General features: G+C 39.2%; 2 protein-coding genes and 2 pseudogenes across 6 annotated transcripts in view; 2 read left to right on the top strand and 2 right to left on the bottom strand.

Moving 5' to 3' along the window:
* The window catches only part of LOC131525202 (nuclear GTPase SLIP-GC-like), a 12306-nt gene extending 2057 nt beyond the window's left edge, over window positions 1-10249 (bottom strand). For both annotated transcript variants that reach the window (XM_058752567.1, XM_058752568.1), the window contains exons 1-18: window positions 10114-10249; window positions 5283-5315; window positions 5148-5210; window positions 4692-4954; window positions 4352-4567; window positions 4057-4251; window positions 3760-3938; window positions 3604-3643; window positions 3340-3423; window positions 3170-3263; window positions 2814-2950; window positions 2548-2712; window positions 2305-2462; window positions 1804-1927; window positions 1487-1595; window positions 1142-1275; window positions 171-253; window positions 1-37 (exon numbers count right to left, since the gene is read on the bottom strand). The exon at window positions 1-37 is cut by the window's left edge. In XM_058752567.1, the coding sequence (XP_058608550.1) occupies window positions 13-37; window positions 171-253; window positions 1142-1275; window positions 1487-1595; window positions 1804-1927; window positions 2305-2462; window positions 2548-2712; window positions 2814-2950; window positions 3170-3263; window positions 3340-3423; window positions 3604-3643; window positions 3760-3938; window positions 4057-4251; window positions 4352-4567; window positions 4692-4954; window positions 5148-5210; window positions 5283-5295 (2082 nt within the window). In that variant the 5' untranslated portion in view covers window positions 5296-5315; window positions 10114-10249 and the 3' untranslated portion in view covers window positions 1-12. The remainder of the gene's footprint in view (window positions 38-170; window positions 254-1141; window positions 1276-1486; window positions 1596-1803; window positions 1928-2304; window positions 2463-2547; window positions 2713-2813; window positions 2951-3169; window positions 3264-3339; window positions 3424-3603; window positions 3644-3759; window positions 3939-4056; window positions 4252-4351; window positions 4568-4691; window positions 4955-5147; window positions 5211-5282; window positions 5316-10113) is intronic.
* An 8778-nt stretch (window positions 10250-19027) lies between these two features.
* LOC131525151 (uncharacterized) lies at window positions 19028-24332 on the top strand (annotated as a pseudogene).
* Window positions 24333-25892: 1560 nt separating this feature from the next.
* LOC131525585 (putative nuclease HARBI1) lies at window positions 25893-27783 on the top strand (annotated as a pseudogene).
* Window positions 27784-27925: 142 nt separating this feature from the next.
* LOC131525583 (nuclear GTPase SLIP-GC-like) lies at window positions 27926-57679 on the bottom strand. 4 transcript variants are annotated; one of them, XM_058753401.1, is made up of 25 exons: window positions 57508-57679; window positions 47788-47858; window positions 47096-47428; window positions 38005-38213; window positions 37192-37246; window positions 36964-37052; window positions 35702-35743; window positions 35564-35620; window positions 35288-35396; window positions 34972-35206; window positions 34718-34888; window positions 34210-34404; window positions 33481-33659; window positions 33305-33341; window positions 32923-33006; window positions 32764-32854; window positions 32534-32670; window positions 32250-32423; window positions 31981-32144; window positions 29876-30005; window positions 29481-29589; window positions 29245-29378; window positions 29023-29107; window positions 28794-28864; window positions 27926-28213 (listed from the first exon to the last, which is right to left on the bottom strand). In XM_058753401.1, exons 3-24 carry the CDS (start codon window positions 47167-47169, stop codon window positions 28809-28811), a joined length of 2616 nt encoding a protein of 871 aa, XP_058609384.1. In that variant the 5' UTR covers window positions 47170-47428; window positions 47788-47858; window positions 57508-57679; the 3' UTR covers window positions 27926-28213; window positions 28794-28808. The 4 variants fall into 4 exon arrangements, with proteins under 4 accessions (XP_058609384.1, XP_058609385.1, XP_058609386.1 ...); XM_058753402.1 differs by lacking the exon at window positions 47788-47858; XM_058753403.1 differs by lacking the exons at window positions 47096-47428; window positions 47788-47858 and having other exon boundaries at window positions 57508-57678.
* Between the last annotated feature and the right edge of the window lie 14410 nt (window positions 57680-72089).

Below are 72089 nucleotides of genomic sequence, written 5' to 3'. Positions count from 1 at the left end.
CAGACAGATGATCTAGAAGTCTCTCCAGCTCTTCAATCTAGAAAAAGACATATAAGAAGATATGACATGAGGCAACGACTGAAATGAATCAATCGATAGCCTACTTCACATTGCAAAAGATTGCTTGTTTAAACACTTATTTCTGTTGTGTAGTAGGATGACATTCTCACCCTTCCGTGTCTTTGCTGGTTTGTGATTGTGAGCGTTCTATTGCTTCCTGTAGTTCATCTTCAAGAGTATGTTTTATGTGCAGCTTTACAAAGAAAAAAGAGAAGATTCCATTTGACTTTAGTCTTTGTACAGCTGAATACCTGATTGTCTTAACCCTTGTGCACTGTTCATTTGGGAATTACACTCATACTGTTTGGGGTCTTTTTTGACCCCATGCAACAAAATGTAATTTTGTAACTGAATTATTTTTTTATTTTTTTAAATCAAATATATTTTCACTCAGTTTATTAATGTTTTTACTCCACATTTGTGCAGTGTTTGGAGGATTTATGATATATATATATATATATATATATATATATATATATATATATTTTTTTAATGTAAAATTCACTTTGTAAAAGACCCACATTCCTAATTTTAATTCATGAGGATAACATGGCAAGTGTTTCCATATATTTGAAAACAAACACTTTTAAAATAAAATAGACATTAAATTTTAACAACAGCCACCAGATGGCTCTAGAACATTACTCAATGGCTCATTTTGCCATATCCACATAGGTGTAGATCTTTTCACATTTTTTTTATTATTAGATTAATGTTAATAGACTACAAAATCATTATTGTAATAATATAAAATGACTCTTTGTCAAAGTTTAGTATTTTTTTTGTACTGAAACAGTAAACAGTATTTACTAAAAAGTAAAGATATCAATTTTATCGTTTCCCCATTCATTTCCAATGTGGGGTCTTTTTTGACCCCAAACATCACGAGTGTGACTTTTTTTGTCATACTAACATACAACCAGATATCAATCCAGTTTAATTTTTTATTTGTAGAGCTAAGTGTTGACAAAATTACAAAGTCTCAAGTCATTTAGACATTTTTTAAAATTCAGAAAACGTCCTTTGGAGTCAAAAAAGACCCCAAACAGTGTACAAGGGTTAATAAATGTGAGATCAGTACCTTTAAGTTATTAAACCCTTTTAGCACTTCCATTTTTGCTTTGTTGAACATGTCTTCTTTTTTCTCATCAACTGTGGTTATTAACAGGTCTTGCATTTTCTTCATGGATCCTGTTCCTCTCACAGCTGCAGCTTCTAAAATAAACAACACTCGGTATTCATTCATTTCCTTTCTTATATAGGCAAAAGGAAATAAATCAATTCTTGGCTGTGCGTTTTAATGAAAGAAATGTATTTTGTGACATGCTGGGTGGCTTTTTAGCAATAAAAGGTGTTTTCTTTTCTGCACTAAATAACAATTTACATTAAAATAACTTATTCATTTTAACTCTTAATGCTAGCTTACGCTTATAGCAAGGCACCATTTCATTCGCAATTGTTATTCGTATTGATGAGTAGATTTCCTTCTTCCTGTCAACAATGTCTCTATAGAGCACTGCCTTCAGTTTGCTTTCCTTTCAAAAGGGGAAAAAGACAAAAAAGTAAAAAAATGTAAATATATATAGAAACATTAAGTCCCTGCTTACAGCAGTCCAACATAAAAAAATTAGTTTGGTGTATTTCAGTGCTTACTGCTTTATGATAAAAAACAGCATGCTTAATTATGAAAAATTGAGGATTCACATAGACTTCAACAGAAGACAGACATAGAGCTGAACTAACCTCGTTTTTGATTAAGTTCTGAATGTAATGAAGTATGTCAGAGCTGGGGTATGCAGAGTCACTCTGGATGATACTGAATTTATCAATCTGTTCCTGCACTGACTTCCCTGTTTTTCCAGTTACACTAGAGCCAAAAGAAAACCATTTAGAGTTAAAAACAATAAATAAATGAATATAAAAAATGTTACAGAATATAGTTGATATATAATCTGAGAATTACTGGAAGGAAATAGTGATGGGAAAGGCTAAATTCCCAAACACACAGAGTTTGCTTTATATTTCTATTGTTTAACCTATGTGGTTGTCATATGACAAATTAACAAAAGATTCAGACCAGAAAGGACCTGGGAGGTGAGCAAATCATTTATTTTTGTCATTCACAGAGTTAATTAAAAACTTAATGCCCTAAAAATGGGCAACAAGCAATGTAAATAGTTTATTGCATTTTATTCTAAACTACACAAAGGGATACTAGAAAGGGAATGATAAAACAGAACTTACGGAAAAATCTGACAGAAATCATCAAAAATGCATTTGTGAACATCTTTGGCCAATGTCTTGTTCAGGTCTAGAATGACGTCCCGATTTTTTGACCAATAGCATCCGTTGCTCTTGCACAGAGCTCCAAGGACTTTATGGAACCCCCTTCCATCTTTATTCTGAGTATCAAAGAAAAAAAATACAATACCAGTGTTAAAAGGACAGTGATCATTAAAATGGTGCAAATATTTGAATCACACTCACAGGTGTTATCAATTTCTTTGTGGCAGCAACACATGATTTCACTGATTCTTCCACTCCCTTTGAGAGACACTGATCCAGATTCTTATAAATGCTGTTAAAATATTTGTCCAGTTCAGCTTGTGACTTCCTTAGGTTCTTCTTAAATTCGTTGACTTTCATTTCAGTCTAAAAAACATCCACACAACAGCAGTGAGTTACATAATCATGCACAATGACAGCATTCTGAAGACTCACTAATTCTAGTAATTCTAATTCTGACTCTGTACCGTTTTCTTGTCTTTATCAAACTGGCCGCTTTGGATCAAGGACAAATGTCCCTTTGCTTTATTGACATAATCTCTGGTCAATTCTATATTAATGCTCTTGTTAAAAGTCCTCAGATCATCCTGCAGCTTTGGGATTTCTACAAATAAACACAAGGATGTGATTTGGACTCATTTGGTCAGTGCTTTATCTCGCTTTATAAAATATTTTAACTTGCGCTTAAAACTATGAATGCAACAGTTTGACATGATTACATGATGACATTTGACCTTTTTATAATTTTTTTAATTATTATTAATTTTTTTGTCATGACTGAATAAAGTGGTAAGATGAAAGCAATAGACAGAGGATAGTTTACCTGTTTCACTTGATTCCAGATTTAAATTGCAGTCAAAGAATGCATTGGAACTTACAGTAAAAACTTGAAACTGATTGTCAGTGTTGAATATTTTCTAAAAAAAAAAAACCCACATTGATAGAGTTTCTAAAAAGTAATGTTGACAAAGAAAATTAGGCAAGAATTAATACCTTGATTTCAGAATTTTCAAACTTTTCTTTCACCCTTGTCTTGGCATGTTCATTTCTATGAAGTATGCATGTTTTTTTCTGATCCTAAAGAATAATTATAAACAATTACATTGCAGTTACAGTGATATGAGCTTTCACTGATATTAGTAAAACCAACAGTACAAACTTACAGGGGAAACTGACAACTAAATTAACTACTGCTCAGTGGAAATGAAGGGGCCATACATAAACACTGCTAGTACAGTCCTTCTACATTTTCCAAACCTTGTCATCTGGGATTTGCTTTCTTGAAAGCCGTGCAGATCTAAAAAAGAATATTAAAAAGTTGTGAAGTGTTGCATGTTTACTACTAGATTACTGTAATTACTCAGAATTAGACCACTTCTCAGCTCTTCTTGTCCTACAATATTCACAAAATACCTCATATACTCTTGTTGATTCATATCATCAGTCTTTGTACAGATGAAGTTGATGCTTTTGCATTTTCCTCCTGGTCCCAGTTCTTCAATGCAGTGCTTTAATATCCCCCAGGGGTCTCTGTCAGTGATTGCTCGATTGATATCACTTACAATCCACACAGAAGAGCACTCTGACAGTTTCTACAGAATTTAAAATCGGACATAGTTATGGTTTATAGCGGCACAATAGATTTATTGTGTGGTTCTACGATCTATATGACAAAATGTTTAGTTGAAAAGAGTGTAGAAATATATTTACAGATTTCCACAGGTCATCTCTAGTCTTGTTGCAGTCTCCAGTCCCAGGAAGATCAAGAAGCACAATGTGTTCCAAGAGTTCATTACAGTCTGGTATCTTGATCGTCACGCTCTTCACAAGCGGCCAGTACCAGTCACCAGGATTTGACTGACTGTGTTGTATGAAACTTGTAACTTCAATGGTAAATTCAGAGAGCTGTTCAGATAATAAATTGCTATGTTTATTTTGCTGAAAAGCAAATTAACAATACATTACACATTTAATGTTAAATATTAAACAGTCTACTAAAACTTACATTACTGTTTGAGATTATTTTCATACTGATAGACAAAAAGATTTCAATCTCAGCAAATTTTTCATCATTCTGGAGCTCTTCTAATGTTTTCTGGTCTGCATTAGCTCCATACAGCGTGGTGATCTTTTCTACAGCAATTTCAATCAACTCCTCATTCCTGTCCTCACTGTCATCTTTCATATATCTGAAAAGATCTTTGAGCTCTTTCTCCCACTCCTACAGAGATACACAGTACACAGTATAGAGAAAAATAAGGCTTGGTTCTGTTCCGTCCAGTCTGATTTATTTACATATTTATAAAGAACTCTCATTAAAGGCATGGTAGGATAAATGAGGAAACCTCTTTAGAGATTAATTCAATCTCTGCTGTGTAGTTGGAGTCATTCATATTGGCTTCCACCTGAATAACAACAGCTGTACAGGCACCAAAACAACCAGACGGTAAGAGATCCTGTTTCCCCAAGATTGCACTTAAAAGGGAGCTCTTTCCTTCTCCTGATTTTCCAAAAATCCCTATGGTTGCCTTTTCCCTGCTGCCTTTATCGATTTGATGTGAGTAACTGACTCTTTGCAGAATTTGCCTTGCATTCTCTGTGATCACATCTGTGTACAACAAAGAAGAGAGTTACATCTCCATGATGCTATGTATGACAAACCATTTGGAAAATAGATGGATTGATGTGATATGACCCTTTTAAGTCAGTGTGCATGTCTAAATTCTGCAGAACTTTTATAAGCAACTAATTGATTAGTTACTAATACAGAATAGAGGTGGACAGATTCAGATTTTACTTACCTGTTGTCAGTGGTGTCTCTATACTCGAGTCAGATGATTCATGATCTCGTTTTCTTTTAGAACCTATCAGAGAATTAATCTCATTCATTATTTATCCTTAATCACAGACTGTACAATGATCTTTAATTTGCATACCTTGGCTAGCCATTGTAGGGTCGATGGAAAGTCCTGGAGGGGAAAGAACATATATTCTTATTAAAGAAGATCAATTGTGTTCTTACGAATCTTTGAAGAACTTTTTTTGTTCTGATTATAACAAAATTAATTGTCTCACTAGCAGAGCAAATTCTAGATTGTGATGGTACCTTTGTTCCAAGTACCATGGCAGTCGACACGTGCTCTAGAAAGCTTCATCTTTGTACGCCATCTATTTTACTCCAGATGTTATGACCGATAAAAATGTCCCTGTACTCTTTTAAACAAAATTTTTGGCTATTTCATAAACCCCTCACACAAGCCCTTGTCAATGCAGCCATCTGTTGTTGTTGCAGTCTTTGCCACCTTGTGGAACAACAGATTAGTGCAAAACCAAGTCAACGCGCATGTGCAGCGTACACGTACAAAGTATGCATGGTTACAAAAACTGGATGGTGCACATACATTCTGGTGACTAAATTTTCGTCACATGCACTCAGTGGCATAACAGACGGCCACAAACTGTGAAGGGGCTCTGCGTGATAGGGGGCCCCCAAAAGTTAGGGATGTTCATTTCTGTTAATTATCCTGAAGGACAACTGACCATTAACTTAACAAAATTATAATGTTAAATTAGATTTTAACTAAATTAGAATGCATACGAGTGTGTGACTCGTAAAAAAAACAAAAAACTTATTTTCTTTCCTCCGGGGTTTAGTGCATATGCAAATAACAACACAAACAACAGAACATGAGGATTCACACATCACATCACGCACCTGCAGTGCTGTGAAGGAAGAAAAACAGAATAAAATACCATACATAAAAGGAATAAAATAAGTAGGCCTACACGAAATGTTATGAAACCAAATTTAAATTTAAAAAACTGTGTGACAAGTCCTATTGTGTTCTGTTCATTTTTGTAACCGCACAGTTAAAGGAAACTAAGACAGCTTCGAACAATCAAAATCAAGGACCGGAACTATGTTTTATAATCTTTATTTTACAAAGGCACAAGATTTTTACAGTTTACAGTTTACTTTACCGTTTCGAATAATGACTTATTCTTATCTATATGTCCAAAAATGACAGAGTATTTTAAGTCGTTTCTGCTGTTCTGAGGAAAAAATCCAAGTGATCGCACTGGAGCCTTTTGTGGAATCATTTGTATTTGTGCCAAATGAGTGATGTAGGTGCGTTTCAGTTTCTATTGAAATTAATTCATTTTGGCTATAGGTTTATATGTTGTTCATGTTGTTGTTAATTTCTACTAGGCTATAATTTTATAGCTGCTTATATATATATTTTTTTATCAGAGTAAAATGTAAAGGATTTGCTGACAAGCATTTCTTCACTAGATGCTTTTTAAGAACTTTTTCACTATAACTTTTATGGGTAGAATGTAAAACATTGTCGTGAATTTGTAAAAGACAAATTCATTGTTATATGCAGATAGCAGAAAATAGTTGTGACACAAAACAAACTATAGTAAATAGCACAGTACTTACACACTGATTTGATGCCTTTACTCATCATTTGATGCCTTTACTTACATCAATCTGAAATGTACACTCAGATTAAGCACTAGATCTCTTTAACCAACTTTATGTATGTCACTGTTAACATGCTGCTTTTTTTCTATCAGAAATGGAACACCATCATATACTTATTATTCATAAAATTTTATCCAGTTATCCTGTTAGGGACTCTTGCAACTGTGGTGGCCAGAATAATTCTGTAACATTTACAGAACAACCTGTAAAAAACAACAGCTTTTTTCTGCTGAATTGGTTGAACTGGTTTACATTTTTTTTTTTTTTTACTGTAAATTAACCCTGGAATGCGATTTTACGGGTCAATATGCTGTTCAGGGGGCCCAGAAACCATAGCGGCGCAACTGCTCTTTGCTTCAACATATTTTCATTATCAAACATGACTCTTTCAGCTTACATTTATTCATTTATTTATTTTTAAATTTAATTTAATTTCATTACAGACACACCATAGTTAACGCAATCTTAAAGGGGACCTATTCTGCAAAAATCACTTTTATAAGGTGTTTAAACACAGTTGTGTGGCCACAGTGTGTGAAAACAACCAGCCTATAATGTTAAAAATCCACCAACTAATTTTTTCATAAAACCAATAAATCACGAACAGTCTCTCCAAACGAGCTGTTTCAGATTCTCCCTCTGTTCACGTCACCGAGGGGAAAAAGTCCCGCCCATTTGTGACGCTCTCTACCCTATTAGCATAAACACAGCCCTGAGTAATGCTGCCTTCACCTACTATCGGAAATTTCCTATTTCCCACTTATGAAGTCGTGATTACGAGCTTGTCGTATTCAAGTGCTTTAGTGTCGGAAAGAATAAAATGTAGCATCCCATTGGTTGACAATCATAAACATTCACCGCGCTACACATGCAGTTCGCTGACAATTCTGGAATTTCAGTCAAATACATGTTTATTTCACTGCTTATAAAACATACAATATGCTTCGCATGATCGTTCATATCTAGCCTATAAATACACTACTTTAGCGACAAGACAAAGGGATGTAGTTGTTGTGATAACAGCATTGACAGCAGCAGTGGTTGTCCCCTCCCACCATGTATAAAGTTTATGACCCGCCCAACTCGGGTATTAAAATTATTTCAGAATTTCCCAGTAGTTAATACGACTTGAGAGGCCGTCCGATTAGGAAACTCGTATTTACGATAATTCCGATAGCACGTGAAGGCAGCATGAGAAGCTGCGGTCCACCATTACTGGAGTTATATACAATGCCAGCACTAAGGAGGCTTTACAAGTGTTGTGTTTTGGGATGCACTAATGAACATAGGAATCGCCATAATTTCCCCTCATCTGAGCCGAGGACACTGTGGTTAAATTTCATTTTCGAAGGAAATATCCCGGAAACGTCCCCTAAATGTTTAGGAATCAATTCCAACGCTTTGTGCGCGAACGTCAGCTCCAGACAAAGTAAGTATCATGCGTTTGTTTTACAAATTGCCTTTCTGAAAGAGCTTCTTGGTACTCTGTAAGGCTAATTGCTAAAGCTATCATGGTCTCTGCCTGTTTTCACTGATGCTGCCTTCATGTGCTGCCAGAATGATCGTGAATAGGAATGTGGTAGTTAAAAGTTGCATATGAAAGCAATGTGAGTCGATCGCTTGAAGTTGTCGAGCTCATAATCAGAAGTGGGACTTAAAAGGTTTGTGATAGCAGGAGACCAGCTATGTTGTTATTTTTATCCCGCTGTGCTCCCCGTCTGTGTAATTCATAAACGCAAATTTATTATGCACAGTATAATCAGATGACTGACTTCGAAACCGAGTACATTTTCTGTAAAGATAACAGGCTTGTACTAATAGTGGAATGTTTATTTGCAAAGGCTAGCACTACTAATGCCTGAGCTTGAGCTCTTGAAGCTCCGCCCTCTTCTCCGGGAGCAACAGCTCATTCGCATTTAAGTCAACATAGTCAAATTCAGCGCGTTTTGGCTCATACCCTAAAAGTGGCAATTTTAACAAGCTATAAAAATTTATCTGACATCAGAGACTTATTTTACATCTTGTAAAAAGGGGCATAATAGGTCCCCTTTAAAAAATGTAAATTACATTAACAGTTTGGTTTTCAAACTTTTTTTTATTTTGTTTTTTGGACTCATATTGCACTAAATTATCATTATCTCTTTAATCATCCTGAACTTTAGACCACCAAAAAAAATAAAAAATAAATAGGTACAGATTTCAGGGATAAAAAAAGGAAAAGGTAAAGGATTCAGGTCAGGTTAGGTAAATGAGAATATACTGAGATGAGATGGCCGTTTGTTTATTCTATGTGCATCTCAAAGTTTTCCTTTTATTTCTGTGTAGAAGTAATACATTTAAAGGAACAGTTCACCCAAAAATTTGCTGAAAATTTACTCACCCTCAGACCATCTACTATACAGATGAGTTTGTTTTATTCATCAGAAATAAAAGCATCAGCAAAGGTTCTAGGAAGACTAATGTCAAGTCATTAGCTGTGTTTCCATCAACCTATTTTTATGCGCATTTTAGAATATCGCATAAAAAAACTGTGGATGGAAAAGGCAAGATGCGCATAAATTCTAAACATTTGAGTAGGATAAACTTTTTATCTGGTAAGAAAAAATGCGCATAAACTAAACTATGATGGAAACATATTTACAAATAAATTCCTCCATGCGCATCAAAAAAGTAATGTGACTTTGCGCAATGAGACGGGATAACTTGACTAACCAGTGGACCGATCTCGTTCACAGCATCTATAAGTTGTTATGGTCATTCTGAAAAGCCTGAGGAAAGTCTGTCATCAATGTATTTCTGTATAATTGTCTTACACAACTGTGTTCTCAAACAGCTGGCATCCACCTCCGAATGCAGTGACAGCATTTATTGTGTTACGTCTGCTCTCTCTGAGGCGCAAGTAATTTATATCATATAGGCCTATGAAAATTATTATATTCAGTGGCTTCTCCTATATTCTTAGTGATATTTAGTGCCACAGTTTACCGGGAAGTGCCTATTTTGTTCTCTTTGACTCGTTGGTGGAAATGGTGCTTTATTCGCAAATGTTTTATGTGATATTCCAGTTTTGCACATAAGTTTGCGCAATAATTTGAATCTTTGGATGGAAACATAGCTACTCATGCATAACTATTAGCTCTGGCCAATCACAGCTTATAAGTACTGACTTTTCTCTCTTCTGCAATTGCAGGTCATGTTCCCCTCCATCCTCCCCACCACCATCAGTATATAAACTGAGAATTCCATGGACCAGAATACACAATTATATATATGCTTACCTTATCCTTTGTCTGTGTATGTGTGTCTCAGGAATCTCAGGTGTCAGTTGTATCATAAGACTGCAATCTAAAACGCTGTCCTCTTTATGCTGCTCATCAAGATGTTATAAGACATTATTTCTAGTTATTCACTTCCTTTTGTTCATACAGGAAGTGGTACATACCCCAGCTTACAGGATGTGTGTGTGTGTGCAAAGTACAGCTGCATGAAATGCTTGTCATAAAACAGAAATAATCGTAAAGATGTAATTTGTGCACCAAAAAATATGACTGTTTTTAACATATTATATCAGTATAGTATTATACACAATTTGGGTGTTATTTTGAGTACACATTTTTGTCCTTAGGAAGCATGACATGCCTGAAAATGAACAGAAAATAACATATTACACTTTACCCTCAATATAAATTTACAATTAGCTCAGAAAATACAAGTATCATGTTTATATTTCTAACCTTATGAAAACTGCATCACACCTCCACACCAAAGCTATTTAAAGATTGTGGAAATCTTTACTAAAATGTTATTTTAATGTAATATATAAAAATTCTGTCTTTACTGTAGTTAATAATGTTAAATATATTATAATATAATTGTGCTATTCATCTAGTGAAAACACAATTAGAGATATCAAGAATTTGAAATGTTATTTTTGATATTAAGAATTTGATTTCTTTGAGTGATGTCATTATTGATAATAAGAATTCATATTTTTACTAGCAAAAATTAAATTCCTGTTAGGTAACTTCAGTCTGGGGCAGTCATGGCCTAATGGTTAGAGAGTCGGACTTGTGACCCGAAGGTTAAAGTCTCAGGGATTGTAGGTGGGGGGGAGTGAATGTCCAGCGCTCTCTTCCATCCTCAATATCATGACTGAGGTGAGACCTTTGAGCAAGGCACAGAACCCCCAACTGCTCCTCATTTGCAGAGTCAAATGGGAGGAGAGCTATAGCTTCTCCTCGCTGGATCTAGTGGGTGGGGCTTGAGGCATAATGGATGCACCGGATGCACCGCCGCACAGGTAGAGTCCATTCGAACTAATGTACAGCCAATAGCACGGAAAGAAAACAGTACTTTAAAGATAACCTTAACTTTGAGCTGTATATAAAATCTAAATCTTTCATTTATCGCTGTCTCGACATGACTAATGAGTAAAGTCTCTCAGGCATTTGTTCCGGCTAGTGTTGTCACGGTACCAAAATTTCAGTATTCGGTATCGATACCAGTGAAAATCCACGGTTCTCGGTACCAATTTCGGTACCACATGCTAATTAAAAAAATGCACTATTTTTAATAATAAAGTCAAACAAAAATAAAATGTATGAAAATTGTGTTTCAAGTTTTTCCGCAAGTAATAAAAGTATGAAAAACAGTAAACAAGTTTCACCCAAATTTGATTTGTCTTTTAATTAATTAAATTTAAATACATTTTATTTTTTGGGTAAATAAAGGGGATTTACTATTAAAATTCAAATATGGAAGAAATATTGTGTGATTTCTTTAAAAATAAATATTTATTAATTTTTTTTCAACAGTAGTAATAGTATCACATACATTCTACTAAATAATAGTAATATATTTCTGGCACCATGTCTTTAAAATAAACGTTTATTTTGACGGGTTGCCGTGAATACCTTTAAATTTCTGTGTGTAGCTATATGATATGATGCTGGTTTTACTCAATGAAACGGTAAAATGCTCGTGAAGTGACTCTCAGAGCAGTTCTGTAGATGTTGTTTATGTATTTATGTCCTCATTGAGACGGCAGATGCTGAAATCACCGGGAGCGTCACGCGCGCTTCAGTGTATGTACAGTATTAAAAAAATAAAAACGCGCGTCTCTGCCTTTCATTCACTCACACAGAGACGCGCAGGATTCATATTTGAACCGACTTTTGCGGCTTAATATTTACAGATACTAGTCCGTGTCGCGATTTGATTTAAGTGTAATGACCTACTTTTGATCAATTCATCCAAACATTTCGTGCTAAACTGTAAATTCCGTTTTTATAACTGGATTCCGAGATTCCGTCCGCGTTTTCTGCATCGCGGAAATCATAGGGCCGTACGCACCAAGAACCGGGTTGACCGGGTACTCGGTACCACCGGTACTTAAAAAAACCTGGTACCGTGACGTTTTCATTTTTTTAGTACCGACTTGGTACCGAAGTACCGGGTCTTTTGACAACACTAGTTCCGGCTGAGTAGTAGCATGCTCAGCTAATAGTTTTTAATCAGGGCTTTATTTAGTAGAATTGCATGTGTTCTGCTTGGACAGAACAAAATCTTCACCTACACTAGCCTCAGGGTATGGTCAGGGGCGTAAATTTCATCTGACAGTAGGGGGGGACAATAAACGTAAAATTTCTCAAGAGTAATTTTTGAAGGGGACACAAATAATACAGCCAAAATTGTACTTGTAAGGATAGATATGTGTACGAAGCATGTGTACATAGCATGGAGACCGTGTTTAAATATGAGTTCATGGTTCACCACGCGGTCATATTATAATTATTATTTTGCGTCATCCATAGTATATTAGGTAAACCTAGTATGTCTCTTTCGCATTAATTCAACTGCATTAAACCCACTGATCTGCCACTTAACATCATATTGAACGAAACCCAACACGCAGGTCTACAATTAGCCTAATATCAGTTCACACACAGGCTTATCGCCGTGTTAGTTGTAGTGGGTGACAAGCTACGGTATTAAGCTTGTTAACCTTATAATCGCTCATAGAAAATACATCGGATGTCATACTTTTTTTGTCATGACTAATTTATTAATGATCCAGCATCATCTGTATTAAAGAGAAATAATAATTTCACCCTATGTTTAAAGAGAATAAAATAGCCTTGACAGCCTACTTACACATAAATAACTTGCTCTCTCTCACCGGACTCGTGTGTGTGTATCGGTAAAGAAGGAAAGCAGGCAGTGGACCAAACCACTGTGAGGAAAGGGAGGGGGGAATCAAAACATTTCTGAACTTAAAACGTTTTTTTTGCGTTTATTTTGTTTTACTAATCACACAATTATTTTAAGTATATGTCCATTATATTATTTTCAATACACAGAGTCACTTGTAATGATATTTTTAGGGGGGACAAGCCTCAGATGGGAGGGTCCTGTCCCCCCAGTCCCTCCCGGGATTTACGCCTATGGGTATGGTGGTGTCATGAATCCTGTCCGTGGCCTTCCATCTACTTGCCACCAGAGGTCACCCTCCGATTACATTGACTTTCACACCACACAGACTGTTACACATCACCCTGGACTACATTTCCCATGTTCCACTGCACTGATTGGACCAATCACACGCTCACCTGAAAGCTATTACACACACTATATAACACCTACTCAGATCCTGCTCAAGTCGCCATGTTTATCGCTCTCCTAGTGATAGCACTTTACGGAGCCATTTCCCTGTCTTAGTTTCTAGTTTCTAGCTCTTAGTCTCAGTTCCTAGTTCTAGTCTTAGTCTAGTCTCATTGTGTTTCCTGATTTCCTAGTTCCTGATTCTTGCCCGCGTATCTTGGATTAACCCTTTGCTTGCTGTTTCAGATTGTGTTTGCTCCTCGCCTGGACTTTTGCTCTCGTTTACGGATTACCTCTCTTGTCAAGCCCTCTGGATAACGTTTGCTGTCGTCTGACTCAAGCCCGTTTAGGATTGTTCTTTTGTCTTGCCTGTGCCATACCTGTTTGCCTTTTTCAGAACCTTGCCTATATTTTTGACCATGTTTATTAATAAAATCTTGCACGTGGATCCACACGCCTCCTGTCTCATCGGCTCTGTAACAGAATACTCGGCCACCCAAGGATCCAGCAGCTTTTCAAATGGAAATGGAAATTGGCTAAGTACGGACACTACAAGATTACTATTAACCCTTAACCAAGGCACACGATCACTAGAAAGCTATACTCAGGAGTTTTTAGCCACCGCTCATTATTAAAATCTCTCTGATTGGGTATTCATGTATTTTTTTTGTAATGGCATTAATCAACCTCTTAAGTCTAAACTTCTCCATGAGGGTCCCCGTTCATCATTGATTGAGTTTATAGACTATGCTTTGCTGACTGCTGGCTGTTTGTTTACTGTGGGTGTCGTGGAGGAGGATCGCAACACCGTGTCTGTAACTGAAATGGCGGACACACAGGCGTCGACAGCGGAACCTGTTCGCAAAATGGCGGCCACAACAACGCCCCGTCATGTCACAGCTGCCTTTCATGAGTCCAGTCAAGTCACAGTTGATCCTCATGAGTCAAGTCAAGTCACAATTGATCTTCATGAGTTCAGTCATGTCACAGTTGATCTTCATGAATCCAGTCAAGTCACAGTTGATCGTCATGAGTCCAGTCAAGTCACAGCTGATCGTCCAGAGTCAAGTCAAGTCTCAGCTAGGGCTGTGCTATATGATGATATATATCGGATGGACGAAATAAAAAGTCTATCGTTTCATATTATGTTCTATCGTTTATTTCGTGGTGTCGCAAAATACATTGTTTACGGTAATACTTTTTAATCATTTGGATGAGTGCGATCTTTACACACCACCACGGGACGTGAAGGGGAGACAGAACCAGGTGGAGAACGACCAGAACAAAATGAGGAGCTCCTTCCTACGACTACATCTGTAGTATGGGCACGTGTTTTTAAGCACTGCAGTTTTAAAACAACCGATTTTAAGCCGTTGAAACACAAACAACAGAGCTATATGCGTGCGCCGTCTCGCCCTCATTTCTATGTGAGAGGACCGCGCATTTTTATTATTTTTTTTGCCGCTTTATTGGCTTTGAACGATTACATAAACACACTTATATGCCTCAGAATCCCCGTATTGGCAAGTATCCTCATAAAGAGAGCGATTTAGGTCTTAAGAGAGAGGAAACAGCTAAAAGAGAAAACGCATATGTAACAGTATATTGGATCCGGACTTCGGTCTTAAAGGGGAAGCTGTCCAATATTCGTTCTGTCTGCCATTCATATTAATCATAGCACATTGCTAGAAAATCTCTCACTGCTCTTGACTAAATCACTTTTGTAACTTTAATAAGAAGAAATAATAATAAAATATATTTATATATATATATATATATATATATATATATATATATATAGAATATACATAATAAACGTGTTAATTATATCTATCATATATAGATAGATAGATATAATTAACACAGTGAAGACTAATTAATTTACACAATGTATGTAGCGTTTCTTGTTTATTGTAGTTTTTGTCCTATTGCTTGCAATTAGTTTCTTATACTTATTTCATCACTGACTTTATTTATTTTCAGTGAGCTTGAGTGTTTTTTTTTTGTTTGTTTGTTTTTTTGTCTATTTTTAGGCTTGTATTAGTTTGATATTGACATTGGTGACAAGGATTATGAAAATTCTATGGTATCAAAGATTTTAATATAAAAACCTTTTTAAAAGAAAAAAATTACTATATCGTGATATATATCGTTATCGTGATATAAAATTAGTCATATCGTGATATAAGATTTTGGTCATATCGCCCACCCCTAGTCTCAGCTGATCGTCCAGAGTCACGTCACGTCACAGCTGATCTTCCAGAGTCTCGTCACGTCACAGCTGATCATCCAGAGTCACGTAACGTCACAGCTGATTGTCCAGAGTCACGTCACGTCACGTCACGTCACAGCTGATCGTCCAGAGTCACATCACATGACAGCTGATCGTCCAGAGTCTCGTCTCGTCATAGCTGATCGTCCAGAGTCTCATTACCATCTGTCTGTTACACCCAGATCTTCAAGGTCAGTCTTTCAGTATCCAAGTCTGGTATCTAGTGTGAGGGATGCATCGCTGGTGTCTGCACACACAGCTGGTATCTGCACATACAGCTGGTATCCCCAAAACCACTCACTCTAACCCTCCTGTTCCTAAACTAATTCCCCTGTCTGAAGCGTTTTCCATGATGGGGATTGCTTTATGTTGTGCATGGGCTGCATACACCACCACACAACTGGCTGAGGTGGCAGCGTCCACGGAGATGTCTCCAGAGGTGGCGGATGATGCTGCAGAACCTCTTGGGGTAGTGACGCTCACTGCTGTGTTCTCCGAGACGATGGCACCCGCTGCAGCTTCTCCAGAGGTGGCGGCACATGCTGCAGAACCTCCCGAAGCGGCGGTGCTTGCTTCAGCTCCTTGTATGTCCGTCTTTCGGATGAGACGTTAAACCAAGGTCCTTACTCTTTGTGGTCATTAAAAATCCCATGGCACTTCTCGTAAAGAGTAGGGGTGTAACCACGGTGTCCTGGCCAGATTCCCTCCACTGGCCTTATCAATCATGGCCTCCTAATAATCCCCATCCACTTGATTGGCTCTATGAGTCTCTCTCCTCTCCACCTGTAAGCTGGTGTGTGGTGAGCGCACTGGCGCCGTTGTATCATCCAAGTGGATGCTGCACAGTGGTGGTGGTTGAGGAGAGACCCCCCTACATGATTGTAAAGCGGTTTGGGTGTACAGCAATACACAATAAAGCCTTATATAAATGCAGAATTCATTCATTCAATTCATTCATTCATTCATTCATTCATTGTATGGTGGTGGCGCCCAGCAATGTACTCTCAGCCTGTCGTGTAAGAGACTGTTACTGCTGTAGAACCTCCAGAGGTGGCGGCAACTGCGGCAGAACCTCTGGAGGTGTCAGTGGTATCCACTCACCAACTTTCTGCCTGTCCTGTCACGGCTATGTAGGCCGCCTGCAAATCCTCGTCCTGTCCTGTCACGGCTATCGAGGCCATCTGTGAATTCTCGTCCTGTCCTGTCACGGCTATGGAGGCCGTCTGCGAATTCTCGTCCTGTCCTGTCACGATTATGGAAGGCCGTCTGTGAACTCTCAGCCTGTCCAGTTTCAGTCAATGAGCCTGATTTTGGACCGTCTGCCTGTTTAATGTCACTTACTGAAATGTCTACCAGTCCAGTTTCAGTCAATGCACCTTGTTTTGATCTGTCTGCCGGTCCACTGCTGCCAAGGGTGTCTAATTCTGAACCATTTGTCTTACCAGTCTCAGTCCATGAATCTAATTCTGAATTATCTGTATGTCCTGTTCCAGTCCATGAGTCTGATATTGAACTGTCTGTCTGTCCAGCCACTCTCAAGGAAACCCACACTGAATTTGCAGCCCTGTCTGTCACAGCCCAAAATTCTGCGTTTGAGCCCTTAAACAAGCCTGTCATGAGCCCAGAAACTATAAATACACTCCATGTCTGTCCCGTTAACTCTGTCACTCCCATAGAGACCATTCATGAACTGTCTTCTTGTTCTGTTTTCCCAAATGTTGAACCATCTACCTTGCTAGTCCCAGTCAGTAAGCCTGTTTATGAACTCTCTTCCTGTTCAGTTTCAGTCAATGAGCCAGATTTTGAACTGTCTGCCTGTCAAGTTTCAGTCAGTGAGCCTGCTTATGAACTGACTAGGTCCCAGTCTGAGCCATGGGTCCCTGATTCATATTCAGTCTCGCTTTGATGGTCGTTCGTCTTGTCTGCCCTGCTCTGGTGGTCTTCTGTTCTGCCGTGGTGGTCTTCGGCTTTGCTCTGGTGGTCTTCTACCCTGCTCTGGTTGTCTTCTGCTCCGTCTGCTCAGCCCTGGTGGGCTCCTGCTCTGTCTGCTCTGCCGTGGAGGTCTTCTGCCCCATCTGCACCGCCTTGGTGGGCTCCTGCTCCGTCTGCTCTGCCGTGGAGGTCTTCTGCCCCGTCTGCTCTGCCCTGGTGGGCTTCTGCTCCGCCTTGGGGATCTTCGGACCTGTCTGCTCTGCTGTGGTGGTCCTCAACTCCACTAGTACTGCCGGCTCCATCCTGGTTCCCTGCTCTGCCGGTCCTGCCTCAGTCCCCTACACCTCCACATGGACCTGGCCATCCATCCCTACCCCTGTTCCGCCTCTGCTCCACCACCCTCCTGGATTATAGATTGTTTGGAGCATCTGGAAGCTGCTCCTTGGGGAGGGGGCTCTGTCATGAATCCTGTCCGTGGCCTTCCGTCCACTTGCCACCAGAGGTTGCCCTCCGATTACATTGACTTTCACACCACACAGACTGTTACACATCACCCTGGACTATATTTCCCATGTTCCACTGCACTGATTGGATCCACCTCCAACCAATCACACACTCACCTGAAAGCTATTACACACACTATATAACATCCACTCAGATCCTGCTCAAGTCGCAGAGTACTGTCTGCGTTTATCGCTCTCCTAGTGATATCACTTTACGGAGCCATTTCCCTGTCTTAGTTTCTAGTTTCTAGCTCTTAGTCTCAGTTCCTAGTTCTAGTCTTAGTCTAGTCTCGTTGTGTTTCCTGATTTCCTAGTTCCTGATTCTTGCCCGCGTATCTTGGATTAACCCTTTGCTTGCTGTTTCGGACTGTGTTTGCTCCTCGTCTGGACTTTTGCTCTCGTTTACGGATTACCTCTCTTGTCAAGCCCTCTGGATAATGTTTGCTGTCATCTGACTCAAGCTTGTTTAGGATTGCTCTTCTGTCTTGCCTGTGCCATTCCTGTTTGCCATTTTCAGAACCTTGCCTGTGTTTTTGACCATGTTTATTAATAAAAGCTTGCACATGGATCCGCACGCCTCCCCGTCTCATGGCTCCGTAAGTATGGTAGGAGTATGGTGGGAGTATGGTAAAAAAAAAAAAACTAGTTTTAAAAAATCTTAATGTTGTTGTGCTCTTGAGCAAGGTGTTTCAACACAAAACCTCAGCATAGGTGATGCACTGTATTAGACATGTAAACAAGGCACTTGTGCTGATTTATTCTTTCTACGTTTTAGATTTGATCATCATCAAGTGTGGTCTAAAGTGCAGGCAATCACCACATTTTCACTGCTTTTACTGTGCATCATCAATAATTAGACGTGGCAGTCTTATCACACATTTTAAAATGTGGAGAAATTCTGCATCAGCAGCACCACCACCTCCATCTCCAGCATCAGCAGCACCAGAACCATCCCCAGCATCATTGTCAACAAAAAGTGTACGTGTCCGGCAGCAAGTCAGGGTGACTTGCACACACTGTGGCATCAAAATAAATCAAAATAACTTGCTGGTTCATATCAACAGAAGACACAGGCAAAGGGTAGCAGATATTACAGCAAAGCGGCATCTGTCATGCCAAGGCATTGATGCCAAAAATGGCATCTTTGCTGTTGATAAGTCATTCTTTAAGCCATGCTCTCCTATACATGTTAAAAAAAACATGGGGTGCAAGCCAAAAAATAACCTGTGAATTGGATGAATGCAGCACAAATGTTGAATTTGCAGTGAGAAGTGGAATTTTTCCTTATGAGTGCATTCATCTCAAGTCATTGCTCTTCTGTCCCTGCTCAGACACTACACCCATCATTTTAGATGAGGAGGTACTGACAGGAATGGTTGTAGGTTTTTTGGGGATGCAAGGAAGCAGAGCTGCTTAAACCAACAAAAGGCAGTTACTGATGCAGCTGTTCCACTTTCTGTTGAGGTGACTGTTGGAGGGCCTCCATCCAAAAAGTTCATTTCAATATATGAGCCAAATGTTTCATACCACAGCAGACTGGGTAGGATAATAGCTGCATATGATTAAAAAAGAAGAAGTCCTGGCACTGTACATGTGCCAAAGCAAGACAGTCATGTCTTCATAAAACAATTGGCATATTTTTAGTACTGGCCGACATCTGTTCATGACTGCAGTGAGTGATATCAGGCCCGATCCAATTGTGAATAATCAAGAGACTGATTCTGTATCCAAAGGTGAAGATGAAGGACAAGCATATCCTCCTGATGATGCAGGCCTTCGAAGGATGGTTCACTATTTAATGGACAAAAAGCTCTTTCTGCCCAACTACCCCAGCATTTGGTCACTGGTTCCAAATCTTTGCAAGGTCTTCCAAGGCAGTTGATATCAAAAGAAACATCATGCGTGGAGTGAGCCGGGCAACTTAACGAGCCACTGCTCATAACAGCAGATGCCAAACTTGTCACTTATACTGGTGTTTTAAGACATGTCAAAATATATCAGCCATATCATCTTAGCCATACCAATTTAACTAATGTTAAAAACAAAGTAGAAGTCAGTGCACATTAGACTTTATAGGTGATTGAAATCAATCAGTAACAATATTGTGCTTTTTTCTTTTCCTTTTTTAAGGCTTTTCTACATACTGCAGGAAATGTCCTGACTGTGGGCAGATGTACAGATATCAAGAATGGAGTGATGTAATTCACAATTTCAATGATCATATTCTCATCACCCTTCATTTGTGTATTGTACTAAGTGCTTCAGGTAATAATTCCTTACATTTATGTAGTGCTTTTCTAGGCTCTCAAAGCGCTTTACATTGTGTGTGTGTGGGGGGGGGGGCATTGTTAGGAGGCCAGGATACCGAGGTCACACCTCTACTCTTTTCGAAAGACCAAAGAGAGTCAGGACCTCAGTTTAACGTCTCAGCCGAAGGACAGTGCTTTTTACAGTATCGTGTCCCCATCACTATACTGGGGCGCTAGGACCCACACAGACCACAGGGTGAGCACCCCCTGCTGATTTCACTAGCACCTCTTCCAGCAGCAACCTAGTTTTCCCAGGAGGACTCCCATCCATGTACTGACTAGGCTCAACCCTGCTTAGCTTCAGTGAGTAACCAGTCTTGGGCCACAGGGTGACATGGCTGCCGTAAGAACACATGTAGTTACTGTCCTTATTTTTTGAATGTGTGCCTTACTATATTTTATACTTTCTTAGACTCACCATTCTGTAAGCCGAGCAATTGAAGTCTTTGAGCAAACAGAAAATAAGACCTTCCCTAAAAAAAGCCACAATACTCCATGCCTACATGCACTTTGAAGCCATGACCTCAACTACTTATATTCTTGCTACAAATGTGGATACTACCCACCAGTGATGGTCATGGACCTTCACGGAAAGGATGTATTCAGTATGCCTGGTAAGTAACAGAACAAACAGCTTTTGATGAATAAAAGAAAAATGACAATACTTTTTTAATACCATGCTTAAATATGCAGTAAGTGAAATGGAGGCACCACCATCACACTTTGATGGCACTGTCGATATCAAACAATTTTGGGACTCTGTGACATCTGAAATTGTTTGCAGTGGCTTACTTACCTGTAAGTATGCCAATTACTTTCTTATGTCTCTTTACTTAACCCTTGTGCGGTCTTCATTTTCGGTTGTGCACTCATGGTCTTTGGGGTCTCTAGAGACCTCAGGCAACAAAATGTAATTTTGTAACAAAATATATATATATATATATATATATACACACGCACACGCGCTTAAAATTATATGCAAAACAGATGATTGAAATAAATGATAAACTCTAAAGACTCCAACTTTTCTCTTTGTAACATCTTGTTCAGGTTTGATTCGAATCATAATGTAACATTATTGAAAAAAAGATTTTTTTCAGTTCTAAAAATGCAAAACTTTGACAAAAAGTAATTTTTATTGTTATAATTGTGATTTCATAATATGTAGATATGAATCAACTGAGAAAAAACTTGTGAAAAGATATCTTTCAGTTGGTCAAATAGCAAATAGCAAACAGTGGAGCTCTGCAGCCATCTACTGGTAAAAAAATAATTTTTTACTTTTGAAATTGCAATTTCCAAAAGATGGGCAAAAATTTTATTATAAACCATGTCAAATGATCCATGTTATCCCCATGAGTGAAAGTTAGAAATGTGGGTCTTTTATAAAGTGATTTTTACATAAAAAGCTGTTTTTTTTGTGTAAAAACCTATATATAAAAATATCTTTTAATTTATTTATATAAATAAAAAAAAAATCATGAATCCTCCAAAAACTACACAGATGTGGAGTAAAAACATGAATAAACAGAGTAAAATTACATTTGTTTAAGAAAAACAATTATCTTGTTACAAAATTACATTTTGTTGCCTGGGGTCTCTAGAGGCCCCAGAGACCATAAGTGTGACTTTTTTTTTTTCACACTAACATAAAATCAAGAAATCATTCCAATTTTTTATTTTTATTTGTAGATCTAGAAAGTGTTGACCACCGTACAAAGTCTCATGCCATTCGGACAAAGAGAGCATTTTTTTTTTTAATTTAGCAAATGTCATTTGCGGGTCAAAAAGACCCCGAAGTCTGCACAAGCATTGGGCTTGTCTGTTCCCCACAAGATTGCAGTGATAGCATTGTGATATAGACTTTGCATGTTACTACTATTGTTTCATCTTAATCACTATTGTTAACTATGGCAACATTCTTAATTGAAAGCAAATTTGAGTGTGGGTTCACACAAGTTATTAACATGTCTGCTGTTCCTGTATTTACTCAGAGTTGTCTGTTTTTGATTACAGCTGCATAGTTTTTCCAAAAATCATGTTTTGTAATGTAGTGTTTTTTTTTTGTTTTTTTTCAATTTCAAGGTGGTCGAAAGAACCTGTTTTTGGTTGTTCCAAGTTATAACAACTGGGCTCCTAGGATTGGACCAAAAACTAGAAGGAATGACACCGTTTTTAAAACAGAACATAAAAGTTGCACCAAGACAGGCTACTGAAATGGCAGATCTCCAAATGACAGAGGAGAGGCTTCAAGATGCACTAATTAATCTCAAGGTAATGGCTGGTTACACTGATTATTAATTCACTGTGTTTGAATTAAGCTAAATATTATTTCTTGTTAAAATAATAGGTGGACATGGTTCGAAAACTGTGCAAGCAATGTGGCCTGGACTCAAAAAGCTGAAAAATGGACCTCATCCTAAGACTGCGGGATGAAATGAGGAACAGGTCATCTTACGACAAGATCTTTGAGAAGGTCTGGGGAGCTTCAGGTAAGATGCATCTTTCACTGTGCAGTTAGATCTGTAAACTGTAAAAAGTATTAAGTTGACTTAACTTAAAAAATTGAGGAAACCCGTTGCCTTAAAAATTTTAAGTAAATTATAATAAAAAAAATAAGTTAATTGAATTGTCAAGTTCGCTTAACTTTTTTTTTTAATTATTATGTACTTAATAATTTTAAGGCAACGGGTTTCCTCAATTTTTTTTTAAGTTAAGTCAACTTATCACTTTTTACTCTACAGTTGTAAAAAGCCCTTCTGCCAGGAGAATGTAATGTTTGTAGCTCAAGCATACAAGTTCATTTGTAGCAGTTATTAAACATTGTTTATGTACATTATTATTACATCAATTATGTGTTTTCCATAGGTGGTCGGGCGGTTGTTATGTGCCCCTGTGCAGTGGCATACTCCATAAAATTTAATTTAAGAGCAGAGAGTCCCAGAGACTATGCGGACACTTTGCTTAGCTGGAAGCACTTCCCAAACATTTCCATATACGACTTTGCAAGGGGACTGGCAACACACACCAATTTGAGGGAGCCTGAAAAATTGCTATTTAGTCTACATGAGGGGCGGGTGGCTGAAGCAACCACAGACAATCTGCAGCTGGCGGGTGAGGGAAAGATAAAAGTCAGTTTACCTTGGCTCAAAACAACAACAAAAAAACGATACAGACACAAACTGCCACCCAATCACTGGGTCATCTGACCACTACACCCTATATGACATTTTCCATGAGAGGAATACAAAGGATGCTAGAGACACCCTTCGGAGGACTGGACTTAACCCAACCAGCCAGTGTGCTGAGCAATTATTTGCAGAAATGAGGAAAAACAACTATTTTTTGAATACCCTAACACCCTCTTAGCACGTCTTCATGATGAGAAACATACTACACCACTTCAACACAAAATGCCATACCAAAACTAAAGCCAGCATCCAGAAAATAGTGGGCAAAGATGTTCAGCTGCAGTTGGATCACAACGGTCAGATAGTAATGGGTAAATTAATTAAGCTGTTTATTTTGTCAGTTGTTTAACATTGAATGGTCATCTGCATTATTATCTTATAATCTGTACCGTTGTTGTTTTGTTTTACTACAGGCACAGCTGCACAGATACCAACTGAAGCAGAGGAAACAATACAATCCAGCGAGTGACAGAAAACTAAGTAAAAAGTAATAATACATCTGAATTTAACAGTATGGATCTGCTTTATCTTGGGTAATATTTCATGATACTTCATGTTTTCTACTGCTCCCGTTTTCACATCATGAGTTCAGATCAAGAAATTGTTTTTATTTTTATTTTTTTTACTTGTGATTAGACACTACTTTTCTAATTTTGTTCTGCTATAAACAAGCTTTACTAAAACCATAAAAATGAATTTACAAATATGGATCTTCTCTTAAGACTGTCCTAGCCCATCTGACCTAGTTCAAGGCGTAACACAAGCCAAACAGATGAACATGCAGGCAGGAGGATATGGGATGTTGATCTCCCAGCACAACAGAATTTGGTAATTTATTCATATTTCAATGATTGTCATAAATATTGTTAACTGGATTACTGTTCATATTTGTATGTATGTTTTACTAAGTTCAATAACAATGTTTTAGGGGTGTCCCCGACTAAGGATTTTCATAGTCGAATCGGAATTTTCGAATCTTGCCCGATAGTCGACTGCTAGTCGAATCATATGTTTGATAGGCAGGGCAAAATACATTACATTCCACAGTCATAATTACTGACCTTAACACAGATAATGCTTTATGTTCTGATTAAAAGATAGTTAACATCGAAGTAAGCGAAACCCTAAGAAGTCACAACATTTTTTACAATAGTGCTCTCATTATAACGTGTATATGGCAGTAGTTATTAATATTCTGGATTTCTGTTTTGGGCTGCGCGCGCTGAAGATGACCAGTAGAATGAAGCATTTGATAGCAGGTTTACTGGCCACAAATAGCCATTGTTTGTTTTAATTGTAAGAAACAAACACTGTAATAAACAGAAACATTTTACATGCCTTATTTTGTTATAATGTTAAATAAAACAAAAACAATACTATCCAATAGTCAAAAATAATTTACAGGACAGGTACCAGCTCTTTCCATCTCTGCCTTTAGGAGATGTATCTCCATCTGCACTTTTTTTTCTGCTGCAGTTGGGCAAGCAAGATTTGTTCTTTACCCAGTTCAATTTGTACTTCTGCCGTTTCAGAAGCAACTCATAGCTGTCACCATCCTGGTTTGTAGCGGAGGAACGTTTGCATTTTCTTGTAGGAACGTCTTGGACTGTCTTCATTACATCCACTGGGGATCTACCTTCCTCCTCAATCACTGTAGTTAAGTCCAGGACAAACATTTCCTCTGCAGAAGAATTTTGCTCGCATTCTTCTGAAGTCCTAGTCTCTGTGATTGTGGCCTCTTCATCTGCTTTTATGCCTTCAATGCCATGCGGAGCCTCTGATGTTTCTCCTATGATATCAAGGACCATATCAGTGAAATCACTTCTCTTATATGGCTTGTTACCTGTTTGGGGGTTCTTGGCTTCAGTAAGGTCTTTCGTTGCCTTGGCCCTAAGGTTCTTCCATCGCAACATAACTTGTTTTATGGTCCTCTTTTGGCCAGACCCCATGGCATTGACATGATTGGTTATGTCCTCCCAAATGTTGTGTTTTCCTTTTTTGGTCACTTCGCCACTCTTTGCAGAGCTGAAACCTCCTACTATTGAGGCAAAATTGGCCTGAACACCCTCCAGCAGTGCACAGATTTCTGCCACAGTGAAATAAGGCCTTTTTGAGTCCATGGTTCCAACTCTTTGGTGTAGCCAACACTGATCTTAAAAGCCTTGAGCATGATTGCTTTGGCTTGTGCTCAATTAGGCTTACACCAATCAGCTCATTGCTGCTTAATGGGTGACACCATTTAAACACATCATGTCTTTGTACCCATTTCTTTTAGCCTACAGAAGCATCCACATGGCGGGTATTGTTCATTGTTACCGTAGAAGAAGGTACTGTCAAAGGGTGCATGCTGAGCTTGCCAAACCACTCAAGCAATACACATCAGAAGAACTGTATGCACGTTTTCGCTTTGAGAGAGATGACATTAAGTACATTGCAGGTCTTGTCAGTCCAACACCAAACCCAAAGGAGTCATACTTTATCCGTGGAGGAACAGTACTTAATCGCTCTGCAAATTATTATTATTATTTTTATTTTTTTTATGCATGTGGGACTTTCCACCAAGTAATTGGTGACAATATGGGAGTGAGAAAGGCAACCGTGAGTAATGTGGTGAAGGCCATGTCAGTAGCACTGGGCAGTCTGATCAATCAATTTGTTTCCTTTCCCAAGGATGACCAGACAGCTCAGTCTAAGCACAAGTTTTTTCAAATGGGGAACATGCCTGGCGCTATTGGTGCTATTGATTGTACTCATGTGCATATCCAAGCACCTTATGAAAGGGAGTGGGAGTATGTCAATCGAAAGGGGAGGCACAGCATCAACATCCAACTTGTGGGCAACGCCGACCTCATAATAACCAACTGTGTTGTGAAATGGCCAGGGTCGGTTCATGATGCACGTATTCTAAGAGAAAGTGCACTATACAGAGAGCTTCAATCCCTCTGACCAAATGGCATAGTATTGGGAGACAGCGTGTATCCACTCCTACCATGGCTAATGACCCCTTGTCCAGTTGCAAACACACCTGAGCAGGCACGCTTCAACTCCTCACATTGCAAAACAAGATGTGCCATTGAACGCTTAAATGGAGTCCTGAAGAGACGGTTTGCGTGTCTTAACTACTTGCGAGTACAAGCCAAGGTGGCATGCAACATAATCCTTGCCTGTATTGTTTTGCATAACATCGCCACCAAGCGTCATGTCTCTCTTGATGACAATTTTGATGGACCTGAGCCTGATGTAGAACCAGAACAGCCGCCAATGTTCTTACCAAATGAAGGACACACCGGACATGCAATTAGAGATGCAATTGTGAGAAATTACTTTTAACTAGGCTACTGAATGACTGAGTATATTTGTTGTTGTCATTGCCATTCGTATACTGTGGAATTATAGAGCTGTGAGCAACAGTGACATTTATTTGACAGCTGATAGCTTTGAGATTTTTTTTTTTTTGTTTTGATTTTTGATTTTTTTGTTTTGAGTTTGATTTTGTTTTTGTTGTTTACCATATCTCATTAGATGTGACATGCTTCAAATATGAAGAAATGTATATATCTTCAGTAAACATTGATTTTGTGATCATTCACTAAAAAAAAAACACTGAATCCTCCCTTCTGATGGAATCAGGATAATCCATTTTTTTTGGGTCAAATAGATCCCAAACCGAGTTCAAAGTTTTGAATAACCCAAAGGGCAGGTTTGATCCAGATCAAATATAAAATCGGATTACATGCTCTGATCTTAGTTCGGAATCCCTCTTTTGCTTTTGAAAAACCCATTTCCAAGATTTGATCCAATCCGAAATACCACTGGATAACTTTTTGAACAACTGGGCCCTGATGATTAAATTGCTTTCTGCCTTCATGCCTTCTGCATTCTTCTACTCCTAATTCTACTCCTAATCTACATCACATTTTTTTCTTTATTTCTTGTGGACCTCTTATGTGTTTGGGACACTAATCTGTTGCTGATATCTATACTTGTATTGACTTGTGAGGCACTGTTTTTTGCTGCTTTGGGACAATGTACAGTAGTCAACATTTGAAGTGGATCAAAAAGGTCCTAAGACAAGAACGGATATTATTTTGGTTTTAGGACAACTTTGATGAAAGGTTTTGATCCACAAGTTTGTACATACTTTTTTACATTAAGTCAGTCTACAAATGACTTATAGATATCTCTGGATATTAAAGTGGGATAGGAGAAAGCATTTTAACATTGAACATTGTACAGTATCAGAGTACACATTAAATGCCACACATTTAATAAATACTGAATAATTTCACATCAGAAGGTTTTTATTTTAAGATTAGTCTTACTGATTTGTGAATACAGACTATGCTGTCTGTGTACATAAGCACAACTACCACAGTTCGTTTCAACCAGTTTCCTTAACATTATTTAATGCATGTCAGTGGCAATAGCCTCGTGGGCAGCATGCGACATACAGTGTAGCGTCATTGCGCTTTGGGTGACCCGAGGTCAAGTCCCAGCTCGTGGTCTTTTCCCAATCATGTCCCCCATCTCTCTCTCCCACTTGTTTTCCTGTCAATATATACTGTCCTATCCTAATAAAAAAAGGCAAAAAAGACATTAGTTAATGAATTCGGTATCAACAGCTAAAAGTTACAGTTTTTAACATATACATGAATGTTAAATAAAAAATTGTATTGTTTATAAATAATTCATTAATATTTATTTACAATACCTAATGAACATATCAGATAAAACATGAACTAATGTGAATTTAGACAACTTGAAATGATGTACTGTATATACAAAATAACACTCACACTTCTGAGCATTAACTGAATTTAGAATTTAAACAACCACAATCAGTGAACTACAAGCAAGCAAAATGCATATGAACTAACATGGGATCCATTTTAGTATTCTACTTTAGCCTGTATGTTTAGTTGTATAATACAAAAACATATTTATTTTGTGGTGTCAACTATTGCTGTTATTAAGGAATACAACTCATACATAACTTATGCAATTAGTTACAATTTTGGTCCAACAATTTAAAGAATGGGGGATATATAAAAATACATCGTAATAGAGCTTTAGGTGTGCTTTATAAATACAAAGACATTTATCCCAAAAATAACTTGAAAAATGTTGAGATGCTGTTTCTCTTATCCTTGCCTTTAAATGATGACCTCAGTCAGATAGCTGCCTTGACAGTCTCTCCAGCTTTTCAATCTCACTGGAGACATCTAGAAAAGACATTACTGGGTGTTCAGCCTGATTTTGAAGTATGTCTTAAAGTTTGTAATAACTTAGACAAGGCCAATATTCAGAGTAATCACTCAAGTAGTTTACTATGCATCAGATCATTTCAAGAAACTGTTCTTCTTGTTTAATTCTCTCTTACCCATAAGGGTGGTTTTGGTGGTTTGTGAAAGTGAGCTTTCCACTGATCTGTTTAACTCCGATTTAAGAGTCTTGCATATATGCTTCTTTAGAACGAAACAACAGAAAATACATAGTCAAGGTATATAGAAAAATAAGACAATTTTGTGTTGTTTGTAAGTATCTTCAGAGAGAAGCAGCAAATATGTTTAAACAATACTGAGAATTTGTGAAATACAAATACCCTTAATTCCATGAACTGATTCAGCACTTCCATTTTTGCATCTTTAAACATGCTGTGTTTTAACAGTTCAATTGTTTGCGTTATTTTTTTCTCCCTCTTCTTCATGGCGTTATTTCCTTTCAACTTTGCAGCTTCTGTATTAAGTAACATTTAATATTCATTCAAATTTGTACAACCCCATGTGGGCAACAGTTAAATAAAGTGAAATTAGCATGTTGTTTTAAATGCTTCCTTACGTTCATAGCCAGCAGTCATTTGATTCTGAATTGTTGTTTGGATTGATGAGTAGATTTTCTTCTTTCTATCAACAACTTCTCTTTTGAGCAATGCCTTCACTTTGGTTTCCTAATCAGGAGATAAAGCAGATAATTATTAGTGACCTGTTACCCAATTGCATTTAAATCTTTTAAAACTCTTTTAAAGGACAGTATTTAGCGCGGGTGGAGCATTTCTGCTTGAGAAGGCCTTTATATTTTAACCTTTGAGACATGACAATGTGTTATTTTTTGAGACAATGAGATTTGTTATAAATACATTTTGTTGCTTGCACTTAAGTAATCATTCATTGAAAGAGCTACCTGTAGATACATCATGTATAAATGAAGTTGAAAGAAAGAAAGAAACAAATCACCTCTGTTTTAATGAAGTTTTCCATGTGATATAACATGGAAGATGGTGAGTAAGCAGTGCCACTTTGGATAATACCAAACTTATCGATCTGCTCTTGCACTGACATTCCTGATTTGTTATTGTCATCAACACTGTAGTAATGAGGCAAAAAAAAAAAAAAAAAAATTTCAGTTAGTTTATATGTTGTAATTTTGTGTCAATATTGTAATTTGTAACAAATACCACCACTCACAACAATGCTGATTATATATATATGTATACATATCTATACCACTAGCTGATGTAGATGTGCTTATACACTGTAAAAAAAAAAAAGTTGAGCAAACTTGAAAGTTTAAGGCAACCTGCTTCTAAGTTGAGATAACTCAAAAAAGCTGAAGCTGGTTGCCTTAAACTTTAAAGTTTGCTAAATTTTTTTTTTTTTTTGAGCAGGTCTTGTCAGTCCATATATATTTGGAAACAGGCACAATTTTTTATTATTTTAGGTGCTGACCAAAGCATATTCACTTGACAGTTATATAATGAATATGGGCTTAAAATGCACAGTCTGAGCTTTAATTATTCTCATCAAATTTGGAGGAAAGGTTAAGGAATTTATAACTCTTTAATATGTACCTCCCCCCTTTTTCAAGGGACCATAAGTAATTGGACAATTGACTCAAAAGCTGTTTCATGGACAGGCATGGGCTATTCTTTTGTTATTTCTACATAAATTAAGCAGGTAAAAGGTCTGGAGTTGATTCTAAGCGTGCCATTTGCATTTGGAAGCTGTTGCTGTGAACCCACATCGTGTGGTCAAAGGATCTCTCCATACAAGTGAAACAGACAATTGTTAGGCTTCAAAAACAAAACAATTCATCAGAGAGATAACAGAAACATTAGGAGTGGCCGAATCAACAGTTTGATACATTCTGAGAAAAAAAAGAGCGCACTAGTAAGCTCAGCAACATAAAAAGGCCTGGACGTCCGGATGATAGGAGAATCCTCTCCATGGTAAAGAAAAACCCTTTCACAACATCCAACCAAGTGAAAAACACCCTACAAGAGGTTACGTGTCAGTGTCAAAATCTACAATCAAGAGAAGACTTCACAAGAGCAAATACAGAGGGCTCACCACAAGGTGCAAACAAGGCCAGATTAGACTTTGCCAAAAAAACATCTAAAAAAAAAAAAAAGGCAGACCACTTCTGGAAACGCATTCTTTGGACGGCTGAAATTAGATCAACCTGAACCAGAATGATGGGAAGAAAAAAGTATGGAGTTGGCTTGGAACAGCTCATGATCCAAAGCATACAACATCATCTGTGAAACATGGTGGAGCAGTGTGATGGCATGAGCATGCATGGCTTCCAGTGGCACTGGGCTACTGGTGTTTATTGATGATGGGACAGAGGACAGAAGCAGCTGGAAGAATTCTGAAGTGTACAGGGATATACTGTCTGCCCAGATTCAGTCAAATGGGGCAAAGTTGATTGGGCGGCACTTCATAGTACAAATGGACGATGGCCCAAAACATACAACAAAAGCAACTCAAGAGTTTCTGAAGGTAAAAAAGTGGAATATTCTGAAACGGCCAAGTCAATCTCCTGATTTCAACCTGATTGAACATGCATGTCACTTGCTGAAGACAAAACTAAAGGCAGAAAGACCCACAAACAAACAACAACAGACATCAGCTGCAGTAAAGGCCTGGCAAAGCATTTCAAAGGAGGAAACCCAGTCTCTGGTGATGTCCATGAGTTCCAGACAACAAAATTCCCAACAAAATATTAAAAATGAAAATTTTATTGCTGATTATTTTTATTTGTCCAATTACATTTGAGCCCCTGAAAATGCAGGGACTGTGTATAAAAATGGTTGTAATTTCTAAGAATTTTATGTTATAGTTTTGTTCCACCCAAGCTTAAAGTCTGCACTTCAATTTCATCTTGATTTTTTAATTCTGTTCTGGTGGCATACAGAGCCAAAATGATGAAAATTGCATTGGTGTCCAAACATATATGGACCTGACTGTATATTTCAAAACACTGTTGACCTAACATTCTAAATTGTTTTTGTTTTTCTCAACTGAAGGTATAGTGGATAAGGAATGACAGCAGAACTTACAGAAAAATTAAATTAAACTCAGCATCGATGTTGTCATGCATGTGTTCGGCCAAGCACATGTTTAGATCTAGGGGTGCATCCCGGTTTTTTGGCCAATAGCATCCTTTGTTCTTGTACAATGCTTGAAGGGTTTTATGGAATCCCCTCTTATCGTTAGGTGCAACCTGATTCAGAAAGCAAAAATATCACTGCAGTTAGAAAGGCCACAAAATGGCTTTTCAAACATTTTTAACATTTCACACACACACACACACAAAAATCACACTTACAGATGCAATCATGGAGTTTTTGCTGTCAACACACAGTTTCACTGATTTCTCCACACCTTTTGAAAGACATTGATCCATAATCTTGTAAAGTAAGTCAAACTGACAATTCAACTCCTTCAGTGCCTTTGCTAGATTCTCCTGCAAATTTTTACGGACTAGACCTTTTATCTCCACCTAAAGTGCAAAGAAATGTAGCAGTAAATTACTGTAAAAAAAAAAAAAAAAACTTTTGGCAGATTTAAGAAGACATCTGTAAGTGAAATATCAGTAATTCTGACTCATACCATTTTTTCATCTGTATCTAGTTGGATGCTTTGTACAAAGGACAAAACTCCCTTCGCTGCATTAACATAATCTCTGGTCAGTTCTTGTTTAATTCTCTTGTTAGTGTTCTTCAGAACTTCTTGCAGCTTTGGTATTTCTGCAGATAATTGGCAACATTTCAATATTTAAATGAATAGAGAGTAATAAGACACGAAAACAAACTTTTGTTTTTCCGATTTTACTTGATTACCTGTTTTAATCGGTTCCAGATGTGGATTTTTATCTAAGTATGTTTTGGAGCTGACAGTGAAAACATCAGGGATGAATCTGGCTTTTGATTTCTGAATAAGAATAAGAATAAGAATAAGAATAAGAATAAGAATAAATGTTTGAGTTTATATATACATACCATGTTTTCAAGATTTTCAAACTTCTTTTTCACAATTTCCTTTGCACGGTTGTTCCTATGAAGTATGCACCATGTTTTCAAGTTCTGGAAAAAAAAAAAAAAAAGATGTTACAAATCAAATGAAGTGCCTATAAATTAAGTCTGATTTAGTGGATGATAGTGAGCAAGATAGCAATGTAAACTAGTTGGAAATGTAAAATTAGCCAGTGAGTCAGATCAGGCATTTCTGGATTTTGTAGAGCAATCCACACATTTACATATTTTATACAGCTTTTGATTGTCATCAAAATTAGTCAGAAATTGCAGACAGCAAATAGCTTACTGAAGTTTTAGGAGACTGCATTAGAATAATACAGAAAACTATATTTGCTTGTAAATTTACCGAAACAGAAATTTCATCTCCAGAGAGGCGTTCAGATCTAAAATAAATAAATAAAATGCATTAAATAATTAAAAAAGAAAGAATGAAAAAGAAAACAGAAAAAGCAATTCTTAGATTAAGTTATGTTATGTTGAAAGAAATGCAGATTATTGACAAAGATCTCTTTATTCTCTAACCTTAGATATTCATTTGAATACATGACATCAGTTCTGGTACAGATGAAGTTAATGTTTTTGCACTCTCCCCCTGGTCCCAAGTCTTGAATGCAGTGCTGTATTATACCCCAGGGGTCTCCGTCAGTGATTGCTCGAATTATATCACTTACAACCCAAACAGAAGAGCACTCTCTCAGTTTCTGTGGAATTCAAAATATAAAAACTGAATAAAATATGTGCATGGCAAACCTCTTTGCTATTTACTTATGTTGTATTTTTATATGTATTCCAATGTTAAAGGAATACTTCACCCAAAATGAAAATTCTGCCATCCAATACCATCATCCTCATGACTCAACAGAATGATTTGTTCATGAATCAGACCTCACTACTTCTCTTGTGAAGGCTGCAAGCCAAGCAGAGCTAAGGTAGATTGTTTTTGTACATAAAGATACTTTTAGTCTGTCTCACAAAGCTGCCATATGGCTTGAGAAGATTTGTAACTAAATGCACAAGTGTTTTGAGACACTTATATGATACTTTTAGTGTGTGTCTTTTGTGCCCTTTAAAGTCTCAGTCCTCATTCGTTATAACTGTATGACAAAGAGCTGTCAATACAATTATTCTTCAAAATCCTACTTTTCTATTTCACAGAAGAAAGAAACTCATACTGGTTTGGAATGACGAGGGTATTAAATTATGATTTAGTTTTTCAATTTAAAGTGTTTTTAAAAAAAGTGTAGTGTTTACAGTTTTCCACAGGTCATCTCTTATCTTGTTGCAGTCTCCAGTCCCAGGAATATCAAGAAGCACAATGTGTTCCAGGAGTTCATGACAACCTGGAATCTTGATCGTCACGCTCTTCACAAGTGGCCAGTAGCAGCCACCACAACCTGATGCATTGTGTTGTATGTAACATGCAACATCATTTCTAAATTCAGAGACCTGTGGAAGTAAATAACATTAAATTAAATTTTCCTACTCAAATTTGAATAGTCTTAATGAATTTCATCATCCAGACAGAATTATCATATTTTTACTATAGAGTTGACATCAGAGCAGAGCTTAGTGATAACGGTATGTTTTGTCTTGGCCAGTATCAGTGCAAATGTTCAATAGTTTTTTGCAGCCATGATTTAAAGCTATAGTGCCTTGACAGAAACAGAATGTCAAAATCAAATGTACCTAGAAATATTTAGTGAACTAAAAGTGTGACCAGGTGCCATGTGTCTGCATACAGTATGTATTTAGCCCTTACTTCAGTGTGTGAAATTGTTTTTTTCATGGTTGACAAAAGGTTATCAATTTCAGCATATTTGTCATCTTTCTTAAGTTCTTCCAGTGTTTTCTTATCTGCATCAGCTCCATACACTGCAGTGATTCTTTCTTCGTCCCTGCTATCAGTTGAAGAAATCTCATTTTCCCATTCCTGGCAAACAAAACAAACAAAAGACTATATACACACACATTGTGAAAGAAACAGATTTTTTTGTTTGAATGTTAAAAAGGAACCTCTTTAGAGATGAGTTCAATCTCTGCTGTGTAGTTCGAGTCAGTCTGATTGGCTTCCACCTGAGTAACTACAGATGTACAGGCACCAAAACTACCAGATGGCAGTAAATAATCTAATCCCAAGATTGCATTTAATAGGGAGCTTTTTCCTTCTCCTGTCTTTCCAAAAACACCAATGGTTTCCTTTCTTTTGTTGTCTTCATCCATAATATCGTTCATTTTTGCAATGGCATCTCTATATCATGATGAAAATAATTGTAATTGAATACTATGTCAAAATTATATACATTTTACTTAATGCTTCACAAGTACTTACAAAATGTTGTTTTTTTGTTCAATTGTTGTTTGAACTGTGCTGTTAATGTTTTGAATTCTAATTTTAACTTCTGCCATGATCTGTTTCACCATCTTCAAAACGAATATATCTGTGTTCAGTAAAAGTGGGAGAATTCATAATGAGATTGTTAAATTACCACAACATTTAGAGTTGGTTTGAAAATTGATAATCATCAAAACATTGTACACTTAAGCAGTCTGAGGATGGCTGTAACATTATTATAGATTATAGATGGACATGCTTAGAATTACTTGCCTGAATTAAACTTTGCACTGGTATGTAAATCACATGGTTCACGTTTTCTTTTAATACCTGTCAGAGAATACATACACATACATTTTGTACTAAATCAACAGTACAATAATGGTTGTACTAATAAAATAAATTTCATACCTTTGTTGACCATTGTGTGGTGGATGTTTTTGGACAAAATGCCTATAGAAAAATAAAACACATCTTACATTGAGTTTTTTTACCTTATATATTACTTATATTGCTGCTTCATAATTTACATATCATACAAGCTGAGTTTATCCGCTCACTTACCCTTAAACATACCCGGGTATGTCACAACCTGCTTTCTGGTATACACCCCAGGAGTGTTAAATGTGAAGTTTGCTTGTAAAAATTTTACTATTTCTAATCCAAAATATAGTGTCCCAGATTAAGATTCTTTGAATATCTGAACAATTTCTTCTGATTTAATAAGGGGACATCTTGGGGATTTCATAATGGTGAAAGATTTTGATTTATTGTTTTGGCTTCATATGGAAATATGAGACACAACTCAAAATTGCAAAAAGTGTCCCACATTACACTAATTCAACCAAAAGTACAGCAAAATTTGGGTATAACGCAACAGAATGTAACGCCATGCCAGCAGAGGGAGCCCTCTCCTAAGTACTGACTGTTACCGCTCCCTCTGCTTCCTCTATGGTTACTTTCTGTTTGGCAGCCATATAAGAATGGCCATGCCAAATGGGCCTTTGCGAAGTATTGTTTTGCTGCCTGTAGCGGACTCTACTAAGCGTTTTCCTTGTTTTTCCATAGTCTTGTTTTATTGCCATTGTTATTATCTTGTTTATTTTGTTACTTTGTACTGCTCACTTGGATTTCGACCTTGGACTGTTGCCTTGTGTTTTTGTGGATGTTTTGCTGCCTGCCCTGACAATTGCCTGTTTCTGGATTATGCTTTTGTCTTGCCCTTGGATATTACTGTTTGCTGGTATTCGGACCCTGCCTATTTTGACCATAAACTATGTTTAATAAAGCTTGCACTTGGATCTATCATCGTTGTCACGATGAGTCCCTGTTACACAGAAACACAAAACACAATAGAAAAATACTGATAAACCCTCATATGTTTGTGTCAAATTTCTTTAGAAAAAGAAAAGCCTCAGTGCTTCCTATGAAGCTTCATTTGCCCATTCCTACGCATGCCCGCTTTTGACCCAACAGTGGAAATGTAGATTTACTGCATTACTGTGGATCCACTCTTGTTCCAAAAACTGCTTTTTTGTTGTTTGTTTGTTTTCTTCTCTAATCGTCAAGTGTTTATTTTTCTGTTGTGTAAAATCAATTGTAGGGATATAAAAATGAAAATGAAAAAGTTCAATCTCTTTTTTTAACTGATATTACAAAATTAGTTGGCTTACCATGAGTGGAAATTCCTGACAGAGCAGATTGTGATAACACAGGAGACAATGGAGATGTTTCTACTACTTGTTTTCTTGTTTTGACTGGTCTGTTTACATAAAATAACAATATTACTAATAAATAACTATAATATAAAAGCCAGAAACTATAATATGTGTAATATGAAAGAAAATATTTTTTTTCCTTTGTGTAACTCTACTTGGTTGCAATAAGAGTTCATTACTTACTGCTCTTTCTCCTCTGTCATTGCTGCTTGCTTTTCCTTGGCCTGCTCGTAAGTGCCTACAATAAGATAAGAAAATAGGTCCCACTTTATATTAGGTGGCCTTAACTACTATGTACTTACATTTAAATTAATAATTTGGTACAATGCACTTATTGTGTACATACATGTTTTTACATTGTACTTATATTTTTAAAAATACTTATATGTAATTACATCTGTAATTACACTGTTGACAGATCCCTTACATCTTAACCCACCCTTAAACCTACCCATACCACCAAACCTGTCCCTAACCTTACCCATATCCCACCGCAATAGCAGCAAAAGTGTTTTGCAATACAATATGAACACAATAAGTACATTGTACTTATTTTTGATGTAAGTACATAGTTGTTAAGGCCACCTAATATAAAGTGTGACCAGAAAATATTATATTATTAAGAACTTTCCATGAATAGGGTATCTTTTATTGAAATTTCTAAAATGAAAACCAAAATGTTCACTGAAATACTCTGAATATTAGATCATAAATGGATTGAATATATATATATATATATATATATATATATATATATATATATATATATATATATATATATATTATATTATATATATATACAGCCAATTGCAAATTGAACCCTTAATTTGATAAAGATGCTTTCTTCAAATTTCAATTAATAAATAATACTTTTAAATGTACACATGACGTCATGTCTCCTGCCTTGTAAGACAACTTAAGCAAAAAAATAAAAAAATACAGTAGTACAAATTACATGCAAGATTTAAACAAGTTTAAAAAAGTAGTAACCATTACCATATTCTGAGTGAAACAGAATAGCTATTTTCTCCCATGGTTTCTTTCCTGTTGAAGGCTCAAGATGGTTCTTAACGGCTTCCAAGTACTTCCCTGTTGATTTGAATGGAGGCCAGTAACATTGTTTTTTGTCTTCGCTCAACCAGTTTGATGGTGCCACCATCACCTCATCTGAGTCTTGCAAGGTAACAACTGCATACATGGTTGTCCTGCAAAATAATAAGTAAATATGTAAGCAAGCAAGTAAATAAATAAATAAGTGTAACATTTTTCCTTTGTGTGTTCTGCCTCTGTCTGCTGTGTGCCTTGTTTGTCTTCATAGCTACCCTCATAAGTTGCCATAGCCACTCATCGGACAAACCACTCCTTGTTAGGCCCCATAGTAACTCACTGTTTCCTTTTATTCTCTCTGTTGTATATATAGCCCTACAGTGTTTCTCTTGTGCTTTGTCAGATGTTGAATGTATTGGTGCTCCCTATTGTTGCTTCATTTACTTCAATTAAACTCCTGCAATCTCAGCCTGCTTTCACAAGCATACTACAACATTACAGTAAGTAAATTATATATATATATATATATATATATATATATATATATATATAAAGCCTCTATAAGTGCCGTATGAAATTTTCTTCTAAAATTAGCATTTTATCAGGCTCCTATGTTTACGTTCAGTTATTTCACTTTAATGGCAATGAAAATAACCTAATCATTGCCATTAAAGTGAAATTACTGAACACATAGGAGCCTGATAAAAATACTAATTTAATTTCATACGGCACTTAGAGGCTTTTGCATCTGAACTCTTCATATATATATATATATATATATATATATATATATATATATATATATATATATATATATATATTAGGGGTGGCACGGTACATGTATTCATACCGAACCGTCACGGTACGGACATCTCGGTTCGGTGCATGAAGTCTTACGACGAATACAAGCAATTCACCCCCAATCCAGAAGGGGGCGCCCGCAGTAATGCAACGCTGTTTGATAACCAGCAGAAGAACAGCGAATGCCATGAGTTGCACACTTGAAAACAAAACCCACTAGACAGTGACCATGTGCTGATTCTGAATGCATCTCTCACATAGACTGGCAAAGGATTATACTTTGAAGGCTTGCACACTCAACTGTTTGCGAAAAGGAGCTTTGTGCTCGTGTATCCTACCTCTCTCATTCGACACAAATCCAAATATTCCATAATATTTCCATATTTGCGATGTAACGTATCTGAATGCTAAACTATTATTTATTATGTAAATGTACTTCAGACATGTTCCAACGGTGATACAGAGGCGCGCGCGCTGATGTTTGGCTCACTGCATTTTATTTTAATAAAGTACCAACTGCGCTGTCAAGTTAGCGATGCTGGAACTGATGTGTGTGTGTGTACGCTCCGGCGCGATCACTTCAACTGTTTCCTTATACCAGCAGAATCAACTTTAAACACTTATTGTCTTATTAATATTCACTGTATAAAGGTCTGCTTTTATTTGTGTACACTCACAATGAAAACAAAACAGTCTGTTCAAAATAAATGAAAAGAAACTGAGCATAGTAGATTTCTTTTTTTTCCCTCTTGTAAAAAAGTATGGCGGATATTTAGGCCAAAGTGAGTGAAGATAAAAATCATTGTCATTATTTTATCTTTGTTATTAAAAAATGAGAGCAAAGATACACATTACAAATACACATAATATACAAATAAATAAACAGTGTTTTATTTTCAGGTAGTCTTTAGTTGTATTTAGCAGGAGCATTCAAGAAATTGAATGAACAAATATAAAAATAAAACACTATATAGATTGATTCCTATTAAAGCAACTGTATTAAAGTTTTTCAGTCAAGAGTAGTGAATGATTTTTCTCTTTGTGTTTGGTGTTTTATTAACATTAAAGGAATAATTCACCCCAAAATTAAAATAGGCTAGTGTTTGATTTTTATACCTTCATTTACTCACTCAAAAGTTGTTTTAAACCTGAACAAGTTTCTTCAGCTGAAAATAAATGCTATTTTGAAGAATGTGGAAAACCAAACAGTTGCTGGTCTACAGTGACTTCCATAGTATTTTTTTCCTACTGTTAAAGTTAATGTGAACCAGCAACTGTTTGTTTACCCACATTTTTCAAAATATCTTCTTTTGTGTTCAGCACAAGAAAGAAATTAATACAGGTTTGGGACAACATGTGAGTGAGTAAATAATGGCAGAATTACAATTTTAGGGTGAACTATCCCTTTAATGACAGTCGGCAGCATGTTTAGTACTGTCCCTTTAAGACCTGCACGCATCTAATATAGGCACGCATGCGTTTCTCTCAGCTCTTTACCTTTATTTTAGACATAACCAACTGAGTCTATACATAAACCTGGTGTGTTTTGACAGTATTAGCACAAAACATAACTTAGTTCAGTAATCAGGCGCTGTTTGACGGGCTTTTTACAGCACGCGCTTTGGGTGTATGTGCTCAGAAAAGGCGCTCGTCAGAACAGAACACTGAGTGAAAGGTTTAACCAGTAAGTCTTTGAAGCAGATGCAGATAATGTACTTTTGGTGACTGCGAATAAGTGCAGTGTCCCGTGAGAGTAACTCTTCCGCTGAGTTAACACTGATCTGAATGTATGTGGCGTTGTACAGTATACGTTACATAGAGACGGCGGCGCCAGAACGGCAGCTGATAGAATGTGTGCTGGGGCACGATACAACGATATTTCTTCAAAAAAGCAAATCGTGGAGACATTTTTATAGCCCACGATCAAAAATCGTCATATCGAACACCCCTAGCAGAATAGGGGCACCGGACCGCAAGGGCACTTTACCGTCGGCTCCACGCACGGAAACCCTTAGCATCAATATGCCGACGCGATACTGGGACATTTATCGTCATTATTGTTCAGAACTTGGTAGGTTTAGGGTAGGGGTGGGGTCAGGTACTCCAGTGAAAGTATAACTGCATCGGAGTCACTCTTTTTACGTTGAACCAGTGAATCCGTGCATGGACCACGGCTGATGCCTTCTGTGAGCCCATCACGGAATTTTCGGCGATTCCGTGATGCCACCACAGATTCGGAGGTTAATTAAGTCCGTGAACATTACACGGAATTCTGTGAGATCAGGTTGATATATATATATATATATATGTGTGTACACACACACACAAATTGTCCTATACATTGACATTGGGTGTTTTATGTCCACCAAATATTCTTAGTCATCTTCTTGATGATTGATGTGTGATCCTCACCTTCCGTCACATTTCATTGATTTATCTTTCTAAGTCCATTAGACCCGTAATAACTCTCTTCACAATCCTCACTCTCCATTTCAGTTTCAGGACAAACATTCAGTCTATCACAATCCTCAACTGAAGACTCATTATGCATGCAGCTTAGATGTAATGGTTTATCTCTTTTTCTTCTGGATAATGTTTCAATATCATATTCTTCATTGGTCCTGTTGACCATAGTATTTACCTTATCTAGGTCCTCGGGTGCAATCCAAACGATCACGCTTAATTTGAAAACATGAAATGCATAATTTTCTAAATTCTTACATAGCTTTAAAGGAACACTCTACTTTTTTTTTGAAAATAGGCTCATTTTCCAACTTCCCAAGAGTTAAACATTTGAGTTTTACCGTTTTCGAAATCCATTCAGCCGATCTCTGGGCCTGGCACTTTTAACGTAGCTTAGCATAGATCATTGAATCTGATAAGACCGTTAGCATCTCACTCAAAAATGACCAAAGAGTTTCAATATTTTTCCTATTTAAAACTTGACTCTTCTGTAGTTACATCGTGTACTAAGCAGACACAATGATATTACGCAGCATTACGGTCTAATCAGATTCAATGATCTATGCTAAGCTACGCTAAAAGTGCTACCGCCAGACCCGGAGATCGGCTGAATGGATTCGAAAACGGTAAAACTCAACTGTTTAACTCCTGGGGAGTTGGAAAATGAGTGAGTCTCAAAAAAGTTGAGTGTTCCTTTAAAAGGTCCCATGGCATGAAAATTTCACTTTATGAGGTTTTTTAACATTAATATGAGTTCCCCTAGCCTGCCTATGATCCCCCAGTGGCTAGAAATGGCGATAGGTGTAAACCGAGCCCTGGGTATCCTGCTTCGCCTTTGAGAAAATGAAAGCTCAGATGGCCCAATCTAGAATCTTCCCTTTATGTCGTCATACAGGGAAAGGTTACCTCCCCTTTCTCTGCTTTGCCCGCCCATGAGAAAATGAGCCGCTGAGTTGCAACTTCTTCATCAGGTGCTTCTCCATCCGGATCAGATTCTGGGTCAAACTGAAAAGCTTGAACGACTGTGTGTCTACGGAGCGCATGGTAGCGCAAGCTGGTTAAGGCCACGCACCCACCCTCCACCTTGCCCGCCTCTCTCCTCCTCATTAGCATTTAAAGCTACAGACACAGAAATGGCACGTCCTAAGGAAAGCTCATTGTGGGACTGGCTCGTATTGGCAGAAATTCTGCACCAAGGCTGAATTTAGGGAAAGGGACTTCAGATACAGTACTAGGGACCACTTAGGCCTATATAAAAGCATCCAAAAAGCAGCATGTCATGGGACCTTTAAGGCGTAGCATTTTAGTGTTGAAGGTATGAGTACTGGGGTCAAAGGGCAGCCCTGACATAGCAAGTTGTCTTTCTGAGCAGAAAAATCTTCTGCATCTCTAAGGAGATTTTCCACGATAAGAATGTCCTGATAAAGAGTTGAATTTGACTTTGCTCTTCTATCTCTGTTACGGAGAGCACTTCTGTAACTCCCTCTTCGGGCCATCAGAGGCCTCTGTCACCAGAGTACTAGTTTTCCCCTCGCACTACATTTCCATCGGCCCTGTACCTGGCACTGATTATCATTCCCCACCTGTTCCCCATTACCTAGACTATTTAAAGAACACTTTCACCTAGGCCCTTTGCGAAGTCTTGTTTTGCCTTGACACATTAACGCATTCCGCTCAGGGGCCCCACCTATAGCTTCCATAAATCCGGCCGAGGTTGCCAAATCGTGCCCCGAGCTTGTGTCAACAGATCGTGTCTGAGGGGAATCTCCCAAGGAGGGCCGACTGACAGACTGACCAGGTCCGAAAACCAGGAATTTGGTTTGAGCCAAAAGAAGAACACTCCTCGCCAGCCTGTACAGGGGGCGAGAATCTAATCCTCCTTGACGATTCAGGTAAGAAACTACGGTCATGTTGTCCGTACTGACTTACACATGACAGCCCGTCAATTTCGGTAAGAACTATCTGAGAGCCAGGAAGATTGCCAGTAGTTCCAAACAATTTATGTGCCAGCTCCGATGTTCCTCTGACCAAACTCCATGGACTGGGCATCCTTGATGGACCGCTCCCCAGCCCGTCAGCCTGTCACAACTATCACCGTTGTGATAGTTTTGCGACGAAGACACACCCCCAGCTGGACTCCTTTCTGAAGGAAATGGAGTCTTTTCCACGGCTTTAGAGCACGAAAACCTCTGCGTGTCACCTTAATTCTGCGAAGCGGATGACAATGAGGTGAAATGTTCTGGCTCTTGGTCAGTGATGGGAATAACGGCGTTATAAATAAAAGGTGTTACTAACCGTTACTGACAATAAAATGTGGCATTAATATATTATATTATTAGAATTCAATTTTTCAGTTCATCTGAATGGATGCGAAGGCGCACGACTCGCCGTCGCTTTCTCTCACATACACGCACGCAAAGAAAGATACAGAGCAAGAGAGTCTTTCATAACATGCAGAATTGATGCGCTACACAGCTTTTAAGAACTGCCGGGTTCCCTGGTAGTGGGCGGAACTAATGCGCAAACAACAATCTCATTGGCTGGCGCTCACCTATTATCATCCCCGTTTTGATTTCAGCAAATCAATTCGAGCGAACGCACACAACGTGATTAATATTCATGAACCCAGCAGCTCATTAATCCTTAGTGCATTTTATATTGATGACAAATATGCATTCATACTTGGTTATTCTAATTACTAAAGTTCTATCATCATATAATATTAAACTATCATAATATTATATTATAATGCTTGACTGACTGATACTAAGTGTCAGTAAATAAATAGTGTAGATTAATGTACAATGTTTTATAATAATAATTTATTCTTTTTAGTGTCCATTTCATTAATTTAACATATTTAATATTGGGGGCATCCAAAGTTATTTGACATTTGAATTTTTTTTTTAAAGTAACGTAATAGTTACTTTCCTTGGTAATTTGTTTCTTTTATAATGATGTAACTCAGTTACTATTTGTGAGAAGTAACTAGTAACTATAATTAATTACTTTTTTAAAGTAACGTGCCCAACACTGCTCTTGGTCCACCACTGAAACGGTCGCATGTGGAGCAGGCCCAGCTAAACTACAGGGGACGCTGCCGCCATCAGACCCAACAGTCTGAGACACAAGCCTACATGGACTAGACACCCTGTCATGAACCGACTTAGACAGGTCTGCAATGACTGCACACGTGCGGGAGACAGACGTGCCCGCATCATGCGAGAATCCATGTCTACCCCCAAGAATGTTGTTCGCTGGCGTGGCAGCAGAACACTCTTTTGTGGGTTCGTACGTAGTCCCAGGCTCCGTAGATGATCAAGCACTAAGTCTCGATGTATCAGTGCCTGATCCTGAGATTGAGCTAATATTAGCCAATCGTCCAAGTAGTTGAAAATTCGGACGCACTGGAGCCGTAATGGGGCCAGAGCTGCGTCCATACACTTTGTAAATGTTCGAGGGGCCAGAGCCAGTCCAAATGGAAGAACACAATACTGGTAAGCTTTGCCCTCAAAAGCAAACCTGAGGAACTGCTTGTGTCTCTTGACGATCTGGATGTGAAAGTATGCATTCTTTAGATCGATGGTCACAAACCAATCTCGGGGTTGGATCTGAGACAAAATGGACTTTACTGTTAGCATTTTGAACTTGCTCACTCTGAGCGCAAGATTCAAATGACGCAAGCCCAGAATCGGACGTAAACCACCATCTTTTTTGGGCACAGCAAAATACTGGCTGTAAAATCCCGACTCCATCTGAGTGGGGGATAATTCTTCTATAGCCCCTTTCTCTAGGAGTGACACGATTTCCTGGCGTAACACCGTGACCTGCCCAGGACGTACTGTCGTGGGAAGAATCCCGCTGAAAGGGGGTGGCCCGTTCCGAAATTGTATGGTGTAACCGTGTTGAATAGTGCGTAGTACCCATTGCGAGACATCGGGCAAGTGTTTCCACGTGGCCCAAAAGTCTGCTAGAGGTTTTAGACGCTCTATGTTTGGCGGTGGTCAAACTACAGGTGTCAAGACATCTGACTGCGGAAAGCCGCTGGCGTTCGCGATAACAGGTAGCATGGGTGGGGTTGATAATCTCGCCTGAGTTTCCCGCATAGGGCCCCGAAGCAACGGAGTGGCAAGAACCTCTATATCAGGATGGCATCCAAGAGCCCCGTCGGGCCAGCCCAACACCCCAAGATGATTGGGCTTTTTCTCGAACTCTGAAGGCTGGGACGTGCAGAGTGTCTGAGGAGGTGCTCGCCGTGAGGACTCGATCTAAAACCGCCCGAAGCGCAGTAAGTGGCGGGACGGTCAAGATCTGAGTCGGGAGGCCACATTAAGAGAGGCGGACACGCTTGAGCAGTCCAACCAAACTCTCCAAAGGAGGGCCTCAGAAGACGAGCGAGGGAATCAGGGAGCCTGAGAACGAGAGGTCATGGCCGTCGAACTCAGGTCTATCCATTTGCATTGGCGCAAGCGAACTGATGGACGAGACCTAGGACCCCAATCCTTCCGAGGGTGTGCCATAGGTGATGGTTCACTACGCAGAACTTCCGATGATGGTGTAGAGAGGATGAGCGTGAACAGACCATTGGTGGTTGACGCTCTGCCTCCCTGGGCCTACGCGGAATGAGCTGGCGAAAAGCGGCAGACTGCTGTTTTGCTGCCCGAAACCTTTCCACCACGGTGGTGACTGAATGTCCAAATAGGCCGTCTTTTGAAATGGGAGCGTCCAAGAGAAAAGTCCTTTTCTTTGATGTCTGTGAGAGTGAGCCAAAGGTGGCGCTCAACTGACACCATACCTGCCATGGACCTACCCACTGCTCGAGCTGTATGTTTGGTAGCTCTAAGCCCCAAATCTGTAGCTCTCCTGAGCTCCTTAACAGCCTCAGGAGTGAGGCCTTCCCCTTCATCCAGCTCCTTGAAGCTCTGCCTGATAGGTTTGAAGCACACCCATAGAATGTAGCGTGGCCTCAGCCTGCTCAGCGGCCATGTAAGATTTCCCGATTCAACTGGAAGTGATCCTAAATGGCTTGGACGACAGCGTAGTGCGCGACTTTCAAGATGGAGCTCAATTAGGCACGAGGTGTGTCGTGAGAGTCTCTTCGACGGCCGGCATTGCCCCATAACTGTGATCTGCCATTTTAGACACGTTGGCGAAATCAGCGGCAGTGGCGTTTGTAATACGCGCCGCAAAAAGGCTGCTTCCAAGACCTCGAAACCTCTTGGTGGAGGTCTTGAAAGAAGGTAAGAGGCCTATGGGGCTGGGATGGATTACGACTAGTAAAAAACGGTCATCCAATTTAGATTAGGCCTGGTTTTACATCGGCTCACAGTCCCAGTCTAAATCCAACTTGTCCATCGCGCGCGTCACAACATCTAACAACTCATTGTAAGACGGGGAATTGCGTTTCTCCTGTCCACTCGGAGGGAGAGAACTGCAGAATTCTGCCATTAAATCCTCTGAATCAGAGGCCGCGGTGGACAACACATCATTATCATACAGCTCACAACTGAAGGAAACTGCATTATGGGCCTATAGGGTGGGCCACAAATCGTCATTGACGAAGACAACCGGCTCGACATAACGTTCTTTGAGCTCTTGAACATGGCCGGGTGAGAGCGCCAGGAAAGAACAATACTCCGTCATCTCGTTCTCCATGGGCTCTAACTTGCATGCGTCACCCCAAGCAATCGTCTCATGCGCCGCCTCGGCAGCCGCAGAAACGGATTGGCGGGAGTTAGACGTAAGGCCTTGATTACGACCCAAGCATAGCACGCACCTGTCATGTGTGTCTCCTGCTGTGATGAACCTGTCACACGGCTCGATGCACTTCATATGGCTCATCGTGTCCATTGAGAGGAGTAGACTGCTTTTTTTCCCTGAAGAAATAGCTGAGAACACGGCGAAAACGCCTTCCAACGGGCGACAGATGATTCGCTTCCTGAAGCAATTGAAATCTGATGAAATAGCGCTGCACGCTGATATAGCATACGTTATGTACAAGTGGGGGTATAAGGGCTAATAAATTGGCGTGATGGTATAAGGGCTTCAGACATTCGTCACACTGAGGGTGTTCCCAAAGCGATGACGTCATCGCAGCTTTGAAGTTAACCTATGAAAGGGAAACAAAGTTACACTAGAAGTGCACCAGCTTACCAGGGTGTCATTTAAATATTGCCGTAAAAAACTGCTGCTAAAGAGCGAAAAAACAAAAGGGATAATGCACGGCTAGCTGTACATGAACGATTTTAATGCACGACATGAAGGCAAGAACCACCTGACGCGAAGCTACGGCTCGTTAGCTCAGCATTCTGCCCGCTTCAGATCAGAAAGAGATGAAATAGTGCTGTAAGAGCACATTTATTTGAATTAATTAATTATAACATTTAGCTACTTTAATTAATTATTCGATCTAGAGAGACAGAGAGAGAGAGAAAGAGAGGTGACAGTTGCCTGTGTAAATTAGCCTACCTTGATAAGGTCGCGGGGCAGCGTTCTCAAGAAGTTTGTGTCCTCCTGAATGTTTGTGCGCAGCGCGATCTCTGATCTCACAAACCAAAATAATAGACATGATTTCCTCAGGCTACATGTAAAATCATGAATTATTCTAAAGATTTTTTTAAATGAATACGTATGGATGACAGTTGATTACAATAATATTTTATTTTATTTCCATCATTAGTAACAGTTTCATTAATAAAATAAACTTGAAGTATACTACTTTTTGGTAAGGGTAATAACAAACTGGTTTACGTTTTTTTTCACTGTAAATTAATTAACCCTGGCTGGAACGTTATTTTACTGAGGGGGCCCCGAGTCAATATGCTGTTCAGGGGGCCCAGAAACCATAGTGGTGCTCCTGCTCTTTTAGCTTACATTTATTTATTTTATTACAGACACAGCATCACAGCCAGAGCCGGCTCAAGGCATAAGCGAACTAAGTGGGTGCTTAGGGACAGTTTATTTTATTTTAATTCGTGATATATTATGTCAATGGACAGTGGTAATTACACGAAAGGGCAATATTAAATAATTAAATAATTTATACATATAATTTTATTATTTCCATAGCGACTTGACCATGTTGATAATATGCGCTGGATGCTGCTGTGTGGATCTGTCAGATTGATTAACATTACGCAAATTCACCTATTTCTCCCGAAATACATAAAAGTAAGTGGCCAGTTAGCTGGGAGAAAAACAGAGTAAACTTTAATAATCTACACAATGTGTATTTGATAGGAATAAAACACGTCGTCCATTAGCCTAATTGAAAGGATTATTATTGGAGCTTTCCATAGAAATCAGTGTGTAGCCCATTTTAAAAACTACATGTATTTTTAACTTAATTGAAGTGTATTTAAATGTCTGAAACCTAAAATGAACTTTATTTGGTTGAAAACACTGAACAGTTATGAAATATGAAAAGCACTGAGAGCGTCTTTCTTTTTGTCTTTTTTTCTGAGCTCGTCTTTCTCTGGCTCAGCACCAGCCAAAGCGTGGCAAGAAGCGTCAAAGGGTTAAAATCGATCGCGTTTTGGGGGTGGAGGGAGCACAAATACAACATGGTTTTGTGGCACAAATCAGGGGTGCATTTCTCAAAACTGATAACAGCTTAACATTATTTACCTTAGCCTACATTTTGGGTCTTTGCTATTAGGCTATATTCCAATATCATTATGCCTCAATTAGCTAGATAGATTAAGAGTTGTTGTTTTATATGTACAGATGCTCTCTGCTGTGTTTAATATTTATTATAAAAAAGTATTACTTGTAATAAAAGTGCAACTTCGATTAATATTTATGTTGTTAAAATAACATTCTGTTCTGTAAATGCATTGTCTGCTGGTTTATTTAGCTACTTTTCAACACACCACATTAAGTATGCCACTTAATACTTTAAGACTTTGAATGTTAAAGTGCAAATTAACACCTGACCACTCTTGTAAGTTTAAAGTTTTCAAGTGTTTTTTTTTTCAAGTGTAGACATCCAAATACAATCAGTAACAACAGCTAAGTCCCTCTAGAGTAGATTATGTTTTGATAAGCAAAATATGTTTGCTGCGTAAATCAGATGGACTGAGATGCAGCGATAACTACTTGGACGGACTTATAAAAAAAATGCAAATTCATTCTCTGCCAGCAGGAGGCACTTTAAAGGGGACCCAACACACACAGTTTCACCCAATCTCATGTTAATCTTGAGTACCTATAGAGTAGTACTGCATCCTTCATATCTCCAAAAAGTCTTTAGTTTTATCATATTTATAAAAGAAAGATACAGCTTTAAAGTCGGCATGAAATCAAAATTGACTATTCTTATTTTTTGATGGAATACTGTAGTGTTTATTATAAAGAATTTATTTAAAATTCATGTGCCCTCGTAATCTTTAATCAAAAATGTTAACCTCCCCTCCCCCTTAAAACGGCTCATCTACTCTTCCGGTTACGAGTGATGGCGCGAGGGCGGAGCTAGTGATGTGAGGTTAAATGCTGGGATAAACGACAGGGAAAAGCTGAAGCTGATGCTTTACTTCATCGCACTGACACCAGTCATGAGGGAGTATGTTACCCTTAAACACTGAAAATATATTAGGATATTATGACAACATTACTCTTAGGACATCGCAAACTAATTTGTTTCATGAATATGACTCAACCTGATGGAGGACGCACTCAGTCATTCAGGCAGTCTCTCTCTCGCGCGCGTGCTGTTTAGGCATGTTTTGTGCTGTTGATCGTGGTCGTCATCCCTAATGCCAAGTTCACACTGCACGATTTTCAAACTCGTCGGATCACTGTTGTTTTCACACTGCATGACTGTCTAGGGTAGCATTCAGTCGCTGCAGTGTTCACATTGCACAATGGATTGCGACAAGGGGTTTCACGTTGCATGATTTCACAATAGGAAGAATCGCCGACAACTCTGTCTGATCCGCAAACTACGTTTCACACCAAAACACACTCGAGAAGTGATAAGGAAATAACGCGATAACCCGCAATAAATATAGCCCACAAATTGTCTGTACGCTGATAGATAACACATGTACGTCTGCAAGATGTCTGTTAAAGATCTCTTGATCTGGAAAGCATCTGCTGTCTATAAACGTCTGACAGACGTCTGTAAATTGTCAGTTTTATATACATTCTAAATCATAAACATCTTTTTGACATCTAAAAGGAGACGTCCTATAGACGTATTCCAGATGAGCAAACACCCTAAAAAATACGTCTTGCAGATGTAAATGCAGACGTCTCAGAGATGAACGTGTGCTATCAGGGATTTCCAGCTACAAAAAGAAAAACAGATTATGCAGGAGGGAGATGCAGGGAACAGGGATTGTGTGTTCTGCAAAGAGTGGTAAATAAAAATTTTGCAGTAACTGTTATGCTGATGTTGCGGCTGGTCAAGCAAATATTTGTGATTGTTTCTTTATGATATAATTGTACATATTAAAATACTGATATGGTCTAGAACTCCTCACTGAACTTCCCTCCGCCCTGTATCTTTGTCTCTCATTGGCTGAAGGTCATCGCCGATGTAGTTTTCAGTCAGAAGTCAGATTGTGAATCGCAGACAGCTCCAGATATTTAGCATGCCAAATATTTCACAGGCGTCGGCGACGTGTCTGTGATTCCCTCAGATCGCGTCTTTGATAATTCACACTGCGCGATTGTCACTCGCGTGAACGAGCTCCGATTTGCCTTTTTTTTTTTTTAAATATTGTCTAACTGTGTCTTATTTAATATTAAACTTTTTCAAACTAAATTTGCTTAAACTTGCTAAAAGTACAGTCTTAAATCATATTTTTATCACTGACGAAAATATTTTGTATTACATAAAAATAAAGAAAAATTTAATTAGCTTATTCTACTTACGTTTGTATGTAAAGTAAAAATAAACCCCAACTTTGCTTTAAAATGCATCAAGATCTCCTAAGTGAAGATCACATGATCACAAACGGAAATCACTTCGCATGTTCCCTTCACTAACGGACTTCTGGAAGGGCCCTTCGTGAAGGGAATCAGTTGTTCACTTTCGTTTGGAACGTCCCTACAAATGGCGTCCCCTTCCCGAAGTGCCCTTCAAGGGCGCAAAAAAGCCGTTTGGAATTTGCCCTCGGACACTTTTCTAACCGGCATGCACCCCGCGGCGATCACCGGTGATCGGTTCTGCGCAGATTTTGCTCATCTCAAACAAGCCTATTCTCTCCGGAAAAAGCCGAGCTCCTGGAGGGCGGGCAGAGCTAAAAAAGTGACGCCCCGTGTGGGCGGAGCTAAAAAGTGACGTGCACTTGCGCCGATCGCCAACAAAACAGAGACATTTGATGCCCACATGTCGTTTCACTTAGCGTCTGCAGTTCTGAATCATGACCGGGATCTTTTATAGCTGGTAATGCTCCGTCTTTCAGCATCAAAGGATGTGTAATCCAGCGTCGAACTGGGCCTTGTTTAAAAAACGTTCGTCAACAAACACTTGAGAAACTCTGTTTCTGCCCCGGAAAAACAAACTGTATCCACTGTTCACTCAACGCTGGGTTCTTTTGGGAAGCTGAACAAGCTGTGTCCGAAACCACTCACTCGTTCACTCATTCACTAAGTCAATGTATTTATTTGCATAGCATCCACAATACATATCGTTTCAAAGCAGCATCAAGTTCTGTTACCTCTATAATGGCTTAACTCTTAACACTGAGCAGTTACCGGGCAATATGACGATATAACAATGATCCCGTTTGAGATCTAGCTGTAGTGCATTCTCCTCTGACAAGATTAGCCATGGTTTTGCTACTCTAACCATAGTTTATCCATGGTATTTAATGAGATTGTGGTTATAGGAATGGTAATACATACACAAAAAACACGGTCGCTACACGTTTACTATAGTAAAACCATGATCAATTGTCATAAGTGTTTTAGCAGTTAGCATATATCAGTACTGTAGTGAAGGAGACGGATTAGTAATGAATATTTGCAGCCTCTCAGACAAACAACAGAGCGATTTTTTTATTTTATTTAAAGAGATTTACATATTAGTCAGTTTTATTCTAAGCGTATGTAAGATGTTTTTCAAAAAATATGAATGTAAAACGGTCGGCTTTTTCTGTGGTGATTTGCATTTGTTTACGCTGTGTGCTCTGAGCGTGACCTAAAACATGGCGGAATCCGACGCGGCGTGACGTAGGTTCCCAAGCTCTATAAGCGCCACGCGGGTCAAATTTACCCGCTATATAATGCATGTATTTTCACACTGTCACTGTCTTGCCGCTTATGTTTTAACGTTGCACATTTCTAGGCAACTCCTTTCCCTCACTGATTTAGCGGTTATCAGTTTCATAAATAAAGTCAAAATGACTAAAATAAGGCGATTTATGGAAGGTAGGTATTAGAAACACTAAATACCATGAGTGACGGAGAGTCTGATGGTAAGTTATGCGTCCTGGGTCGGCTCAGCATCTGACGGCTCATCTGACAGTGATCCAGACATCATATTTAGATGTTTTAGCCTAAATTTACTTATAATTGGTCAAACTTTGGTTTTATTATTTCATTTTTGTCTTGCCATATCATTTATTGTTCGCTACGGTGCTGCTATTTATTCTACTCTTGCCGTTTCCTGGAAAAAAAAAAAAAATGTAATGTTTTTTTTTAATTACCCGAAGTTTATTGTTGTTGTTCTCTTATTCAAATTATAAATGATATAACTAAACAAATTAATAATTGGGCCTAGGTGAAGCTGTGCGCTTGAATTTGTCATAGCATCATCCTATGCAGTGTGGAGAATTATTATTGCTCATTATTGTCTATTGGCTATTTTAGTAATTTAAATAACATGGGTTATCCTACTATATTGATTAATGACATTGTATTATAATATTACACCACCCAAATATTTACTACCTTCTAATTTTCGTTGTCAGTGCAGGCTTTTTTTTTTTCTTTAGCTTAGTCTACTGACCATTATGGATTAGTGTAGGCTGCATTAAAAAGTCTTGAACATAAAACAACAGGGTAAAAATATAGTTGACGACTAGACATAATCATTTCATGACTCTAGACACTTCTTTGTGAAGACAGTGGCATAATACAGTGAAATAATATGTTCTTTAGCCATATAAAAACAGTTACCATGTGTGCGGGTAAAATTTACCCGCTGGCGCTTTTAGGTATACAGCGACTTCTGGCGGTTCTAGTGTTAAATAACTGTATTGTTAGCAAGTTTAGTTTGAAAACGTTTAATAGTAAATAAGACACACTTAGACAATATTTGAATAAAATAATAATAAGAAGAAATATTTATTTGCAACAGCTGTTGGAGCGCTGAATGCTGCACGCACGTGCAGCGTTGTCAAGGTAACATTTTGTCTGTCATTCCCTTCACCAAGGGAGTTCCACACGCTTATACGAGACAGTAATGCCCTACACCCTTCAAAGAACACACTTCAAGGGCTCTGCCCTTCGAAGGGAGTAGGGCATAGGGATGCTCACTTCTGTTTGGAATTCGCCCCATATAAGGAGTTCCACCGTCGTCTACGTCAGCAAGAACCACGATCGAAAAAAATTTACATTTTCGTGTCATGTATTGTATGCATCGTAAAGAATCCACATTCTTTACTTCATTTGTTTTGTAATTCTGGTGTCATTCAGGCACTGTGATTTGCTCTCACTGCATTTTGTGCCCTTAGGAGGCCGGCGTACTGGAGTCCCTACAACTAGTGTCTGTAAATTTAGTCTGATTGTTTTTCATTCTTTATAATTCTCCTTTCGTAATTTTTGGTTAATGTTTTTCATTTCTGTCTCCAGGAGCCAGTGAGGACTCTGTGTGGAGCAGGGGAGGCTAGCCGCTTTCCTTCCATGGTGTGTCTCACGGGGTGTTGTGTGTGTTGGTACAATTTGCTTTACTGTGTGTGTGTGTGTGTGAGGTGTTTGCTGTGGTGTGAATTTAGGTGGATTTGGATGACCTCCCGAGTTGCAGCCGGCCTGCCCTGTTCCCACTAAGCCTGGCCCTGGAGTTATTTTAATAATCTGGTGGTGGGTTTCTGGAGAGAGAGAATTTTATTGATATTATTATAATAAAGTGTATTTTTGTATTGACACTCATGTCTCAATAGATCTTATTTCCTTGCCTTCAACTGGTAAAACGTACCTGTGTCCTTACTGGGAGTATTCCCTGGCGCTCCACCAGGGTGGCGTAGTCGGATTAAACTAATTGTGATTTTGGGGTCTGTTAGACCTATATGCACTGCCCGGGTGTGTCTCACTCGTCCTTAAAAGTGACGCTGCGGGCTCTTTGATCGCCCCCTGGTGGCTGGCTGCAGTACAGGTCATAAACCCCGCCCTCTCCATGTAAACGAATGGGACTTCAGTCAAAATAAAAAAATAAATTACACTTCCAGTACAATTTTCCGAAATATGGTTTTAGTAATTTAAGGTAGTTGTTATCACGCTGATATATGTTCAATTGTTTGTTTTTGTGATATGTTTGATTTTAGCTAGTAATTTGATGCTATAAAAACGGGGCGTGTCGTTATGGTTGATTGGGTCTGCAGGAGTTTGGGCGGGAGTTTGATTCCGCGGCTCCACCTCACGACTCTACTGCGCAGACTCGGGCTCCAAACGAATCTCTACTGCGCAGACTCGGGCTCCAAATGACGTCATTTACTCAAGATGGCAGCGGCCATACTGAGATTCTGGCTGTGTCTCATTTAGAAGGCTGCGTCCTCCGGAGGTCGAATCCTCTGGAGGTTGCATCCTCTGTAGGATGCATAACATATACGAAGTGTCCTCAACCTAGAATTAAACGAGACGGCCTTCGTAGGACGGGCGGGGAAAAAAAACAGGAAGTATCACGTTCAGTGGCGGTTTTAGGCATGGGCGAACGGGGCAGCCGCCCGGGGCGGCATTTTTTCATGACACGTGGGGGGCGGCACAAGCACTTGGAAAAAAAAAAATCATCTGCGACGCTAAGCGGTTTTCTATTATCTATCATATTATCTATCATATAACTGTGCGGGGAATTGGCAAATTGGCGCCCCTGCTTGTTGAGAAGGTACCGAGCACAGAAGCTGTGTGAGAAGTGGAAAGGGGAGGGGGGTGCGGCCGCGGGGGACAGTTGACCTCTCCCAAATTAGTGGGACAAGTGGGCTAAAGTCAGTCACACCCAGGGGCGCGGGAAGTGTTTTTTTCATGTGGGCAACTGTTTAATTGTTGGGAATATAAAAAAAAAAAAAATCGGAGTGTCTATTTAAGTGCAAATAGCTATGTTGCTGGCAGAGGCTATTTAGATTAACTCCACCCACAAATGTATGATTGGGATAGTCAAATATGCAAAAGACGGTTACTAGCTGTCAGATTCAGTGGTGCAGATGGTAAAATTTGCGTTACACTTCTTTCGACACGATCGACCAGGGTTGAAATCTACCTTTTGGCGAACTTTTTTTCTCCCTTTTTAAATTTCAAATCACATCACATCAGAAAAAGCATTTATTTTTTAATAAAAATGAAGGAAATAATCAAAGAGTTGAACATAAAGTATCGGGTAGGGTTAGGGTAGGTGTAGAGAGGGCTTTTGTCCCAATAAGGTGGCATCCATTTAATAATTAGAAATAAAATTTAAAAATTACACTCAATAAGTTATTGCATACTATTTTATAATGTATTACAATGCAGAAGTGCAGATAATTACCACTATTTTTGCAATAAGTAATGTTTTTCTCTAATAATGTTTTTCGCCATGTTTTTATTTTATTTTAACATAGAATAAATAGAATCTAAAGCTATTTGCACTGTGTAAATAACATATCACTAAAGAATACTGCTATTTTCACTTTGTGGTTTAGTCTTGACTTCTGGTCGTGAGTGACAGTGTTGGGGGATGGGAAATCTGTTGATTGTCGAGTGCCAAATAAACACAGAGTGTTTATTATGTATATAGAGTTTATTTATTTAAGTTCTGATAACTTATACTGTTTTGTACAGAATTGTGTTTTTCATGTTGAAGGATTTGTGCAATTGAGAAATATAAGCTTGTCTTACACTTATATTGTTATAGTAAAACTGTTTGTGCAAAATTTTTTAGCAAAAAAACCTAAAAAAAAAATTTTCTCGAATGGGGGTGTTATGGGCGCTATGGGGAGTAATTCAATGTAGAACCGCCACTGATCACGTTGATTTGCCAACACATTTAGAGCATTGTTGCACTCTCACACTACTTAAATTAAGGAAAAATGTTTCTAAATTTGGAAAGTAATTTTTAAAAAAAAAGCTTGTTTTATTTCGCTCAATGTTTGAGGAGCTGCAACGTTCGTACAACGGACAGCTGTTAGAGAAAAAAAGGAGGAGGATATTAAGAACAAAGTTTAACCTATATCAACCTCAAAGTTTTTATTGGAGGCAATTTAAGTTAAGTTGAAAACACCACATCTGCGCTTGTGTGTACATCTGCCGGCACCGGCATTTTTCAAATTAACGACAGTTGTTTATTGACGCAAAGAATTGTGGGTTATCTGTTGCAGCGAAGGATACACCTGACGCATCCTCCGAATTCCCGTGAAAGAAGGTCGCATTCGGAGTGTCCTACTTGCTTTTCTGAAATGAGACAGCCTCGATGACGTATGCACCCTTCGAATGAGACCTCCGGAGGACGCAGCCTTCTAAATGAGACACAGCTGTCACTTTTCTATAATGGAAGGAAGCGGAGATGCGTCGTCCATCTTTTTTACAGTCTATGGCACTGCCATATAAGGGTTTCCTCGGAAACGGCTGTTGGGCTACACTTTACACAAAGCAGCGCTGAGCTTAGAAACGCTGCTTTATCAGGCATAACTTGCTAGATTAAATGAAAACCACATCGAACATTTTCTAAAGACAGTGTTCCTTCAGAAATACAGTGATATAAAAACACCTGCGCCTCGTTTTGATTTTTAAACGTGCATTACGTGCTCATGTTTATTCAACGAAGCCTTTTGGAAAATCGGTCAGTTTTGATATCGTGGTGGGTCGCCACAAATAAATAAATGTATGTGAAACACATCCCACAGCACAACAACCTGAGCCCAACTTCATTACTCATCACTTTAACTTTAACTGTGTTTACAGTCGGCGCCACTAACAAGACCGATAAACAAACACAGACCGGAAGTTAACTTCGGTCCAGGCGCGTGCGCCCAATGAAACCGTCTATAAGCTTACCTTATCCTTAGTCTGCGTATGTGTGTCTCAAGAATCTCAGGTGTCAGTTGTATCTTGAGACTGCAATCTAAAGCGCTGTTTTTCTCTTCATGCTGCTCAACAAGACATTATTTCTAACTGCATCAACGCACTTCCTTTTGTTCATACAGGGTGTGGTGGTTCATCTCAGGTTACAGGATGTTCTCACACAGACATCAAAAGGGGGCTTTAGCACCTGCCCTTTTTTCGTCCTCGAGAGAAAGTGCCCTTTTTCTGGGGAGTTTTTTTTTTTTTAATTTTTTTTTTAAATATATGTAGGCTATATGTGTGTGTGTGTGTTTGTTTGCGCACAGCTTTCCCTGTCAAACAAAAAACAAAAAAATCTAAGTATCAAGTATTCCAGTTGTGTTTGTCTTAGTGTGGAGTGGTGATGAACAAAAGACTAAGCTACCTGTGCCTCGAACAGCTAATTATCCAAAAGGCAGTAATTGTCTTGCTATGTAAAGTGAAAAGTGACCTGACATGTGGCCAAGTAACCCATACTCAGAATTAGTGCTCTGCATTTAACCCATCCTAAGTGCAAACACATTATTATATATCATGGGCATACAGGCTAACTTAATGGAGAAATTACAGCTGAATACAGTAAAATTAATAACGTCATCAGAATCGCCACACTGATTTTGCAAATCAGGCGTTAAGTAGGATAATTAAAATACGCTAATTTGCATACATTTGACACAAGGCATTGCAGATGAATAGGATAAACAAAACTAAAGCATGTCACCACACAACTTCCTGCAGTTATTAGTTAATGACTTACATTAAGAGTCTTTTCCCTTGAGATGTTATGTTTAAATATGCAGAGAGCATGTTTTGGCTAATTTAGAAGAAATCTAGCCTACAGAAGCAGACCAGGGTAGGCTAGGCTTAAAACAAACACCTTAATGTGTATTTTGGAAATTTATTTTAGATTAGAGCAAAAGAAGACATGGAATCAAAATAGACCAAAATCTCAAAATTGAACAGTACATGAAGTATCCTGCTTTAAACGATAACTTCATAATTTTGATTTCAGGCACTTCATCCAATAACTATCCATTCTATTAGTAATGTTGTATGCTGATAAATCTTAAAAACCCTCCCTCAAATGTGAAACAAAGTTCTTGTCACATCTGTTTGTTTGTGTGTGTGTGTGTGTGCGTGTATGTGTATGGTACAGTAAGTGTAATTATTATAACAACAATAATAATAATAGTAGTAGTAGTAATAATAATAATAATAAAACATTCACATTGTGGCTTAGTTTCCTTTGATTTTGCCTGTTCTTGTGATAAAATTAGTGAATGCTAAAGAAGACCGTGGTCTCTGTGAACTGATTATTTTGTAGACATCTGTTAAAAATTAAACAACATGAAACAATTGGGTCAGTGTGAAGGAATTAAAATAAACTGTTAAGTAACTGGTAAGAGTTGTGTTAATATATTTAACGTTTTGTTTAGACATTTTTTTAAATAAATATGAGAAGTGCCCTTTTTTCCACTTGAGCCCCTGCCCCTCCAAATGTCTGTGCACGTCCCTGGTGTGCACAGCTGCATGAAATGCTTGTCATAAAACAGAAATAATCGTAAAGATATAACTTGCACACCCAAAAATATTGACTGTTTTTGATATATCAGTATAGTATTATACATAATGTGGGTGTTATTATTTTGAATACACATTTTTGTCCTTAGGAAGCATGACATGCCTGAAAATTAACAGAAAATAACATATTACACTTTACCCTTATTATATATCTATAAATATAATTTCATTAGCTCAGAAAGTATTACAAAAGTATTATAAAAATTGCATCACACCGTCACACTAAAGGTATTTAAAGCTTGTGGAACTCTTTACTAAAATGTTATTTTAATATAATATATTAAAATTCTATCTTTACTCTAGTTCAGGGGTTCTCAACCCTGGTCCTGGAGGGGCACTGTCTTGCAGAGTTTTGCTGCAACCTAGATAAAACTCACCTGCCTGTAGCTTACTAGCCCTGCGTTCCATTCGGAAGGGCTCATCCCTATGCCCTAATCCCTTCAAAGGGTTTACCCTCCGGAGTGAGAGCTTCGAAGGGTTGAAGGGTGTAGGGGACGCAAAGGATCATGGGAGCCCGAAGTGTCCATCAGTTGTACCCTTCGAAATCCTTCATTCCGAAGGGCCCTTTGAAGTGGCTAGTTTTGAGCACTTCGGTTTGGAACGACCCTTCAATATGGCGGCCATGATTGTTTTCACTCCGAAGTGTCCTTCGGAGGGTGATATATCCCTTGTGGAACGCACCGTAGTAATCCTGAACAGCCTAATTAGCTGGTTCAGGTGTGTTTGATTAGGGTTGGAGCTAAAATTTGCAGGACAGTGGCCCTCGAGGACCAGGGTTGAGAAAGCCTGCTCTAGTTAATAATGTTAAATATATTACACTATAATTGTGCTATTTATCTAGTGAAAGTACAATTCGAGCTATCAAGAATTTGAAATTTTATTTTTGATTTTAAAAAATGTCATTATTGATAATAAGAATTCACATTTTACTAGTAAAAATCCAATTCCTGTTAGGAAAGCTCAGTCATTACAAACTTACTGTTGTGTTCACACAAACAAATACATTTTTACAATTGCATTTTTGCAATTCCGTTTGGTGCCACTGGAGGGATAGTAAATATATGCAGTGCCAAAAAAAAGTGCATGCATCTTGACATTCTCATGTTTTTAAGAAGTGATTTGAGATGTTGTTTTTTTAATTGTTATTTTGTTTTACCCAACTGTCAGACTTTGTCTCTATGTCTTGTCTCCCCCTCCTCTCGTGCCCTAATTTGGAGTTCCTGTCCTTGTTTAGTGATCATTAGTTAACGAGTTCCCAGCCGTGTTTTAGTAATTATCTAGTTTGCCCCAGAGTTCTTAAGCCCTGTGTTTCCTTGTCTCTGTGTTTGGTATTAGATTGTTATAGTGTCATCCTGTAGGTCAGTAGGTTGTAGTAATTGTTAATAAAGTCATTTGTTCCTCGTTTCCCTGGCTCCGATGACACGTGACACCAACCCTGTTCAGATCAGGATAAAGTGGCATGATAAAATTTCTTCTAACTACAGGACACAACCGTTTTTAAAGCATTTGGATCATGTGTTTTGAAAATATTGTAAATCCTTACTGTCACGAATCTGACCCCTGTGGTTCCCTCACCTTAGTTTTGACTATGTGTTATGGACTCCATTTCCCATAACCACGTACCTGGTATTTATTACCCTCACACCTGATCCATACTCCCTGGACTATTTAAGCAATTCACTTCCTTCCCTTCTTTCCCGGCATGGCTGACAATTCTGAGCATTACTCGGTTATAATTTGTCCTGCTTGTGTACAACCCTGCATTGTTTATCCTGTTATGAATCTCTGCTGCCTGCCTACCGTCTCTGCCTTGTTTGTTTGGATATTGCTTGGATTGTTTGCTGCCTGCCCTGACCCTGTGTCTGTCAGTGTATCAGTACTATTCTGATTCAGTTGTAACTTCCTGATGATTAAATTGCTTTTTGCCTTCATGCCTTTTCTCTGCATTCTTCGGTAAAGCTTTAGATTACAACCCACAATATGCGTAAGTAAACAGAAATTACAGCGTAACTTTTTTGTAATTATAGTGTACCTATTCAGTACCTCCGTGTAGGTATGAGGGAATCATATGCAAAGTTTGTGGAAATTATTTTTACTGTAAGTATTTTGAAACTAAGGGGCACCTGTTTTAATATTATGTGGTATGTAGGCTATACAACAATCTTATATTTGCAAGTGATTTAGCAAAAACATACACTGTGTAGGCCTACTTTTTAAACATGCTGGGTTATTGTTTCAATACAAACACTCGGTTGAGACTGTTGGGTTAGGAAGCTGACTTGATTTAACTCAATTTGGGTTGATATCAGTAATAAGTAACCTGATGGTCCTGGGTTAGGTGTTGCCAAGTCTGCGGTTTTCCCAGGGAATTTTTCTCACAACATTGAGGGGCGATTGAAACCCGGGAACTGTGAACTAGTAAAAATGGTGCTTGAGGAGATGGATCAAAACGGTAAGGTCAAAGATGGTAAAATCCTGTCAGTTCGCTATGATACACTGTTTAATCTTGACTTTCAGTGTTTTTTACTGTGTGTTTATTGGCGTGATGGTTTGGCCATAATAGTCTAACTTCGTCAGTGGGAGAAAACATGAACAAATTGAACAAAATCTTAAATATGTTCTTAAGCTTTTCAAAAGAATTTGGTTTAACTAAGCTGTGTAAGTATGGAGTTGCTTTGCTTTTTTCTGAACTGGTGTAATACATTTTTATCTTTTATTATGTTGCTTGTGTTGTTACAGTTGTTATATTGTGTGTGATTTTAATTTTAAAAAATCACACACAATATAATTTGTTTATTTAATGCACAACCAGTAAAATTCCAGTACAAACAATTGCTTTTAAAGCATTATGTTACATTCTTTTGTCTGTGTTGCTTAAGTCACTTAAGTGCCACCAACATCAAAATAAATCACATTCTGACACTCTCGTCACCTTTCTTCATTTTATCATTTTTAGTTAACAACCAAATACTCAACAGACATTTTATAAACAGCAATAATGATATTAATATCCCCAAAGAGATTTAGTATGAATTTGCTCATCATATTAACTGTGAAATTGTATATTTCAAACTAATCTTGCTTCTTAAAACCATTGTGAAACACCATTCATTCTTTTTCTCCCCATAGGAGTACATTTATAATGGATCACCACCAGGGCTGGACTGGGACAAAAAAAACGGCCCTGGCAATTTTTGGTCCAGGCAGCCCACCACCACTTATATATATATATATACAGTGCCCTCCAAAAGTATTGGAACAGTAAAGACAAAATTTCTCTGTTGGTTGTGGAGTCAAGACATTTACAAATATGATTAAAAGATGAATATGAGACAAAACTACAGAATGTCACATTTTATTATTGGGTGATTCAACACATAGATGTTTTACCAGCTAAGAGTTTCATCCGATGTGAGCATAAGTATTGGGACAGTTCCCTCACAGGTCTTTCTAAGTGATCAGCTGTGTCCTGTTGCATTCATTCTTCAGATATGAAAAGCAGGGAATGTGCCGTATCAGTTATATCCATTACTTCTGCATTCTGAATCTTGCATTCGATGATGACAAACCAGGATGAAGATGAAGGAGCTGACTCTGAGAGAAAAGCAAGCAATTTGGATGCTAAAAAAAAAGAGGAAGTAAATTAGAGCTATAGCAAAAACAAAGGGCATGGATAAATCAAGAGTTTGGAAACCACCAGCGACACCAGCAACCAACGACCTGATCGGCTGAGAAAACAGTAGTTGATGACAGACAAATCATAAAAGCTCTGAAAATTAACCCTAAAAGACGTGTCTGTAAAATCACCAACAACTTCCAGAAAGCTGGGGTGATGCTCTGACAATCTACTGTCCTCAGGAGACTTTGACACAGAATTACAGAAGCTACACAGCAAGATACAAACCTCTGACCAGCTCCAAAAATAGAAAGGCAAGATTAGAGTTTGCAAAAAAGCACAAAGGTGAGCCAGAAGAGTTTTGGAACCGAGTTTTGTGTTTATGGACTGATGAGACAAAGATGAACCTTTATCTAAGTGATGGGAAAGCAAAAATGTTGAGAAAAAAAGGGAACTGCAAATGATCCCAAGCATACAGCCTCATCTGTAAAGCATGATGGAGGTGGTGTCATGGCATGGACATGCATGGCTGCCTCTGGAACAGGCCCTCTCAACTTTACTGATGACTTAATGTATGATGACAGTAGCAGAATGAATTAGGAAGGGTACAAAACCATCTTGCCTACCAATATTCAAGAAAATGCCACCAGATTCATTGGGAAGTGCTTCATATTGCATCAGGACAATGACCCAAAACACCCTGCCAGTTCAGTCAAGGAGTTTATAAGGGCAAATAAATGGAAAGTCTTAGATTGCCCAAGTCAATCTCCAGATTTAAATCTGAAAAACATGAATTTCACCAGCTGAAGAGGAGAGTAAAGGCAGAAACGTCGCAAAACAAGCAACAATTGGAATTGACTGCATTAAAGGCTGGGAAAAGTATTTCAAAGGATGAGACCAAGAGTTTGGTGATGTCTATGGGTCCCAGACTCACTGCTGTGATTGTGCGCAAGGGATCTCCAACTAAATAATATCTTTTAATCTTTTATATCTGCCTTATGTTCAACTGTCCCAATACTTATGCTCACATCAATGAGTGGGATGAACACTAAAAGTGCTGTTCTTTTTATTCGGTAAAACATGAATGTGTTGAAACGGCTAATAATAAAATGTGACATTCTGTAGTTTTGTCTCATATTCATCTTTTAATCATATTTGCAAATGTCTTGACTCCACAGCCAACAGAGCAATTTTGTCTTTACTGTTCCAATACTGTACACTGTATATATGATATACACCATGGATAGCGGAACGTACCAAAAGAAGGTGGGGCCACTTCCGGTTTGAGTAATGTAGACAGAGGACGCGGGTGTGTGAGCCTCCCGGCAACTTCAAACTAAATATCAGTAATTACAATCTATAACAGATCAGACACGTACTAAGGGGCAGTAATAGAAGTGAGGTAACAAAATGCCTAACTCTAAAACGAAAACCGATCAAGATACAAAGAAAACTTCGATAAGCAACAAGTTAGCTAAAATGGCGGCGGCTGCTTCGGAGGCTAACGAGGAATTCTCTATGAGTATGCTGAATATGGAGCTGGAAAAACAGTGTGAATACCTCAAAGAGGACATGAGTGCGTTAATCAAGTCTTCCTTGGCACCAATTCAGCTTTCCATAGAATCGTTTCAAGAAACTGTGGATGCGTTTGGAAAGCGTCTTAGTACCGTTGAAACAACGGCTGGGGAAAACTTTGAGGCACTAGCTAAGGCGGAGGCAGATATCTCTGCATTAAAAACAACCAACGAAGCGCTGCAAGACTGTTTGGACGACCTGGAAAATTGTTCACACAGGGCGAACCTTCGTATCATAAATGTCCCAGAGGACAGTGAAATCGGAACGGACATGATCAAGTTTACTTCAGATCTGCTAAAAGAAGCCATGGGAGACCCGGTATTCGAGAAACCACCAGAACTGGAGAGAGCACACCGCGCACTGGCGCCCAAACCCAGAGACGGTCAGCCTCCAAGACCCATCATCGTCTGCTTTCATCGATTCCAGGAAAAGGAACAAGCTTTGCGCTGGGCCAGGCAACACGAGCTGCAGTACCGAGGGAAGACGCTCAGATTCTATCCTGACCTAAGCGCGGCACTTTCTAAGAAACGCGCCGCCTTCAAGAACATTAAAACAATGCTCTATCAAAAAGGTATCCGTTTCAGATTTCTCTACCCCGCCCGCTTGCGATTCACATATGATGGGGAAACCTTCACTTTTGAGTCAGCATTTGAAGCCGAATCCTTCTTCAAGCGACGGATCAACATGACCGCCGCTGCCGGGGAGTAAGCTTCGCTAACTACAAACTATTTCTTAATGACTGATTTAAAGGCACGTACACGTCTACTACTGTTGCAGTTTTTACTTTACAGTTCTTGTCGTTGTATGGGAGGACACTGTTAATAATATACACCAGTGAATGGACTAATCAAGGCGGTTTACGTCTCTGCTTGAGTCTGTACAGTTAAAAAAAACATCGGAAGACGGACTATAACCGACCTCCCCCCAACTTTTCTTTATTATTTCCCCTCCCCCGTATTATATAATTTTTTTTTTTTTTTTTCTGTCTGTCTGTCTATATTTGCACAAGGTTGTGATTTTCAAGGAATAGGTTGCCGGTGGGCTCAGCAATTGAGTAGTTAATTGAGTTAGTGGGAGTACAACTGGGTTATAGGAGCCCTGCTGTTTGCCTCAGTTGGGGAGGTAAACATAGGGAAGAGTGTTCTAATAATGTTCATGGGTTGGTTTACTGCCTTTTTTTATTATTATTTTTTTTTAATTATTTTTATAATATATATATGGATACTTTTACAATGGGTGGTTCTGTTTTGAATTGGACGAGAGATTTTGTTTTTTTGTGTGCCACAGGTGCATTGTTTATCCTTTCATAGTGAACTATGTCCAATGTTTTGAGCAGAGGAGGACTGACAGGAAAGCCAAGTATTAGATTTACATCATGGAATGTTAAAGGTCTTAATGGTCCTATAAAAAGATCAACATTTTTTTCTCATCTTAAACGTCTTAAATCCGATATAATCTTCCTTCAAGAGACACATTTACTCAATTCAGATCATCTTAGGTTACAGAAACCTTGGGTGGGACACATCTTCCATTCCAAATTTAATGCTAAGGCAAGAGGAGCAGCTATAATAATACACAAAAAAATTCAGTTTTCTCCATCTAATGTTATTGCTGACCCTCAGGGTCGCTTTATCATGGTGTCTGGAAAACTATTTCATACCCAGGTCTTGCTTGTGAATGTCTATGGCCCCAGTTGGGATGATAAGAATTTCGTAATTAAGTTGATTGCGGCTTTGCCTAGCTTTAACTCAGATTACCTGATTTTAGGTGGTGATCTAAACTGTGTAATGGACCCAAATTTGGACCGCTCCAGCCCGAAGTCACAGGTCCCTTCTAAAATGGCAAATGAAATCTCAGCCTTTATGAATCAGACTGGTTGTGTAGATCCCTGGCGTTTCTACAATCCTCATAATAAGGCTTTTTCTTATTTTTCACACGTACACCATTGCTATTCGAGAATTTACTATTTCTTCATAGACAAAAATCTCCTTCCTTTGGTAAAGGGAGTGGAATACTCAGCTATTGTAGAATCTGATCATGCTCCCTTGCTGTTAGATCTCTCCTTTCCATCTAATTTCACAAACTACATATGGCGGTTAAACCCATCGTTGTTGTCAGACGAATCATTCTGCCAACATGTTTCTTCTTCAATTGACAATTTTTTGGAATTTAACTCAACAGAGCAATTCTCCCCCACTATCATTTGGGAAACGTCGAAAGTAGTACTCAGAGGGGACATTATATCTTATACTTCTTTTATTAACAAAGAGCGGGAAAGGAAAAGACAACAGCTAATTGAGACAATATCCAAAATTGACAGTCAGTACTCTTCTTCTCCTACACCAGAACTTTATAAAGAAAGGATTGACCTTCAGACTCAATATAATTTAATTTCATCAAACCAAGCAGAACAACTTATTCTTTGGTCACAGGGTTTTTTCTATGAACACGGAGATAAGGCTGGCCGACTCTTTGCCCATCAACTTAAATCCAGGACATTGGCACAACATATTTCCCAAATTGCAGATGATGCTGGGGACTTAACTATTGATCCCCTTACAATTAATAACATCTTTATGAACTTTTACTCTAGCCTTTATAAATCAGAAACCCCTAACGATCAGTCTAAATTGGTAGAGTTTTTTGATCAAATAAATGTCCCATCTATTTCATCAGAATATAAAAAAGACTTGGAGCATCCCCTTCAGCTGCAAGAAATATCTGCAGCCATAGCAGCCTTGCAAAGTGGCAAAGCTCCGGGACCTGATGGCTTCCGATCGAATTCTATAAGAAGTTTTCTACAAAATTATCTCCACTCTTGCTCAATATGTTTGAACATTCTTTGTCTCAAGGAACTCTACCAAAGTCCCTCACTGAAGCAATGATTACACTGTTGCTGAAGCCTGAGAAAGACCCAACACAGTGTAGCTCATATCGACCAATTTCCCTGCTAAATGCAGATGTCAAAATTTTAGCAAAATTACTAGCTATTCGATTAGAGCATCCCTTAGTCAGTATAATTTCAGCTAATCAGACTGGTTTCATAAAAGGTTGGCACATTTTCTCTAACATCCGTTGCCTCTTAAATGTTCTTTACACCCCTCCATCCCAGGACACTCCTGAAATTGTAGTCTCATTAGATGCCGAAAAGGCCTTCGATCGGGTGGAATGGGACTACCTTTTTTTTGCCATGGAAAGGTTCGGATTCGGCCCCAGATTTATAGAGTGGATCCGTCTTTTGTATACTTCCCCAGTTGCTTCAGTGGTTACTAATAAATGTCGATCCAAAAATTTTGCTTTATCAAGGGGTACTCGGCAGGGGTGCCCATTAAGCCCGCTTCTGTTTACAATCGCAATCGAACCATTATCTCTAATATTAAAATCCACACCTTCATTTCATGGCATAAACAGGTGGGGTGTTGAACATAAGCTCTCATTATATGCTGATGACTTGCTTCTTTACATTTCAAATCCTTTATCATGTATCAATGATATTATCAAAATCTTGAACAATTTTGGGACTTTCTCGGGCTACAAATTTAATATTTCTAAAAGTGAATGCATGCCTGTTAACACACTTGCTAGGAAAATGCCCGATTCTGTGTTCCCCTTTCGCTTGGCAAGATCTGGGTTTAAATATCTGGGTATCAATATTGCACATACCTTTAACCTCTTAACTGTCACCGTCCACCCTGTGGGACGCCTACGTTTACTTCACTATTTTACAATTAAATCCTAATCTAATCATGACAAACTATATATCGTTGGAAAGGTCTAAGACTCCTAAATAGGTATTTTACCACTTTTTTTGTAAAAAAATTATGTAGGAAAAGTAATAGATTAATTTATGACAAGAGTGCACCTGAAAAATCTACATCATAACAGGAGTTCTGACCTTTGTCACAGAAAGTCTTCTTTTTTGCCTTTTTCTCTATTACGTATTAGAAATCATAAGAAATTATATATCAGTTGAAAACTTAAAATCTCAAAATTCATCCTTTGAAACCCATTTTAAAATCAGACATTGCATTACCATGGAAATGGTACATCAAAATCACGTTGGAAAATGTTTTCATTCATGAATTATAAAAAAATAAGTTTGGATAGTGCACTATTGTCACGAATCTGGTCTGCACTTCCGTCCATTCACCACCAGAGGTCACTCGCTCACCACATGGACTTTCACACCACATGGACTCCATTTCCCATCATCCAACACTGATCACAGCTGTCACCAATCACTCATTGCACTAATCACACGCACACCTGATCCCATGCACATACTGATCACACACGCTTTATAAGCCTTGGACTTTCTCTACCTCTCTGCCGAGTATTGAATGCGTTTACCGCTCCCCAAGCCGTAGCAACTCTACAGAGTCCGTGCCATTCCGTGTTTCTGTTCTGTTCCTGTATTGTCCTGCGTTTTTCACTCCCCTAGTGTCAGCTGCTTTACGGAACGTTTGTTATTTTCTAGTCTGTGTTCCCTGTATTTACCCCTGTCTATCTGTTCGGACACTGTTTGCACCCCCATTGGATTCTAGCCCGTGTTCCCTGGATTATCTCTCTGCCTAGCCCCTTTGGATACTGTTTGCTGTCGACCGACCTTCGCTTGCCCTAGGATTACTCTTTGTCTTGTCCCTGCCATACCTGTTTGCCATTGCTCGACCCTGCCTGTATTATGACCATGCCTGTAAATAAAAGCTTGCAATTGGATCCGCACGTCTCACGTCTTGTCAGCCCCGTTACAGAATACTCAGCCACACGAGGATCCAGCGGCTTTTCTACGGAGCCCTGGCCAGGTATGGACCTGTTTGACCAGCTGCTCGACCTGAGACAGGGGAATTCATCCATTGAGGATTACGTCACTCAATTCTGTGAGTTGTATTATAGGATACCCTTGGATGAGGTCGTGTTTAAGGACATTTTTCGCTTTGGAGTAAATGAGCCCATTAAGTCACGTTTACCTGGAGGGAGGTTTGATTGTTCACTAAAAGACTTTATGGATTATGATTTACTGTGTGCTAACTCTCTGTTTACTGTGGGTGTTGCGGAAGAGGAACGCGACACCGCGTCTACTACGGTAATGGCGGACGCACCAGAGCACGCGCACAAAATGGCGGCCACAACAACACCCGGTCAGGTCAAACCTAATCTTCAAGAGCCACAGCAGCACGTCACAGCTGCTCGTCCAGAGCCACAGCAGCACGTCACAGCTGCTCGTCCAGAGCCACAGCAGCACGTCACAGCTGCTCGTCCAGAGCCACAGCAGCACGTCACAGCTGCTCGTCCAGAGCCACAGCAGCACGTCACAGCTGCTCGTCCAGAGCCACAGCAGCACGTCACAGCTGCTCGTCCAGAGCCACAGCAGCACGCGTCACAGCTGCTCGTCCAGAGCCACAGCAGCACGCCACAGCTGCTCGTCCAGAGCCACAGCAGCACGTCACAGCTGCTCGTCCAGAGCCACAGCAGCACGTCACAGCTGCTCGTCCAGAGCCACAGCAGCACGTCACGGCTGCTCATCCAGAGCCACAGCAGCACGTCACGGCTGCTCGTCCAGAGTCACGTCACGTCACGTCCGGGCTGACACACTCAGATCATCAAGGTCAGTCTTCTACTATCCCAATTTGATGTCTAGTTTGAGGGATGTACCGCTGGTGTCTGCACGCACGGCTGGTATCCCCAAACCAACTCACACTAACCCTCCTGTTCTTATGCATATTCCCCTGTCCGAGGCACTTCCCCTGATGGGAATCGCTATGTTGCGTTTGGGCTGCGTACACCACCACAGAACTGCCCGAGGTGGCGGCACACGCTGCAGAACCTTCCGAAGCGGCCGGGCTCGCCTCAGCCTCTGGTATGGTGGTGGCGCCCTGCAATGTTCTCTCGGTCTGTCGAGTTGCGGTCGAGGAGACTGTTACCGCTGCAGAACCTCCGGAGGTGGCGGCAACCGCTGCAGAACCTCCGGAGGTGGCGGCAACCGCTGCAGAACCTCCGGAGGTGGCGGCAACCGCTGCAGAACCTCCGGAGGTGTCAGTGGTATCCACTCACCAACTCTCGTCTTGCCCTGCCACGGCCACAGAGGCCGCCCTTGATTCCTCGTCCTGTTTCGGCCAAGGAGGCCGTCCCTGAACTCTCGTCCTGCCCTGTCACGGCTGTGGAGGCCGTCTGTGAATCCTCTGCCTGTCCTGTCGCAGCCAGAAGGGCTGTCAATGAACTCTCGTTCTGTCCTGTCACGGCTATTGAGGCCGTCAATGAACTCTCGTCCTGTCCTTTCGCAGCCAGAAGGGCTGTCCCTGAACTCTCGTTCTGTCCTGTCACGGCTATGGAGGCCGTCAGTGAACTCTCGTTCTGTCCTGTCACGGCTAAGGAGGCCGTCAATGAACTCTCGTTCTATCCTGTCACTGCTATGGAGACTAATTATAAACTTCCTATGTTCCCTACCTCAGTCCTTGTGTCTGTGCATGTTCCGTCTCCTCCTTGTGTCTCCATTCTCCCTAGTTCCCAGGCTCTGCTGTGGGTTCCTGATCCGTCGTGGTGGTCTTCGGGTCCGTCTGCTCCGCTCTGGTCTTCTGCTCCACCTGTTCCACCCGCTCCGCTCTGGTGGTCCACTATCTGGCTCTGGTGGTCTTCTGCGCCGCCCTGGTGGTCTGCTGTTGGGCTCTGGTGGTCTTCTGCACCGCCGTGGAGATCTTTGGGTCCACCCTGGTGGGCTCCAGTCCCGCCTGCTCCGCCCTGGTGGGCTCCAGTCCCGCCTGCTCCGCCCTGGCTTCCTGCTCTGCCGGCTCTACCTCGGTCCCAGATCACTCCGCTTCCACAAGGACCTGGCCCTCCATCCTCCCCTGTTCCGCCTCCGCTCCACCTCCCTCCTGGATTAAAGACTGTGTGGAGCGTCTGGAAGCCGCTCTTAGGGGGGGGGGCTCTGTCACGAATCTGGTCTGCACTTCCGTCCATTCACCACCAGAGGTCACTCGCTCACCACATGGACTTTCACACCACATGGACTCCATTTCCCATCATCCAACACTGATCACAGCTGTCACCAATCACTCATTGCACTAATCACACGCACACCTGATCCCATGCACATACTGATCACACACGCTTTATAAGCCTTGGACTTTCTCTACCTCTCTGCCGAGTATTGAATGCGTTTACCGCTCCCCAAGCCGTAGCAACTCTACAGAGCCCGTGTTTCCTGGATTAACCCTTTCCGTGCCATTCCGTGTTTCTGTTCTGTTCCTGTATTGTCCTGCGTTTTTCACTCCCCTAGTGTCAGCTGCTTTACGGAACGTTTGTTATTTTCTAGTCTGTGTACCCTGTATTTACCCCTGTCTATCTGTTCGGACACTGTTTGCACCCCCATTGGATTCTAGCCCGTGTTCCCTGGATTATCTCTCTGCCTAGCCCCTTTGGATACTGTTCACTGTCGACCGACCTTCGCTTGCCCTAGGATTACTCTTTGTCTTGTCCCTGCCATACCTGTTTGCCATTGCTCGACCCTGCCTGTATTATGACCATGCCTGTAAATAAAAGCTTGCAATTGGATCCGCACGTCTCATGTCTTGTCAGCCCCGTTACAACTATCATGTCTGTGTTCAAAACTGTGAGTGACAGTTAAGGGGTTAAAGGACTATATGAAAGTAATTTTACTCCTCTATTGATTAAACTTAAATCTGATCTTCAAAAATGGAGGATCCTTCATCTAACTCTGGTTGGCAGGGTGAACTGTGTAAAAATGACAGTTCTTCCGAAATTCTTGTAT

The sequence above is a fragment of the Onychostoma macrolepis genome, chromosome 19 (assembly GCF_012432095.1).
Source record: "Onychostoma macrolepis isolate SWU-2019 chromosome 19, ASM1243209v1, whole genome shotgun sequence".
Taxonomy (NCBI): Eukaryota; Metazoa; Chordata; class Actinopteri; order Cypriniformes; family Cyprinidae; genus Onychostoma; species Onychostoma macrolepis.
This window is presented reverse-complemented; position numbering and strand designations above follow the sequence as displayed.

What these genes read in the sequence shown, in the direction of transcription:
- LOC131525583 (XM_058753401.1), bottom strand. Translation starts at nt 47,169, where the DNA reads ATGGACACGATGAGCCATATGAAGTGCATCGAGCCGTGTGACAGGTTC. An exon ending in GTCAGGAATTTCCACTCATG is followed by an intron (nt 35,744 to 36,963) that starts GTAAGCCAACTA and finishes ATTTTTCTATAG; the next exon opens with GCATTTTGTCCAAAAACATC. An exon ending in TAGATACAGATGAAAAAATG is followed by an intron (nt 32,424 to 32,533) that starts GTATGAGTCAGA and finishes TTTGCACTTTAG; the next exon opens with GTGGAGATAAAAGGTCTAGT.